General features: G+C 38.6%; 3 protein-coding genes and 2 long non-coding RNA genes across 6 annotated transcripts; 4 read left to right on the top strand and 1 right to left on the bottom strand.

The window, feature by feature from the left end:
• Positions 1 to 5574: 5574 nt before the first annotated feature.
• LOC138893852 (uncharacterized) lies at positions 5575 to 5949 on the bottom strand. Its single transcript, XM_070178517.1, has one exon. It carries the CDS (start codon positions 5947 to 5949, stop codon positions 5575 to 5577), a length of 375 nt encoding a protein of 124 aa, XP_070034618.1.
• Positions 5950 to 29322: 23373 nt separating this feature from the next.
• Positions 29323 to 39029, top strand: LOC138894940 (uncharacterized). Its single transcript, XM_070179672.1, has 3 exons — positions 29323 to 29364; positions 38456 to 38570; positions 38682 to 39029. The coding sequence occupies exons 1-3, from the start codon at positions 29359 to 29361 to the stop codon at positions 38909 to 38911; spliced, it is 351 nt and encodes a 116-aa protein (XP_070035773.1). The 5' UTR covers positions 29323 to 29358; the 3' UTR covers positions 38912 to 39029.
• Positions 39030 to 46723: 7694 nt separating this feature from the next.
• LOC104111809 (GDSL esterase/lipase At5g03980-like) lies at positions 46724 to 48329 on the top strand. The gene has a single exon (XM_070177295.1). The coding sequence runs from the start codon at positions 46917 to 46919 to the stop codon at positions 48030 to 48032; it is 1116 nt and encodes a 371-aa protein (XP_070033396.1). The 5' UTR covers positions 46724 to 46916; the 3' UTR covers positions 48033 to 48329.
• Positions 48330 to 52494: 4165 nt separating this feature from the next.
• Positions 52495 to 62429, top strand: LOC138893306 (uncharacterized). The gene is made up of 2 exons (XR_011408522.1): positions 52495 to 53240; positions 61957 to 62429. It is a non-coding gene; the product is annotated as an uncharacterized lncRNA (long non-coding RNA).
• Positions 53248 to 57015, top strand: LOC138893307 (uncharacterized). Of its 2 annotated transcripts, XR_011408523.1 has the most exons (3): positions 53248 to 54369; positions 56094 to 56233; positions 56336 to 57015. It is a non-coding gene; the product is annotated as an uncharacterized lncRNA (long non-coding RNA). The 2 variants fall into 2 exon arrangements; XR_011408524.1 differs by lacking the exon at positions 56094 to 56233.
• Positions 62430 to 72089: the final 9660 nt, after the last annotated feature.

The following is a 72089-nucleotide window of genomic DNA, read 5'->3' as shown; positions in this document are numbered from 1 at the left end:
TATATATATATATATATATATATATATATATATATATATATATATATATATAGGTTAATGATCATATGCAATCATGTTAGGAACTTTTGTTATCTTTTCTAATTATTTAAATACTACTTCGCCTCTCGCAATAAAGCAAAAAAAAACTACTCCATATAAATATAAAACTCTTTCACATTAAAAACCCTATAATTATATTTCTTTAAAACACCATAGCTAGATTTGAATGAAGCGAATTTATTTTAAAATAAATGTAATATATGGAGTACATATCTATGTTTATCCGGAGAACAAAAAAGAGTTTAAAAATCGAATAAAAGTTTACTTACATATATAATGAAGTAAATCTATATGTCGGAGAAAGAAACATCACAAATATCAGTCAATATACAAATTTTTTTTTTTCCTTTTTGATGGATGTTTGTTTCAAGAGTCAATTTGTATAAATGGACATCAAACAAATAACAAAGCTTTGGCTATACAATTGATGTCATTAAATTCAATTTAGCACCTTCTAGGAATTGAAGGGTATAAGCTGAAACCTTTTCATTTAGCTGCAGTCAAGCCAACATTGCAAGGGTATAATATTTTTTTCGTTGAAGAATAGTTTTGAATCATTAGATTATGCGAAAGATTTTTTTTCTCGAATTCAACAAGAGGGATATTGGCTTCTAATTGATAGTTTCTATAGCAATTTTCAAGTATAACAAAAAGTATATTTAAAAAAATTTGGTATAACGTGATTTTTTTTTTAAATGTAAACAAATTATTTGGAAATGAGATTATTTTTTAAAATATAATGTAATTTTAAAATAAAAGGATAAGATATTTTTGAATTTTAGTAGAGAGTTTTTAAAATTATTATAATAGAAGTCATATCATGGATAAAATCAAGAAACCAAAATCTTATGAAATATTACATAAATATCCGTCCAAATTTATTGTTTAATTTTTATAGCTAATATACATAGATGATATACCGATAACATATAATTTTATTTATATATATATATATATATATATATATATATAATGAATTATTTATAAATTACCCATCCTTCAATTTTTTAATTTAAGTGGTGGTTGAGTACCTATTTAGGTTGATTAGATAACGGCAAAAGAAAAATATGAAAGAACTTCAACCAAAAGCTAAACATATAAATAAAGTTCTTATGTAGATAATTTCTAATAAAACTCATCCTTTTATAGCGAATTAAACTATTTTTTTCATAAAAAAAAAGAAAGAAAGACATAAAAAACAAAATAAAAGAAAATAAATATAGAAAAAATGTATGAAAAATCTAAAAATAAGAAATAAGAGATGACAACGAATTTCTTCTTCTGTTTCATCTTTGTTGAGTATAAAAATTTTGGAAGCTGATCTCATTAATTTCAAATATTATTTTCAACTCAAATACATAGATTATAAGATAAGGATATCTTAGAATATTTTTTTAATTTACATTATGTGTCGTTTTTAAAAAATCACTATTACTAACAAACTTATATGATATTCAAATTTGAATTTAAATACAATTTGGATAGTTTGTATTGAGGTTAAGCCAAGTATGGTGTCGAAAAAAAGTTACTTGGCATTTTTAAGACAATATCTGCAATGTTATATAATAACAATCAACTAATTTAACATTTAATGATTCAAAGAACAAAAAATCTGTATATATATGGTATTCAAAATTCAAAATTTGTGGCTAGAGATATCGATAAACTCAAAATGGAGTCATACTGAAATAAAGTTTTTTCGGCTAAAGAATCATTTAAATTTTTAGATAACCGATTAAAGTGAATTTTAAATTAAGGATAATATCTTCACTTACATCATTATAAAGATGATCATTATTGAAAAATATATAAAGTTTTAGAAATTGATATTTCAAAATAGAAATATTTTTTGAAAGATAACAGCATACCAAATAAGAGTTCAAGTCGTAGTAAAAGAGTCACGTCGTAACTAAAGAATCGTTCATACTGTGTCAACCTTTGTGCTTTGCCATAAATACGAGTTATTATTTCGCTTTGTGGTTATTTTTAGGTTCCAATGATTCCAATGAGAATGATGCAAAAATAAAATTATCACTGTGAGATTTGAGAAAATGTTAGTCTTTCTTCATGTAGTGTTTCTTAATTAATATCTAATGATTATCTATAATTATCTAGAAGGTTTAAATTTTAAGGTTATTTACATATAATTCAAATAACTCAGATATTTAACATGGTTAATGTCAAATATCAAAATGGAGTCATACTGGAAAAAATATTCACTGGTTAAAGAATATTTTATATTTTTAGATAGCCGACTAAAATGAGTTTTGAATTAAGGATATAAAAATAATTATTATTGAAAAATAAAGTTTTAGAAACTGAAATTTTAAAATAGAAATATTTTTTAATAGATATCAACACACTAAATAAGAGTTCAAGTAGTATTTAATTGAGTCAAGTCGTATCCAACGAGTCCTTCATAGTCTAAACCTTTAATTATTTTGCCATAAATATGAGTTATTATTTTGCTTCCTGACTATTTTTAGGATCCAATGACACCGGCGAGAATGTTACCAAAACAAAAAAAAAAAATAGAATTATAACTAGGAGATTTGAGAAATTGTTAATTTCATGTAGTGTTTCTTAATTAATATCCAATGATTATCTATATTTATCGAGAATGTTTAAATTTTAAGATTATTTACATATAATCCAAAATAACTCAAATGTTTAACATGGTTTTAAATGTAAAATTAAAGGCTAATCAAAATTTTAGCTAATTTGTTTCTTTTTTTTCTTGTGAAAGACTTGTAAATTTGGTAGGATATTTTTACTTTAATTATATAGATATTACATAATTTGAACTTTGTAATGCTCTTACTTTACTCCCTACACTTAAGGAAAATAAATTCTTCCATTTGATTGATAGGAAATATCAAATATTGTCTAGTTTACATATTATTTTGATTTATTTAAATTTAAAATTAAAGGTTAATCAACATTTTAGCAAATCATTTCCTTATTTGTGTGATGAAAGACTTATAAAATTGGTAGGATTTTGTTGACTCTAATTATCTAGAAATTACATAATTTAAATTTTGCAATGCTTTTACTTTACTCCCTACCCGTAAGGAAAATAAATTCTTCCAATTGACTGATAAAAGATCAAAGATTGGTAGTAGTCAATCTTAATTGTTTCTATCATAATTTAAATTTGATCCTGGTTTTTCGCCTCATTTAACTTTCTTTTACTCTACTATTGTTTTTTTTCTCTTCTTTTACCTAACATTTCTAGTATACTCCCTGCTAGGGTTCATCCATTTTTTTTTTGCCTACAGCCGATTAGTTAAGTTACCTGGATCTCGTGTGTGCTTGTTTATACATGGACATATACATGCTTATCTGTACTTGTAAAAGGTGAGTTAAGATATACTTCCTCTGTTTCAATTTATTTGAACCTGTTTTTTTTAGTCCGTGTCAAAAAGAATAACCACTTTCCTTATTTGGAAACAATTTACCTTTATGCAATGATTTATAGCCACACAAAATATATGTGCCTCATTTTACACTACAAGTTCAAAAGTCTTATCTCTTTTCTTAAACTCCGTGCCCAGTCAAATGGGTTCACATAAAGTGAAACGGAAGGAGTAAATTTTAGTCTAGATCTTTAGCCTGACTATTTGCTTGTAGTAGTAGTACTAGATTTGTATCCCTTAGACTAGAGTGGTTGGGATGACTAATGGTAGAGTAAGGGATCATGTCCTCGGGTAGGGCGGAGTGCAGGGTGCAAGGGTGGCAAGGGAGGCTTGAGGCTAAGAGTTGGGTCTTGGAACGTAGGGACTTTGACGGGAAGTCTATAGAGTTAGTAAAGACCCTTCAGAAGAGGAGGATTAATATAGCTTGTGTCGAGAAGACTAGGTGGGTGGGGTCTAAGGCACGGGATGTCAACGAGTATAAATTGTGGTACTCAGAAAAAGTGAGGGGAAAGAACAGGATGAGTATTTTGGTGGATAGAGAACTCAGGAAGCTAGTGGTAGATGTTAGGAGGGTGAACGACAGGCTGATGGCTATTAATTTAGTTGTTGGAGGGCTCATTTTAAACGCAATCAATCACGGCCTAGCATTTCGAACAAGCCTCAAAACCAACCGAATCTAACTAATTATAAATCAAACAATCCAAAATAAGCTTTAGAAACTACCCACGAATAAAAAAGGTTTAATTTTGATCATTTGTGAAAAAGTCAACCACTGGCTCGCTCGGTCAAAACCCGAGATTTGGACCAATTTCTGATTACCCATTCACCTCTGAACCCGGCTACGTGATTTATTTTGAAATCTAACCTCAATTTGAGGTCTAAATCTCAATATTATAAAATTTCTAAAATCTACCCAAAACCCTTAATTTCTACCAAGAAATTCCTAGATTTGATGTTAAAAATTCATGAAAAGTAGTGGTGAATTGATGGAAAATAAATTAGAGTTACTTACTAATGAAGAGAAAAAGTTTTTCAAAAATTGCCTCAAGAGTGTTTAGGGTTGAGAAATGGTGTATAATGAGCTAAATCCCGATTTTTTCCTCTTTTACCCAGCTGTAGACGTCGTAATTGCAAACTTTTGTTCGCAATTGTGATGTCCGCAAATGCAAAATAGTGATATCACAAATGCGATCAGTGCATCAGACCTATTGAAGTCACAAATGCAAAGAGCCCACCAACGCAAACACGGATAAATGCTTCGTATTTGCGAAGCTGTCAAAAGTCACCAGTGTTCGCAAAAACGGCAAATTGTTCACAAATGCGGATCATACTAGTCCGCAAATGTGAAGTTTTCTTTTCAAATGCGATGCCCAGCCCCCTATTCCCATTTCGCAAATGGGAGCGGTCACTCGCAAAAGTGAGGCTCGCATTTGCGAGCAGGACACCATAAATGCGAGATCTGTAGACCCACACTAGCAACAACTGTTTCTAAAACTTCTATAACTTCCCAAAATACATCCGAAACTTCCTCGAGCTCCTCGAGCTCCAAACCGAACATGCACAAAGTGTAATAACATCCTATAAACTTGATCGCTACCTCAAATCATCATAATAATATCAAATAACAAGAATCGATCACCAAAACTTTTAATTTCAACTTAAAACTCAACTTTTCACAATCTTTCACATAATGCACCGAAGCACGCCCGGGTCACCTCGGACCCCAATCAAACGTGCGTACAAGTCTAAAAACATCATACGAACTTATTGAAATCGTCAAAATACTAATCCGAGGTCGTTTACTAAAAATATTAACCGTGGTAAACTATAGACTCATTTTAAATTAAAAATCATATTTTTCAAAATTTCATATAAAAGCTTTATGAAAAGCGACATGGACCATTCACGCAAATCAATAAATAATAAATGAAGCTAAAAAGGTCTTGAAAAATAGAAATAAAGGCTAGTACTCAAAATGACCTATCGGATCATCACATTCTCCACCTCTAAAAGAAATGTTCGTCCTCGAACGAACATCAAAAAGTACATGGACTGGTTAAAAGGTGGGGATATCATTCTGCATATCGGACTTGGACTCCTATGTGGCCACATCGATCACCTGACCTCTCCATTGCATTTTCATAGAAGGGAAACTCTTAGATCTCAACTTACAACCTTGTCGGTCTAGAATAGCCACTGACTCGTCCTCATAGGTCAAATTATCATCAAGCTGTACCGTGCTGAAGTCCAAAACATGTGACGTATCCTCATGGTACTTCTGAAACATGAAAATGTGAAATACCAGATGTACTTTTGATAGGCTAGGAGGAAATGCAAGCTTATAGGCAACCTCTCCAACTCTCTCCACGATCTCAAATGTGCCAATAAACCTCGGGGTCAACTTGTCCTTCTTCCCAATCCGCATCATGCCCTTCATAGGAGACAATTGGAGAAGAACCTTCTCACCCACCATGTAAGCCACATCTCGAACCTTTCAGTCCGCATAACTCTTTTGTCTGGACTGAGCTATACGAAGTCGCTCCTGAATCACCTTAACCTTTTCCATAGCATCATCGACCAAATCAGTGCCAAACATTCTAGACTTACCGTGCTCAAACCAACCAATCGGCGAACATCATCGCCTCCCATATAAGGCCTCGTATGGAACTATTTGGATGTTCGACTGAAGCTGTTGTTCTAGGAGAACTCCGCTAGAGGTAAAAATCTGGTCTCACTGAACCTTGAAATCCATATAGCATGTCCGCAACATGTCCTCCAATATTTGAATAGTGCTCTCGGATTGTCCGTCCATCTAAGGATGGAATGCGATACTCAGCTTGACTCGCATGCCCAACTCATGCTACACGACTATAAAAAATGCGATGTGAACTACGCGTCTCGATCATAAATGATGAAAATGGGTATGCCGTGCAAACGGATTTCTCCCGGATGTAAATGTGAGCCAACCGCTATGAAAAATAGGAAGTTATCACCCGAATAAATTGTGTAGACTTAGTCAACCGGTCCACAATAACCTAGACTGTATCATATTTTCTCAAGGTCACTGGTAAGACTACGACAAAATCCATAGTGATGCGCTCCCACGTCCACTCCAATATCTCCAATCTCTATGTCTACCCTCCCGGTTTTTGATGCTCGTATTTCACATGTTGATAGTTCAAACACTGGGAGACATAAGCAAAAATATATTTCTTCATTATCCGCCACCAATAGTGTTGTTTCAAGTCACGATACATCTTCGTGACACCTAGGTGAATGGAATAGCGCAAACTGTGATCCTCCTCAAGGATCAACTCTCTCAACCCATCAACATTTGGAACACAAATCCAGCCTTGAAGCCGCAAAACACCATAATCTCCTATCACAACCTCCTTAGCACCACCCCGCTAAACCGTGTCCCTCAGAACCAACAAGTGAGTATCATCAAACTAGCAAGCCTTGATATGCTCCAACAATGATGAATGTGCCACAACACAAGCAAGAACCCGACTAGGCTCTGAAACATCTAGCCTCACGAACTGATTGGGCAAAGCCTGAACGTCCATGGCTAGTGGCCTCTCTACTGCCGGTAAATATGCTAAAGTTCCCATGCTCTCCGCCTTACTACTCAATGCATAGGCCACTACATTGGACTTCCCTAGATGATATAATATGGTGATATCATAGTCTTACAAGAACTCTAACCATTTCCGCTGCCGCAAATTAAGGTCCTTTTGCTTGAAGAGGTGCTGAAGACTCTGATGGTCGGTATAGACCTCACATGGAACGTCGTACAAATAGTGCCTCCAAATCTTCAGCGCATGAATAATGGCTACCAACTCTAAATCATGCACATGGTAATTCTTCTCATGAACCTTCGGCTGTCGAGACATGTAGGCAATCACCCTACCTTCTTATATCGGCACCTCATTAAGCCCAATACATGATGCATCACAATACACCGTATAAGATCCCGAACTTGTAGGCAACACCAATACTGGGGTTGTAGTCAATGCAGTCTTGAGCTTCTGAAAGCTCACCTCACACTCGTTAGACCATCTAAAAGAAGCACCCTTCCGGGTCAATCTAGTGAAAGGAGCTGCGATGGATGAAAAAACATCCACAAAATGGCAATCATATCCAGCCAACCCAAGGAAACTCCGGATCTTTGTAGCAGTAGAAGTCCTGGGCCAACTTTGAACTATCTCAATCTTTTTCGGATCCACCTTAATCCCCTTACTGGACACCACGTGGCCCAAGAACGTCACCGAATCAAGCCAAACTTGCACTTGGAGAATTTAGCATATAGCTTCTTCTCCCTCAAAGTCTGGAGCACGATCCTTAAGTGTTGCTCATGATCCACTTTGCTGCGAGAGTACACCAAAATATAGTCAAACACGATGATGAAGGAAAGGTATGGCTGGAACATGTTGTTCATCAAATGCATGAAAGCTGATGGGGCATTGGTCAGCCCAAAAGACATCACCAGAAACTTATAGTGGCCATAACGGGTCCTGAAAGCCATCTCCGGAATATCTGAGTCCTTCAAATGATGATACCCCTATCTCAAATCAATCTTCGAGAATACCTTAGCACCCTAAAGATGATCGAACAAATCATAAATGCACGGTAGTTAGTACTTGTTCTTGACTGTAACCTTGTTCAGCTGCCTGCAGTCAATACAAATCCTCATAGAGCCGTCTTTCTTCTTCACAAATAGAACTGAAGCACCCCAAGGCAAAACACTCGATCTGATAAAACCCTTATCAAGCAACTCCTAGAGTTGTTCCTTTAGTTCCTTCAACTCCACTAGTGCCATATGTTCCTATCGGGCTGCATGCTCGGTATGTCTATTGGGAACACATCTAGAAAGTCTCTCACTACCGGAACTGACTCAACGGTAGGTGTATCATCACTAACATACCTCACAAAGGCTAAGTATGCCAAGCACCCCTTCTCTACCATACGTTGTGCCTTCAGAAAAGACACCAACATACTAGGAACATGATTCGATGAACCTCTCCACTCCAACCTCAAAAATTCTAGCATCGCCAACGTCACGATCTTAGCATGACAATCCAGAATAGCATGATATGGTGACAGCTAATCCATGCCCAAGATCACGTCAAAGTCCACCATACTGAGTAATAGAAGGCCTACCCTAGTCTCATATCCCTCGATAGAGACCACACACGAGCGATAGACACGATCTACCATAATAGAATCCCCAACAGGCATAGACACATAAACATGGGCACTCAAAGAATCACGAGACATATCCAGATATGAAGTAAAATAGGATGACACATACAAATAAGTAGAACTTTGATCAAATAAAATTGAGGCATCCCTATGGCAAACTGAAACAATACCTATGATGACTGCATCAGACGACTTTGCCTCAGGTCTAGCTAGGAATGCATAAAAACAGGGCTGAGCCCCACCACTCTAACCTCCACCTCTCTGATGGCCTTTCTCTGGTTGTCCTCCACCTCTAATGGCCTAATCACTACCCTGGGTTATCTGACCCCTGCCTCTAGCTTGCTGAGCAGGCGTTGGAGCAATCGTTTCTGGTATCATGGCACGAGTAGCCTGCTGTGGCATGATGCTCTGTGACCTAGGTCAAAAACTCGCGACGTGCCTAGGATCTCCACAAGTATAACAAGTACTTAGGTGATGTGATTACTGACCCTGGAACTGACCCTATCGACCTGAATAACCACCCTAACAACTCTGAATCAGATGTGCACTAATCAGAGCTGAAGGTGCACTATATGCTAGCTGCTCAGGATTAGACCCATAAAAACCACATCCGCCTGAAGCACCATGTGATACCTCAAGTGCTAACTGAATCGACCTGATAAGGTGGCCTCTACCAAATGACCCCCTGCCTCCAGATGAGTCACCACTGAAACCACCAAAATGGCGAGACCTCTTCTCAGATACCGCCTATCTACCCTAACTACGAATTCTCTCAATCCATCTAGCAATCTCTACAACCCACTAGAAAGAAATATCATCCTAAGTCTCTCTAGCCATTGTAGTCTGATGCCGTAAGTAAGGCCATCGATTTCCTCATTCTCTCCCTCTCAGTAGGGATCAAGATAACTGCATGGCGAGATAAATCCACAAATCGGGTCTCATACTGGGTAACATTCATGCTACCTAGATGGAGGCGCTCAAACTGGATGCGGAAGTCTTCTCTCAAAATGAAGGGGATGAACTTCTCCAAGAATAGCTGTGAGAACTGATCACAAGTAAGTGGAGGTGAACCTACTAGTCAGCCCTAAACATAATCCGCCTACCACTTCTTGGCAAATCCATGCATCTGAATCACTACGAAGTCGACCCCATTGGACTCCACTATGCCCATGTTGTGCAATACCTCATGGAAACGGTCTAACAAAATTCTAGGGGTCTTCAGAAGGTACTAAAGAGAATTGGAAACAACTTGGTAAACCTGTACAATCTCTTCAGCCCTTCGGACGACATTACGGGTCCCTCCCTGGACTATGTACCAATAACAAGATGAACTTCTCCAACTGGCGAAACTGCCGAGGTCTGATATCCGTGAGCCCTCTTCTCTGGAGTGTGAGTAACAGGAGTTTGGGCTCCTCCCCCAGTCTGAGAGATGGCTGGTTCCATTGGGAGCACACTGGCCTAGGCCACACTCTCCATAAGGCCCACCAGATGGACTAGAGCATCCTAAAATACTGGGGTAGCAATGAACCCCTCTGGGACCTGAGATGGTCCAACTGTCATGGCCGGAACAGGGATCTCCTCCTCCTACCCGATCTGAGGCTCTCCAATAGGTGTTGCTGCATGGGCTCTAGGTTGAGCTCTTCCTCTGCCTCTGGCTCTGCCCCATCCCCAACATCTACCCCTGGTAGTGACAACAACCTGAGGCTATGGATCCTGATCAGCTGTGGATGTTGTGTGTGTCCTCACCATTTGTGAGAGAATAAGAATATAATGATACAAACTTCAGCGATAGAATAAAGTCGCACGACAGAGTAAGAAAGAAGTGAAAGTTTCCTAAAGCCTTATAGCCTCTAGAGGATAAGTACAGATGTCTCTGTACCGATCCTCCAGACTCTACTAAGCTTGCTCATGACTCTTGAGACCTAGACAACCTAGTGCTCTAATACCAACTTGTCACGACCCGAAATCCCAACCTCGGGGCCATGATGACGCCTAGCATTGCTTGCTAGCTAAGCTAATACGGAAAGAAAAGTAATAAATTTCTATCAACTGAACAATAACATAACATCAACCACCCTGGGCTTCTAGATCCAACAAACGTTTGAAAGAAATACATCACTCTCCAAAATAAAATAGAAACAGTACAAGAAATAAGAAAATGACTCTAGGGTCTGCGGACAGAATGCAGCTCTACCTCAAATCACTGACTGGTAGCTGCTAAGTACCTCTTGGGACTCCACTGGTACCAACATCAAAATCTGTACAAGAAGTGCAGAAGTGTAGTATGAGTACAACCGACCCAATGTACTCAGTAAGTGCCGAGCCTAACCCCGACGAGGCTAAGATAAGACACCTACTAGAACCTGTGCATATATATATATATATATATATATATATATATATATATATATATATATATATATATATATAAAGCAACAAAAATAATAAGTAAAGTATTAAAAGTAATAACGGGGTTGGGGCATATAAAAGGGGGCAACAACCAGAACAATAAGTACAGAATAACCAAGTAAATATCTTTCCGAATTAAGCAACGAAACCACCAAGTTAAATTCACAATCCAAGTATCAAGTAAACACAACGAAATCATCAAATTGCATGGCATCACCCTTCGTGCTTTTACTCTCATCCTCACCATATAATATAAATAAAGCATGTGTACGGCATCACCGTTCGTGCTTTTACTCTCATCCTCACATGAAAATGATAATAGCAAGCAAGTGCACGACATCACCCTTCGTGCTTTTACTCTCTTTCTCACATGATAATACAAATAGAGCAATCAAGTGCGCGACATTACCCTTCGTGCTTTAATTCTCATATTCACTCAATTAATGATGACAATATGCAAGTATGGAACGGTAACACCCTTTGTAATTTTCACGCTTCCTCGCAAATCAACAATAACAACCAAAAGTATCAAGTAAGGTGAGAAGCAAAATTCAACTTCAACCACGGTGGTAGAATAAACAAATTCAACTTTCAATATCACCACAACCTCAACATGAGAAATAAACACGAAGGCGATCAATCAAAGAATAAACAATCTAACTAAGACATGGAAGGCATAGCAAATAAAACAACATGATACAAATAAGAGAGATTCCACCTGCATGCTTTAACCCATGAAATTGTATATATACTCCTCACCTTGCATATACACTCTTCCCACACATAGTTCATGTAGCAAATAGATCAAACAAGTCTTAATTTTCTCAAGTCAAAGTTAACCATGATACTAACCTCTTTTTGCAACAAAATCACAATCAATCACGACCTTGCAGATCGAACAAGCCTCCAAACCAACCGAATCTAGTCAATTATAAATCAAACAATCCAAAAGAATTTTAGAAACTAGTCATGAATGAAAAAGGTTCAATTTTGATCATTTCTGAAAAGGTCAACCCCGAGCTTGCTCGGTCAAAATCTGAGATTCAGACCAAATCCCGATTACCTCTTCACCCTGATCCTGGTTATGTAATTTGTTTCGAAATCCGACCTCAATTTGAGGTCTAAATCGCAATTTTATAAAACCCCTAAATTTTATCCAAAACCCTTAATTTATACTATGAAATTCCTAGATTTGATATAAAAAATTCATGAAAAGTAGTTGGGAATTGATAGGGAATGAATTAGAGTTACTTACCAATGAATTTGGGGAGAAACAAATCTTCAAATATCACCTCAAGAGTGTTTAAGATTGAGAAATAGTGTAAAATGAGCTAAGTCCCGATTGTTTCCTCTTTTATCTAGTTGCAGACGTCACAATTGTGAACAAGTGTTCGCAACTGCGATGTCCACAAATGTGAAACACTGATCGCAAATGCGATCAGTACATCGGACCTACTGAAGTTACAAATGCGACATATCCTTTGCAAATGCAAAGAGCCCACCATCACAAATGCGGATAAATGCTTCGCATTAGCGAAGTTGTCAAAAGTCATCAGTGTTCGCAAAAGCAGCAAATTATTCACAAATTCGAATCACACCTAGTCCGCAAATGCGAAGTTTTCTTTGCAAATATGATGCCCAGTCCCCAGTTCCCATTTCACAAATGTGAGTGGTCACTCGCAAAAGCGAGGCTCGTATATGCTAGCAGGACCTCACAAATGCGAGATCTGCACACCTACACCAGCAACAACTGCTACCAGCCATTCCAAAACTTCCCAAAACACATCCAAAACTTTCCCGTGCCCCTCGGGCTCCAAACCGAACATACACACATGTGTAATAACATCCTATAAACTTGCTTACCTCAAATCATCAGAATAACATCAAATAACAAGAATCAATTGCCAAAACTCTAAATTTCAACTTAAAACTCCACTTTTCACAATCTTTCACATAATGCACCGAAATGCGTTTGGGTCACCCCAGACCCCAACCAAATGTGCGTACTAGTTCAAATCTATCATACGAACCTACTAGAATTGTCAAAACATCGATCCGAAGCTGTTTACCAAATATTTTGACTGTGGTTAACTCTAGCCTCATTTTAAGTTAAAAATCATATTTTCTTCAAAATTTCACATAAAATCTTTTCGAAAAGTAACACGGACCATGCACGCAAATCAAAAAATATTAAATGAATCTACTAGAGGTCTCAGAATATAGAAATCGAGGCTAGTACTCAAAATGACCTTTGAGTTCGTAACAGAAGCGAACATGGATGTAAGGCTTGATACACAAGTCATCCCGAAGAGTGATACTTTCAAGTACCTTGGGTCTGTTATCTAAGGATATGGGGAGATTGATGAGGATGTTAAACATCATATTGGAGCGGGGTGGGTGAAATAAAGGCTCGCATCCGGTGTTTTATGTGATAAGAATGTGCCACCTAAACTTAAAAATAAGTTATACAGAGTGGTTGTTAGATCGACTGTATTTTATGGGGATGAGTGTTATCCAGTCGAGAACTCCCATGTCCAGAAGATGAAAGTAGCAGAAATAAGGATATTGAGATGGATGTACAATCATACTAGGATTGATAAGATTAGAAATGAATATATTCGAGTCATAATGGGAGTAGCCCTTCGTGGAGGACAAAATGCGGGAAGCGACACTTAGATGCTTTGGGCATATGAAGAGGAGAAGCACAGATGCCCCAGTGAGAAGGTGTGAGAGGTTATCCTTGGTTATAGAGGTAGAAAGGCCAAAGAAGCACCGGGGAGAGGTGATTAGGCATGATATGGCGTTGCTTCAGTTTATCGAGGACATGACCCTTGATAGGAAGGTGTGGAGGTCGAAAATTAAGATAGAAGGCTAGTAGGTAGTCGAGAGTATTGCTTTCCCATACCAGTAATATTAGTTCTAGTCTTGTATTCTTTTATTATTAGATTTCTATTACTACATGTTGTTTCTTTTTGCTTCATTTTCTTATTATCTTGTTGTTGTTATTGCTTGATGCTACTGCTTTTTTTCATCTTTACTTGAGCCGGGGGTCTATCGGAAACAACCTCTCTACCTTCTAGGTAGGGGCAAGGTCTGTGTACATTCTATCCTCCCGAGATCCCACTTGTGGGATTATACTGAGTTTGTTATTGTTATTTATTAAATTTGATTTGTCTAAAATATTTTAGATTTTGCCTTTATAGTGCCAAGTGACTTTTTCTCAATATGCAACTTGACTTAATATCAAGGCTTAATTACCCTTCTTTTAATATAATACAAGTATTAGTACCCGGCCGATACGCGGACACACTCTATTTCTTAAATCTCATAGTGAATATATGCATATAATCTTGAAATTTAAATTTTCTAAATAAAAATTATAGATAAATATTAGATATTAATTAAGAGAAAGGACATGAAACTATTTTTCAAGTCTCGTTGTGGATAACCTGTTTTTATATATATATATATATATATATAACAGCCCAACCCCTTGATTTTAGTACTTGTGTTTAATTTTGTGATCAATATTAAAGAAAACTAAATATGTCACGTTGTGATCTGGCTTGTTTGAGTAAATTAGATCATATTAGTTTAACAAAATTTTTACTACCACCTTCTTCTTATCTCAAATTCTGTCACGACCCAAAATCCCAACCAATCAGGGTCGTGATGGCGCCTAACACCGCTTGCTAGGTAAGTTAACACATAACAGTAAAATATGAAAGAACTGCAATAAATGACTAATTGTAGGATAATAACATAGCGTAAAAGCAATTCAGAGATAAATATAATAATAAGTATGATTACAACATCTAATGCAAATCATCCCAAGATGCGGAGTCACAAGTACATGAGCTTCTAGAGTTAACTATATACATTGTTCTGAAAGAAATACATCACTCTTCGAAAAATGGAAACACTACAAAAGAAATAAGAAGATGACTCAAGGCCTACGAATGAAATAAAGCTCTACCTCTAATTCTTGCATGGTATCTACTAAACACCTCTCGAGACTCCGCTGGTACCGATATCCGGATTTGTACAAGAAGTGCAGAAGTGTAGTATGAGTACAACCGAATGTCATGACCCAAAATTTTGAACCGACGGGATCGTGATGGCGCCTAACATTTCACTTGCCAGACAAGCCAACGTTAGAGAATCATTAAACCAATTCCTTATTTTCATTCATTAAGTAGCAATAATTAACTAAAATAAAATATAATAAGTGCGGAATATCATAAAAACTGTATTAATTACTACCACCCGGATCTGAAGTCACAATTCACGAGCATTCTAGAATTTAATACAAGTAATAGTCTGAAAGAAATACCACTGTCTGAATAAAAGAAACAGTAGAACAGAAATGATAGACGAGGACTTCAAGATCTGTGGACGTCGACAGATCTATCTTGAGTCTCCGGATAACGGACCAATAGCAAAATCTCGATCAACCAGAGCCGGTATCAAAATCTGCACAGAAAGTGCAGAGTGCAGCATCAGTACAACCGACCCCATGTACTGGTAAGTGTCGAGCCTAACCTCGACGAAGTAGTGACGAGGCTAAGACAAGGCACCTACAATCAACCTGTACAATTTAACAGTGTATACGCAAATAACAGGAATGAAGAACTAAACAGGAAATGTCGGGAGGGGAAACATACTGAGGGGAATACAAGATAAAGTACTACAACAGAATGATCACCAGAGCAGTCAATATACCATGAATCAACAGGAATAGTGAATACAATAAGGGAAAAAAATGCACGGCATCACCCTTCGTGCTTTTACTCTCAATCTTACCATAAAATTAATAGAAACAGCACGGCATCACCCTTCGTGCATTAACACTCACAATATGGAACGGCATCACCCTTCGTGCATTAACACTCACAATATGGCACGGCATCACCCTTCGTGCATTAACACTCACAATATGGCACGACATCACCCTTCGTGCATTAACACTCTCCCTTACCATAATGCAATACATAAATAACAACAGGGAGATAGAATAACAAGTACAAATCGTACTTCGACATTTGGTTCCATAATATCAATCTCAACTTGAAATAAAAACTCAATTATCACCAGAAAATCCGTAAACATAATAAGAACGATAATTTGGATGACACTAGTATAACACGTAGCAATTTGGCATAGGAATGAGACAATATCAGAAAAATAGAGAAATATGGAAACAGGTAAATTGGTGGCACATAGGTACTCGCCACCTCACATATACGCCGCTCACATGAATTTCACTTAGCAATTAATCTAAGGTTCCTAATTCCCTCAAGTCAGGGTTAGACACAATACTTACCTCGCTCCGAAGGCCACTTAATTCTCAATCACAGCTTTTTCTTTGGAATTCACCTCCAAACCACTCATATCTATTCAAAATGACTCAATAATATCAAATATTGCTAAAGGAATGAATTATATTGCATAAATTAAATTTTCTAAATTTTTCTCCAAAAAGGAAAAAAATCGATCCCGGGCCCGCTTGGTCAAAACCCGAGGTTTGGACCAAAATCCTTTTACCCATTCACCCCCGAGCCCGAATATGTAATTAGTTTTGGAATCCGACCTCAAATTGAGGTCTAAATCCCCAAATTCCCGAAATTTCTATTTTCTACCCTAACCCCTAATTCTACCATAAAAACTCTAGATTTGTGGTTGATAATTCAAGGAATGTAATGGGTAATTGAAAGAAAATGGTTTAGAATCACTTACCAACACTAATGACTCTTGAAAATCGCCTCTACCCGTTTGGTTCTTGCAAATGTTGAAGAAATGGCTTAAACCCGTGTTTGATTCTGTTTTATGCACCAGGCGACAGTGTGCATCGCGTTCGCGAGGCTACTGTCGCATTCGATAAGGGTACTGGCTACCAAGTCTTTGCGTTCGCGAGACCCAGCTCGCGTTTGTGATGGTTATGCCCCCCTGGCCTTCGCGTTCGCCATGGTTACGCTCCCCTGGCCTTTGCGTTCGCGAGACGTTGCTCGCGTTCGCGATGAAAGAACGACAAACCCTCCCCCAGGTCCCCAAGTGCGTCGCGTTCGCGATGAGCAGGTCGCGTTCGCAAAGGGTAAATCCCCCATCACGTCGCATTCGCGACCAGGCCTTCGTGTTCGCGAAGAAGGATTCTTAGCCTCACCGGATTACTCTTCGCGTTCGCGAGAGTACCTTCGCGAAAGCGAAGAAGGACATGCCAAGACATAGATTCTGCAGAAAAACCAGATTTTCAAAGTCCAAAACATCCTGTGGCCTATCCTAAACTCACCCGAGCCCTCGGGGATCCAAACTAAACATGCACACAAGTCTAAAAACATCATACAAATTTGCTCGCGTGATCAAATCGCCAAAATAACACCTAGAACTTTAAATTTAGCACCAATTCAAATGAAATTCTCAAGAACACTTTAAAATCCATAACTTCTCAACTGGACGTCCGAATCACGTCAAATCAACTCTGTTTCTCCCCAAATTTCACAGACATGTCTTAAATATCGTAATGAACCTGTACCGGGCTGCGGGACCAAAATACAGACCCGATACTAACAATGCCAAATATCAATCAATTCTTAAAAACAAATAATTTCCAAACTTTTAATTTTCATCAAAAATTTATAACTCAAGCTAGGGACCTCCAAATTCGATTCCGGGCATACGCCCGGGTCCCATAATTCGATACGGACCCACCGGGACCATCAAAGCACGGATCCGGGCCCGTTTACCAAAAATATTGATCGAAGTCAACTAAAATTAACTTTTAATGCAAAAATTCTTATTTTCATTAGTTTTCAACATAAAAGCTTTTCGGAAACCTGCCCGGACTGTGCACGCAAATCGAGGAGGGTAAAAATGAGATTTTTACGGCTTAAGAGCACAGATTCGAGTTCTAAAACATAAGATGACCTTTTGGGTCATCACATTTTCCACCTCTAAAATAACTATTCGTCCTCGAACGGACATAGAAAAATACCTGGGCTGGTGAAAAGGTGGGGATATCTACTCCGCATATCGAAATCGGACTCCCAATTAGCTGCCTCAATAGGCTGACTTCTCCACTGCACTCGAACTGAAGGGTAACTCTTTGACCTCAACTGACGAACCTGCCGGTCTAGAATGGCCACCGGTTCCTCCTCGTAAGTCAAATCCTTGTCCAACTGGACAGAGCTAAAATCTAATATGTGGGACGGGTCACCATGATATTTCCGGAGCATAGACACATGGAATACCGGATGAACTGAGGATAACCCTGGAGGCAACGTAAGTCGATAAGCTACCTCCCCCACTCTCTCGAGGATCTCAAATGGCCCGATATACCTAGGGCTCAACTTGCCCTTCTTCCCAAATCTCATAACACCCTTCATGGGCGATACCCGAAGCAATATTCTTTCTCCAACCATGAATGCAATATCACAAACTTTACGGTCAGCATCTCTTTTGCCTGGACTGAGCTGTATGAAGTCGATCCTGTATAATCTTGACCTTGTCCAAGGCCTCCTGAACTAAATCTGTACCCAATAACTGAGCCTCCCCCAGCTCGAACCACCCAACTGGCGACATACACCGTCTACCATATAATGCCCCATAGGGAGCCATCTGAATGCTCGACTGGTAGCTGTTATTGTAGGCAAACTCCGCTAACAACAAAAACTGATCCCAAGAACCTCCAAAGTCAATAACACAGGCGCGTAGCATATCCTCCAAGATCTGAATAGTACGCTCGGACTGCCCGTCTGTCTGAGGATGAAATGCTATGCTCAACTCAACCCGCGTACCCAACTCACGCTGAACTGCCCTCCAAAAGTGCGAGGTAAATTACGTACCTCGATCAGAAATGATAGACATGGGCACACCGTGAAGACGGATGATCTCACGAATATAAATCTCTGCCAACCGCTCCGAGGAATAGGTAACTGCCACAGGAATGAAATGAGCTGACTTAGTCAGCCTGTCCACAATGACCCAAACTGCATCGAACCTTCTCTGAGTCCGTGGGAGTCCAACAACAAAGTCCATAGTGATACGCTCCCACTTCCACTCGGGAATATCTAACCTCTGAATTAAACCACCAGGTCTCTGATGCTCACACTTTACCTGCTGGAAATTTAGGCACCGAGCTACATAGGCAACTATGTCCTTCTTCATTCGCCTCCACCAATAATGCTGCCTCAAGTCTTGATACATCTTGGCGGCACCCGGATGAATAGAATATCGGGAACTTTGGGACTCCTCAAGAATTAACTCACGAAGTCCATCCACATTAGGCACACAAATACGACCCTGCATCCTTAAAACTCCGTCAACTCCAACAGTAACCTGCTTGGCATCACCGTACCGCACTGTGTCTCTAAGGACAAGTAAATGAGGATCGTCATCTTGCCGATCTCTGATACACTCAAATAAAGAAGACCGAGTAACTGTACAAGCTAGAATACGGTTGGGCTCAGAAACATCTAACCTCACGAACTGGTTGGCCAAGGCCTGAACATCCAATGCAAGCGATCTCTCACCAACTGGAATATATGCAAGGCTACCCATACTGACTGACTTTCTACTTAAAGCATCGGCCACCACATTGGCCTTCCCGGGATGATACAATATAGTGATATCATAGTCTTTCAATAGCTCCAGCCACCTCCTCTGCCTCAAATTGAGTTCCTTCTGCTTGAACAAATACTGCAAGCTCCGATGATCAGTGAATACCTCACATGGCACGCCGTAAAGATAGTGCCTCCAAATCTTCAGCGCGTGAACAATGGCTATTAGCTCTAGATCATGAACATGGTAATTCTTCTCGTGAACCTTCAGCTGTCGTGATGCATATGCAATAACCTTGCCACCCTGTATCAATACCGCACCTAGACCTATACGAGATGTGTCACAATATACTGTATAAGATCCTGAACCTGTGGGTAACACCAATACTAGTGCCATAGTCAATGCTGTCTTGAGCTTCTGAAAGCTCGTTTCACACTCGTCTGACCACCTGAACGGGGCACCCTTCTGGATCAATCTGGTCAATGGGGCTGCTATAGATGAAAACCCCTCCACAAATTGACGGTAATAGCCTGCCAAACCCAAGAAACTACGGATCTCTATAGCTGATGTGGGTCTAGGCCAGTTCTGGACTGCCTTAATCTTCTTAGGATCTACCTGAATACCCTCTGCTGACACAATGTGACCCAAGAAAGCAACTGATCTCAACCAAAACTCGCATTTTGAGAACTTAGCATATAACTGGTTGTCTTTCAGAGCCTGAAGAACGATCCGAAGGTGCTGCTCATGCTCCTCTCGACTGTGGGAGTAGATCAAGATATCATTAATAAACACAACCACAAAGGAATCCAAATAGGTTTTGATCAGCTGGTTCATCAAATCCATGAATGCTGCTGGGACATTTGTCAGCCCAAATGACATCACTAGAAATTCATAATGCCCATACCAAGTCCGAAAAGCTGTCTTAGGAACATCGGATGCCCTAATCCTCAACTGATGGTAGCCAGATCTCAAATCAATCTTTGAAAATACCTTGGCACCCTGAAGTTGATCAAATAAATCATTAACCCTCGGTAATGAATATTTATTCTTGATGGTGACTTTGTTCAACTGCCGATAATATATACACATCCTCATCGATCCATCTTTCTTCTTCACAAACAACACAGGTGCACCCCAGGGCGAGACACTAGGTCTAATGAAGCCCTTATCAAGCAAATCTTGCAACTGCTCCTTCAATTCTTTTAACTCTGGCGGGGCTATGCGATATGGTGGAATGGAAATAGGCTGAGTGTCCGGAGCCAAATCAATGCCGAAATCAATATCCCTGGCGGGTGGCATCCCCGGCAGGTCTGCAGGAAACACCTCTAGAAACTCACGAACAACCGGAACCGAATCTATGGAAGGAACCTCCGCACTAGAATCGCGGACATAAGCGAAATAAGCTAGACACCCCTTCTCGACCATATGCCGAGCCTTTACGTAAGAGATAACCCTACTGGTAGAATGGACGAGATTCCCTCTCCACTCTAATCGAGGCAACCCCTGCAAGGCTAATATAGGAGCCCTACTGGTGACAGCCAATCCATACCCAGTATGACATCAAAATCAACCATGTCGAGAAGTAGAAGATCTACACGAGTCTCAAGTCTCCCAATGGTGACCACACACGAACGATAAACACGATCTACAACAATAGTATCTCCCACTGGCGCGGACACATATATAGGAGCACTCAAGGAATCATGGGGCACAACCAAATAGAAAGCAAAATAGGATAACACATAGGAGTAAGTAGATCCCGAATCAAATAAAACTGAAGCATCTCTACTGCAAACTGAAACAGTACCTGTGATAACAGCGTCAGATGACTCAGCCTCAGGCCTGGTTGGGAAAGCATAACACCGGGGCTGGGCCCCACCACCCTGAACTACATCCCTGGGACGGCCTCTAGCTGGCTAGTATTCACCTCTAACGACCTGACCTCCACCTCTAACTGTCTGACCCCTACCTCTGGCTGCCCAACCCCTGCCTCTGGATGGCTGAGCAGGTGGTGCAGCAACTGGTTCCAGAACCATGGCACGATTACTCTAATGCTGTGAGCTACATGTTGCCCGAGGGAAAAATCTGGCAATGTGCCTCAGATCACCACAAGTATAACATAACCTCGGCTGCTGTGACTACTGACCGTGAAACTGACCCTGTCGACCTGAATAACCACTCTGATAACTCTGGAGTGGAGGTGCACAAATAGGACATGGTGGTGCACTATAGGCTAGCTGGTCGAAATAATGCATCTGAAGGCCACGACCACCTGAGGCACCGTGGGATGCCCGAATCGCTGAATGAAATGGCCCGGGAGGATGGCCTCTACCAAAAGTACTCCTGCCTCTAGATGAGGCACCGCTGAACTCACCGGAATGACGAGGCCTCTTGTCAGACCCCTAACCTCCCTAAGTAAGAACCATCTCGACTCGTCTGGTGACATTAGCAGCCGCCTGAAAAGAAATCGCACTCCCAGTCTCCTTAGCCATCTGCAATCTGATAGACTGAGCAAGTCCATCAATAAACCTCATCACCCTCTCTCTCTCTCTCTCTCGGTGGGAAGCAGAAGAATGGCATGATGGGGCAAATCCACAAAACGGGTCTCATACTGAGTAACCGTCATACCGCCCTGCTGGAGACGCTCAAACTGACGGCGATGCTCCTCCCTCAATGTGATAGGCAGAAACTTCTCTATGAAGAGCTGAGAGAACTGGTCCCAAGTAAGAGCAGGCAACCCAGCGGGTCTAGTCAACAAGTAATCTCTCCACCATTTCTTGGCGGAACCAGTCATTTGAAATGCAGCAAAATCGACCCCATTAGTCTCCACTATACCCATGTTCCGTAGAACCTCTTGACAACTGTCAAGATACTCCTGGGGGTCCTCTGAAGGGGAACCACTGAAGTGAACAGGAAAGAGCTTGGTAAACCTGTCCAATCTCCATAAAGCCTCAGAAGACATATATGGCCCATCTCTGACCTGTGCCGCAATAACCGGCTGAACTAATCCAACTGGCTGAGCTGCTAGAGCCTGATACTAGGGAGTCATCTGCTCCGGAGCGGCAGTGGTAGGAGTCTGGGCTCCTCCTCCAGCCTGAGAGACTACTGGTGCCATGGAAAATGCATCAGTTTGGGCCACACTCTCCATAAGGCCTACCAAACGGACCAAAGCGTCCTGAAGTACTAGGGTAGTAATGAACCCCTCCGGAACCTGAGCTGGTCCAACGGGAACAATCTGGGCTAGAACCTCCTCTCCAATCTCTATCTGAGGCTCCACTGCTAGGGTTGCTGCTCGGGCCCTAGGCTGAGCCTTGCCCCTGCCTCGGCCTCTGGCATGACCTCGGCCTCGACCTCTACCCCGCGTAGGAGCTATCACTAGAGGCTTTGGCTACTGCTCAGCTGAGGAAGCAGTACGCGTTCTCGCCATCTGCGAAAGAATAAGAGTAGAAGAGTTCAATCAGTATTGCGAAAGCAAAAATCGCACGACAAAGAAGAATAGAAGTGAAACTTGTTCCTAAACTTCATAGCCTCTGGAAGATAAGCACAGACATCTCCGAACCGATCCTCCAGACTCTACTAAGCTTGCTCGTGAATCGTGAGACCTAGGCAACCCAGTGCTTTGATACCAACTGTCACGACCCGAAATTTCCCACCGACGGGACCGTAATGGTGCCTAACATTTCACTTGCCAGGCAAGCCAACATTAGAGAATCATTAAACCAATTCCTTATTTTCATTCATTAAGTAACAATAATTAACTAAAATGAAATATAATAAGTGCAGAATATCATAAAAACTGTATTAATTACTATCACCCGGATCTGGAGTCACAATTCACGAGCATTCTAGAATTTACTACAAGTAATAGTCTGAAAGAAATACCAATGTTTGAATAAAATAAACAGTAGAACAGAAATGATAGACGGGGACTTCAAGGTCTGTGGACGCCGACAGATCTATCTTGAGTCTCCGGACAGCGGACCAATAGCAAAATCTCGATCAACCAGAGCCGGTATCAAAATCTGATCAGAAAGTGCAGAGTGCAGCATCAGTATAACCGACCCCATGTACTGGTAAGTGTCAAGCCTAACCTCGACGAAGTAGTGACGAGGCTAAGGCAAGGCACCTACAATCAACCTGTACAATTTAACAATGTATACGCAAATAACAGGAATGAAGAGCTAAACAGGAAATGTCGGGAGGGGAAACATACTGAGGGGAATACAAGATAAAGAACTACAACAGAATGATCACCGTAACAGTCAATATACCATGAATCAACAGGAATAGTGAATACAGTAAGGAAAAATAATGCACGGCATCACCCTTCGTGCTTTTACTCTCAATCTCACCATAAAATTAATAGAAACGGCATGGCATCTCCCTTCACGCTTTTACTCTCATATCATGGCATGGCATCACCATTTGTGCATTAATACTTACAATATGGCACGGCATCACCCTTCGTGCATTAACACTCACAATATGGCACGACATCACCCTTCGTGCATTAACACTCACAATATGGAACGACATCACCCTTCGTGCATTAACATTCTCCCTTACCATAATGCAATGCATAAATAATAACATGAAGATAGAATAACAAGTACAAACCGTACTTCAACATTTGGTTCTATAATATCAATCTCAACTTGAAATAAAAACTCAATTATCACCAGAAAATCCGTAAACATAATAAGAACGATAATTTGGATAACACTAGTATAACACGTAGCAATTTGGTATAGGAATGAGGCAATATCAGAAAAATAGAAAAATATGGAAACAGGTAAATTGGCGGCGCATAGGTACTCGTCACCTCACATATACGCCGCTCACATGAATTTCACTTAGCAATTAATCTAAGGTTCCTAATTCCCTCAAGTCAAGGTTAGACACAACACTTACCTCGCTCCGAAGGCCACTTAATTCTCAATCACAGCGTTTCCTTTGGAATTCACCTCCAAACCACTCGTATCTATTCAAAAATGACTCAATAATATCAAATATTGCTAAAGGAATCAATTATATTACATAAATTAAATTTCCCAAATTTTCCTCCAAAAAGTAGAAAAATTGACCCCGGGCCCGCTTGGTCAAAACTTGAGATTCTGACCAAAATTCTTTTACCCATTCACTCCCGAGCCCGAATATGTAATTAGTTTTGGAATCCGACCTCAATTCTACCCTAACCCCTAATTCCCGAAATTCCTATTTTCTACCCTAACCCCTAATTCTACCATAAAAACTCTAGATGTTTGGTTGATAATTCGAGGAATGTAATGGGTAATTGAAAAAAAATGGTTTAGAATCACTTACCAACACTTTGGGGAAGAAAATGACTCTTGAAAATCACCTCTACCCGTTTGTTTCTTGAAAATGTTGAAGAAATGCCTTAAACCCGTGTTTGATTCTGTTTTATGCACTAGGCGACAATGTGCATCGCGTTCGCGAGGCCACTGTCGTGTTTGCGAAGGGTACTGGCTGCCAAGCCTTCACGTTCGCGAGACCCAGCTCGCGTTCGCAATGGTTACGCCCCCCTGGCCTTCGCGTTCGCGAGACGTTGCTCGCGTTCGCGATGAAAGAACGACCAACCCTCCCCCAGGTCCCCAAGTGCGTCGCGTTCGCGATGAGCAGGTCGCGTTCGCGAAGGGTACATCCCCCATCACTTCACGTTCGCGACCAGGCCTTCACATTCGCGGAGAAGGATTCTCAGTCTCACCGGATTACTCTTTGCGTTCGCGGGAGTACCTTCGCGAGCGCGAAGAAGGACATGCCAGAACACAGATTCTGCAGAAAAACCAGATTTTCAAAGTCCAAAACATCTCGTGGCCTATCCGAAACTCACCCGAGCCCTCGGGGCTCCAAACCAAACATGCACACAAGTCTAAAAATATCATACGAATTTGCTCGCGTGATCAAATCGCCGAAATAACACCTAGAACTCTAAATTTAGCACCAATTCAAATGAAATTCTCAAGAACACTTTAAAATCCATAACTTCTCAACTGGACGTCTGAATCACGTCAAATCAACTCCGTTTCTCACCAAATTTCACTGACATGTCTTAAATATCGTAATGAACCTGTATCGGGCTCTGGGACCAAAATACTGACCCGATACCAACAATGCCAAATATCAATCAATTCTTAAAAATAAATAATTTTCAAACTTTTAATCTTCATCAAAAATTTATAACTCAAGTTAGGGATCTCCAAATTCGATTCCGGGCATATGCCCAGGTCCCATAATTCGATACGGACCCACTGGGATCGTAAAAGCACGGATTTGGGCCCATTTACCAAAAATATTGACCGAAGTCAACTAAAATTAACTTTTAAGGCAAAAATTCTTATTTTCATTAGTTTTCAACATAAAAACTTTTCGGAAACCTGTCCGGACTGCGCACGCCAATCGAGAAGGGTAAAAATGAGATTTTAAGGCTTAAGAGCGCTAATTCGAGTTCTAAAATATAAGATGACCTTTTGGGTCATCACACTGACTCAATGTATTCAGGAAGTGTCGAGCCTGACCCCGACAAGGTAGTGACGAGGCTAAGATAAGACACCTACAATAAACTTGTGTAGTTATATATCAAGAGGTAATGAAATAATGGATATAGTATCAAATATAACAATAGACTAATGACAAGTAAAAAGGATAACAAGTACACAAGTAAAGGGGCATAAAACAAAAACATAGAGTAAAGTGTCACAGAGGAGGCTTCTTTCAAAAGTAAATAACGAAACCACAAAGCCAAGTCCACATTCCAAATATCAAAGTAAAAAGCAATAAAATCAATAAAATTGCACGGCATCACCCTTCGTGATTTTACTCTCATCCTCACATTATCACTACTAAAAAACAGTAAATTTGCGACTGAATAATTCCGACCGATTTAATTCAGTCCCAATTTTTGACTGATTCGGTCGGAAACTTTATTAAAAATATATGTAATTGTTTTTAAATTTTTTGCTCAAATTTACGACTAATTCAGTCGCTCAATTACGCAGAAAATATCGCAAAAATATTTTTTATGATTTGCGACTAAATCAGTCACAAAAATTAAAATTAAAAAAAATTAAATGTTTCGCCCGATTTGGTCGGAATCTGCAATAAAAACAAAGTCTGACCGGTCAACGGGATTTGCGATCGAATCAGTCGCAATTTGAAATTTTAAATTTTAAATTTGCGACCGATTCGGTCGCAAATCTATTTTTAATACAACCCTAACCCAGTTTTCCTTCTTTCTTATTTCTTCTCTAATTTTCCCCCTCTCCTCCCTTCTCCTCTTCTGCCCCCACCCGCTCTATTTCTTGATTTTCTCCTCTAATCTAACTATATAAGGTATGATTTCCCTTTCTCTCACTCTCACTCTCCCTCACCCGCTCCATTACCCCGTCCAGCCGCCCCCTACCCTAAACTTTTTGTTCCCAAGTTGTTTAACTCATTTTTGGTGCAGAGATCCGGTGGCTCATCTCCTCTCCGATGGTGGTTCGGCAACAGATGCGTTGTCGTTTTCCAGTTTTTTTTGCATTAATTTAGCAAAATAGTATGTATAAATTAGCAATATAATTTGCAATATAGTATATATAAATTAGCAATAATATAATATAATATAATATATATATATATATATATATATATATATATATATATATATATATATATATATATATATATATATATATATATATATATATATATATAGTGACTTGTTAAAAATTTACTTGTTTAGATTAATTAGCTATTTTTTGCTTCTTAGTTAGATGTTCTTGTGAAAATGGCTAGTATACTTGTATGTATCCAATAGTAAATCAAAAAAAAAAATTAAAATAATTTGGGTATGTTCTATAAGTATGAAATTCTTGTTTATATAAAAAATAACTAAAGAAACAACTTAAGTGCTAATACTTCTTATAATTTAGATTATAATAGTTAGAGTAGAACAATATTTTAAAGAGTTAGAATTTTTATACATTCAAGTTATGTTAGTTAAGAAACAACTTAAGTGCTAATACGTCTCTGTTTTGGCTTTTCGTTTGGAAATTCTCCATGCCCTATCTATGTGTTAATTATATTATTTATTATTGGAACGAAATGAAGAAAATGCAATCAATTAAGTATTAGAGCGCTATCATATGCTAATTTGAAATAAATTAGATTAGTTTTTATGTTTTAGGACTTTTTTGTCTTACAATTGTTTAATGTACATATTAATATTGAAACCACCCAAGTATTATAGTAAAATATATAATTAAACTATTTAGATAAACTTTGGGAGAATATAACTTAGTAAGTAGTATAAATAAAATAAATATGTCAACTTCTAATTTTTTTTATTTGTGTAGATGGTATTTGCGCATCATAGATGGATGTATAATAGGAATCATCCTAATCGTGTGGGGTTAAGGGATGAATTTAAAGAAGAGGTTGCTGGATTTATTGCTAAGGCAAGGACACTTGATGATTTTTGTATTGAAGGAACAATTAGATTTCCTTGTGTGAAATGCAAGTGTGTTAAGTTATTGGGAGAAGATGTTGTTACATATCATCTTTTTAAAAAGGGATTTATGGAAAATTATTGTGTGGACTGCTCATAGGGAGAATCTTGATAGCGTAAATGATGTTGATTTTCATAATTCTTTTGGTAGTGAGGAGGGTAGTCCCGTAATGGAGAATAAGATTGAAAATTCTAGATTCAATGACATGATGAGAGATGCCATTGAGATGTTCCCGAGGGCTCAATCTGAACCAAATGATGAGGCTAAGAAGTTCTTCAAAGAGTTGGAGAAAGCTAGTTATCCGTTGTATGAAGGCTTAGTGCATTCCATGTTGTCTGTTGCTACTCGATTACTTCAGATTAAGTTGGATAGTTCTATTTCTCAATCGGGCATGAATTCTATCATTGGGCTTATGAATGAACTTAATCCGAGTAAGATTGATGTACCAAAGATTTCTACACGGCAAAAAAATTGGTTTCCATGTTGGGTCTTTCATCATAGAGGATTCATTGCTATGAGAATGAATGGTTGCATGTTTTTCTATAAGGATGATGCATCTCTAGAGAACTGTAAATTTTGTAACAAGCCTCGTTATAAGGATGCCACAAATGATAAAAAAGAATAAGATCTCGGTGAAGGCGATGCACTACTTACCCCTTATACCAAGGTTAAAGAGGTTGTATGCATCAATGAGCTCCGCTCCTCATATGAGATGTCATTATAGGCATAGAAGGCCAGATGGTGTTCTATGTCATCCATCAGATGGAGAAGCATGGAAGTATTTTGATAGGGTGTTCCCAGACTTTGCTAGTGAACCAAAAAATATTAGGTTGGGATTATGCGCTGATGGATTCACTCCATTTGCAGTCCCTGCTGCACCATATTCATGTTGGCTGGTGTTTGTTACGCCGTATAATCTTCCACCTGAGTTATGTATGACAAGTCCATATTTGTTTCTAACTTGTATTATTCAAGGTCCACGCAATCCAAAAAGGTTGATTGATGTTTATATACACCCTTTGATTGATGAGTTGAAGTTATTGTGGCATCAAGGCGTAGAAACATATGATGTATCAACTAAGCAAAATTGCAGATTGTGTGCTGCTTTGATGTGCACTATAAATGATTTCCTGCTTATGGAATGATGTCCGGATGGTTGACTGCCGGAAAGTTAGCTTGTATGGAATATACAAAGGTATTCACTTTGAAACATGGAGGTAAGAACACATGGTTTGACTGTCATCGCCGCTTCTTGCCAATGGATTATGAGTTCAGGAGAAATACTAGTGCATTTATGAAGAACAAAACTGATTATGAGGAGCCACCATCCGTCTTGTCTCCAGAAGAGATTTGGAACAGAGTTAGGGATCTACCTAAGGTAATAGAGTATCCCTCTGCTAATAAGATACTTGGTTTACACACAACTGGACTAAACAGAGCATATTCTGGGAGTTACCTTATTGGAAGCACAATCTTCTTCGGCATAATCTTGTTGTCATGCATATCGAGAAGAACTTTTTTGACAACTTGTTTAATACTGTGATGGATGTCAACAACAAGACAAAGGATAACTTGAAGGCCAAGGTGGACTTAAAGGAATATTGTAGGCAAAGTGAGTTGTACCTGACATATTTGAACAACAAGATTTAGAAACACAAGGCCAGTTTTACCTTCACCTTGGAGGAGAGAAGAGAGATTTGTGATTGGGTTAATAATTTGAGTATGCCTGATGGGTATGCATCAAACCTGTCTAGGTGTGTTGACATGAAAGAAGGAAAGTTGACGTCTATGAAAAGCCACGATTTTGACATGATGGAACATCTTTCAATTCACCTTGCACAAGAGGCATGGCTTGGACGACCAGTTCAATACAGATGGATGTATCCATTTGAGAGGTAACTAATGACTATTAATCATTAATCCTTATGTGTTTAATTTTAACATTATTCTATCTAAAACTAATGCTAATATTTAGGATTGTTGACAAATGTAAGCGGACTGTCAAAAGTAGATCTAGGATTGAAGGATCGATTTGTGAGGCATATGTGGCTAGAGAAATTTCTTATTTTTGTTCATATTATTTTGAACATGATGTGCCATGTTTGAGAAATAGACCTGATCGGCATGACGATGGAGGCATCGATCCTTCGTATCCACCATTTTCCATATTCAATCAACCAGGTAAAGGCGGTCCAAAACGTAGTTCAAAACAGCTTTTGAGTGAGATAGAACTAAAGTCAGCTACAACACATGTGCTTTTGAATTTCCCAAAGGTCCAACCTTACTATAAGTAAGTATACATTTATATTATTACCGACATATATTAAGGATTCATCATAGTTTTAAGTAATGACATTTTTTATTTTGTCGGACAGTTGGTTTTTGGGTATATATGGGCAAGAGCTTGTTTATTCAAAGTTTTCATAATGGTTTAAAGAATTTGTAAGTGTTACTTAATTTTTAATATGATTTTATTAATGGTAAATTATAATAAGTTATATATATTTAAATAATTCTAAATTATTTTACCCTTTATAGGTTCATAATCCAGTTAATGGTGTAAATGACTAATTTTTGCAAGATATAGCTTGGGGACCTGATCCTAGAGTCAGAAAGATGTCTAAGTATTATATCAATGGGTACAAGTTTCATACAGAAGAATGGTCTAAGGGTAAGAAAACAAATAATAATGGTGTGTGTGTGAAAGCCGATGGGGATATAGATTATTATGGTGTGCTTCAAGAGATCATAGAACTTGAGTATAAAGTGGGTTGGCCGAAGAAAATATTGGTACTCGTTTGGTGTAAGTTGTATGATCCAATACCAAATAGAGGTACGAAAGTGCATACTTAATACAAAATTGTTGAAATAAAGCACACGGGGAGGTATAGACTCTATGACTCATTTATAATTGCACAAAATGTGAAACAAGTATATTATGTACCTTATCCTTTGTACAAGAATAAGTCTGCATGGCGGGTAGTGATAAAATCTAAGCTAGTGGGTAGAGTTGAAGTTGAGGATGCATTGGATATAGCGTATCAAAATGATATTTCAAGTGTTGAAACAATAGTGGATGATGAATTAGCAAATGTATTGAAGGATAGCAACGGCCTATACGAAGAATTCGATCCTTCGGTCCTAAGATCAATTTTAACAGAGCATGGTGAGGGAACATCAATGGAAAATGAGGATGAAGATTCAATTGACGAACATGAAACAAGCGAGGATGAAGAATTATATGATGAAAATGAAACAAGCGATGAAGAGTTATATGATGAATAAAATAAAAATGAAACAAGTGATGATGATTAAGCTATTTGTGTATTTTATGACTTGTTCAGTATTTATATGTTAGGATGTGCTTCATTGTAATATGTAATAAAGTTACTTTATATTATTAATGATATCTTCGTTTTTATGTTTATATTGTTATATTTATTATGTATACTTTATGTTTATATTTGTTATGTTAACTTTTTTTTATATGTAAATATTTTATATTCATTACACAGATGGATTCTCGCGGTAAGGAAATAAAATAATCTAAGAAGAAAAAACACACTTTACCTAGATCAAGTCAACTTCCTCCACCTACACCAAATATGAGCCCTCCTCTTATGCCTACTCGTCCTTCCATGCCAGCTTCACAGTCATGTGACTTTTTCAAAGTCCCTCCCCCGTCTAGCTCGCTTCAGTATTACTCCATCCTTCTCATGGTGGCTCAGCTTCAACCACCATTAATTTTATACCCGTGCCTCATTTCCCAGCTTCTTCCCCGCGTGATGCTGCTAGTCAGTTCGGTGGCTCACCACCGATTTCATCCCCGAGCCATCATTGTAGCCAACATGGTGGTTCATCTTTTGTGCCTCATACATCGCCCACTCAATTATCATCTCCATCATCATCCACTCCAAGTATATCTAACTTGGATATTGGAGGCTCTCACGCAGCTGCATCCCCATCTACCAGTACTTCTATGGTTGCTGGTACCGTGAGACAGTGTACTGGAAGGGATATACAGTACGATCATCTTCATCGGCTGGTTATCGTTCCCCATGGCGATGGGTGAGGTTTCCTTCAATTTTATTTTAAAATCTTTCAATAAAATTTTGCATATGATGAATTTAATGACATTTTAAATGTTAAATTAAATGCAGGTTTTTGCCATCCTTTCAGGCCACACATATAGTGGTGGAATCTATGAAGCCATTTTTTCATGAGCCGTAGAATTCCCGGAGACAGTTACTGTACCAGATCAGAATGAATATGTGGCAATAATTGAAGGTAAGAATAAAATTAATTTTTATTAATACTTACACTCATTCGTCTAATATTATTTTTTCATATTTGCAGGTTAGGTGCGTACGGAAGCCTACGCTTGAAAATCTGGTGAATGAGAACTTCAAGAAGAGAGCACAAAAACGGATATCAGATTCACATCATGTTTCTAGGAGAGGTGGCACCGGGCCTGATTGGATACATGAAGATATCTGGAGTTAGCTCTTGGCGAAGTGGAACATCCCTGAGTGGAAGAAGATGTAGCGACCCGGCCGGTCGTTTTGAGAGTTATAGCCCCGATCCCCTATTAATTGCTTCTCCCATATCTATTTCTGCTATTGTGACTTGCCGGAAGGTTTCGTTTTGGTTTTTGGAGTGTTTTGGGATGCTTAGTCCCTAAATGGAGGTTTAAGCCTTAGGATTTAGACTATAGTCGGAACTGTGTGAAGACGACTCCGGAATGGAGTTTCGTCGGTTCCGTTAGTTAATTTTTGGACTTAGGAGGTTGCTGAAGTTTTCTGGTGTCTGAGTTCTGGTTTCCTTATACGCAATCATGTGGGGTGATCTGCGATCGCATAAGCTAGCTGGGCGAGATGATGGAATTATTCTTCGCGTTCGCCAATATCGAGGTGCCAGAGTGTTCTTCAAGATTGACTTACGTTCAGGCTATCATCAGTTAAAGATTCGGGAGCCAGACATCCTGAAGACTGCTTTTAGGACCCAATATGGTCACTATGAGTTTCTTGTTATGTCTTTTGGGCTGACCAATGCCCCAACAGCCTTTATGCACTTAATGCATAGTGTGTTCCGGCCTTATCTTGACTCTTTCGTCATTGTGCTTATTGACGACATTCTGGTGTACTCCCGGACTCAGGAGGATCATGAGCAGCATATGAGGACTATGCTTCTGACCTTGAGAGAAAAGAAGTTATATGCAAAAGTTTCTAAGTGTGAGTTTTGGCTAGATTCAGTGGCATTCTTGGGCGATGTAGTATCGAGTGATGGGATCAAGGTGGATCTGAAGAAGGTGGAAGCAGTGCAGAGTTGGCCTAGACCATCATCGGCTACGGAGATTCGTAGTTTTCTTGGTTTGGTGGGGTATTACCGTCGCTTTGTAGAGGGATTCTCATCTATTACAGCACCTATGACCAAGCTGACCTAGAATGGTGCTCCGTTCAGGTGGGCAGAGGAGTGTGAGGAGAGCTTTCATAAGCTCAAAACGGCTTTGACTACAGCCCCAGTATTGGCATTGCCTACAGGTTCAGGGTCTTACATTGTATATTGTGATGCGTTGCGGATTGGTCTTAGCGCGGTGTTGATGCAGGACGGTAGGGTGATTGCCTGCGTGTCGAGACAGCTAAAGGTGCATGAGAAGAACTATCCTATCCACAACCTTGAGTTAGCAGCTATTGTTGATGCCCTGAAGATTTGGCGACACTACTTGTATGGTGTCCCTTGTAAGATTTACACTGATCATCGAAGTTTGCAGCATCTGTTCAAGCAAAAGGATCTTAATTTGTGCCAGTGGAGGTGGTTGGAGCTACTAAAGGATTATGATATCACCATTTTGTACCACTCGGGTAAGGCCAATGTGGTGGCCGATGCTTTGAGTCGCCGGGCGGAAAGTTTGGGGAGTTTAGCATATCTTCCAGCAGCAAAGAGACCCTTAGCATTAGATGTTCAGGCCTTAGCCAGCCAAATTTTAAGATTGGATATTTCTGAGCCAAGTCGAGTATTGGCTTATGTAGTCTCTCAGTCTTCTCTTTATGATTGTATCAGGGAGCGTCAATATGATGACCCCCACCTGCTTGTCCTTAAGGACACGGTTCAGCATGGGGATGCGAAGGAGGTCACTATTGGGGATGGTGGCGTATTGAGGATGCAGGGCAAGATATGCATGCCTAATGTAGATGGTTTGCGTCAGTTTATTCTTCAGGAGGCTCAAAGCTCGCGGTACTCTATTCATCCGGGTGCGGCGAAGATGTATCAGGACTAGAGGCAGTATTACTGGTGGAGGAGGATGAAGAAGGACATAGTGGAGTATGTGGCTCAGTGCCTAAATTGCTGGCAGGTGAAGTATGAGCATCAGCGGCCGGGAAGGTTGCTTCAGAAGTTAGAGATTCCGGAGTGGAAATGGAAGCGGATAACTATGGATTTTGTTGTTGGACTCCCACAGACTCAGCGGAGGTTTGGTGCAGTTTGGGTGATTGTGGATAGGCTGACCAAGTCAGCTCATTTCATTCCTATGATGACTACTTATTCTTCCGAGCACCTGGCTCGAATTTACATCCGCGCGATTGTTAGGCTTCATGGCGTACCGATATCTATCATCTCTGACCGGGGTACGCAGTTTACATCATGGTTCTAGAGGGCTGTACAGCATGAGCTGGGTACTCGGGTTGAGTTGAGCACAGCATTCCACCCTCAGACAGACGGACAGTCCGAGCGCACTATTCAGATACTGGAGGATATTCTCCGCGCTGGTGTGATAGATTTTGGGGGGTGCTTGGGATCGGTTCTTACCACTTGCGGAGTTTTCCTACAACAACAGTTATCAGTCGAGCATCCAGATGGCACCGTATGAGGCTTTGTATGGCAGGCGGTGCCGGTCCCCAGTGGGTTGGTTCGAGCTGGGTGAGGCTAGATTATTGGGTACAGACTTGGTTCAGGATTCCCTGGATAAGGTGAAGGTGATTCAGATCGACTTCGCATAGCCCAGTCCAGAAAGAAGAGCTATACGGACCAAAAAGTTTGTGATGTTGCATTCAAGGTTGGAGAGCGGGTCTTGCTCCGGGTTATGCCTATGAAGGACGTTATGAGGTTCCAGAAGAAGGGCAAGATGAGCCCACGGTTTATCGGCCCATTTGAGGTATTGAGACGCATTGGGGAGGTTGCTTATGAGCTTGCCTTGCCTCCCAGTCTTGCAGGGGTCCACCCAGTATTTTATGTTTCTATGCTCCGAAAGTATCACGGCGATCCGGCTCATGTGTTGGATTTCAGCTCAGTCCAGTTGGACAAGGATCTATCTTATGTCGAGGAGCCAATGTCTATTTTGGACAGGAAGGTTTGAAAGCTGAGGTCAAAGAACATTTCTTCCATGAAAGTTTAGTGGAGGGGTCAGCCGGTCAAGGAGGCAACTTGGGAGATAGAGCATGTTATGCGCAGCCGTTATCCTCATCTTTTCACCACTTCAAGTATGTCTTTATGCTCGTTCGAGGACGAACGATTTTTTAAGAGGGGAAAGATGTAACGACCCGGTTGGTCATTTTGAGAGTTATAGCCACGATCCCCAATTAACTGCTTCTCACATATCTATTTCTGCTATTGTGACTTGCCGGGAGGTTTTGTTTTGGTTTTTGGAGTGTTTTGGGACACTTAGTCCCTAAATGGAGGTTTAAGCCTTAGGATTTGGACCGTAGTCAGAACTGTGTGAAAATGACTCTAGAATGGAGTTCCGTTAGCTCCGTTAGGTAATCTTTGGACTTAGGGGGTTGCTGAAGTTTTCTGGTGTCTGAGTTTTGGTTTCCTTATACGCGATCGCGTGGGGTGATCCGCGATCGCGTAAGCTAGCTGGGCGAGAGGATGGAATTGTTCTTCGCATTCGTGGACAGGGGCATGCGAACACGTAGTGAAGTGAGGTGGTGCTTCACGAACGAAGAGGCAAGGTCGCGTTCGTGTAGGGTTAAGTGGACCAAAGCCGGGCCACGCAATTTGCTCACCGTGAACGCGTAGGGTTCTTCGCGATCGCATAAGTATGAGCGTCATAGCATCGCGTTCGCGTGGTGTTTTACGCGTTCGCATAGAGTTAATTTTTGGGGCAGCAAAGTTGTTCTTCGCGATTGCGAGGCTATTTCCACGATCGCAATTAAGGAATAACTGGGCAGTATTAAGTATTTCAAAAACGAGGGTTTGGCCATTTTTATCAAAACTTGAGTTTGGGAACTCGGATTTGGATGAGATTTTGGGGGATTTTCAGAGACATCGATTGGGTAATGATTCTACACTTGATTTTGGTTATATCCCATTAAACTATGATTAATTTCATCATTAAATTTAGGATTTGGGTTGAAAATTGGGAAAAATGGGAAGAAGTTCTTCAACTAAGATTTTTGGGTTTGGATTGGGATTTTGCCATCGGATTTGGATAATTTTGGTACAAGTGAACTCGTGAGTGAATGGGTGTTCATATTTGGTGACTTTTACTCGATTCCAAGACGTGAGCCCGGGGAGGCTTTTTAGGGCGATTTTTCAATTTCTTGCTTTATCTTTGATTTTATTAATTAGATTAATTCTTATAGTTGTATTTATGGTATGTAATTGATTTTGGCTAGATTTGGGTCATTTGGAGCCTGATATTCGTGGAAAGAGCATTGTTACAGATTGATTGAGCTTGGTTTGAGGTAAGTGGCTTGCCTAACCTTGTGTGGGGGAAATTCCCTTAGGATTTGGTACTGATTTTACTATGTGAGCGCCGTGTACGCGAGGTGACGAGTGCGTATACGAGATATTTGTTGAAAAAACTAATTTTTTTCCTGAGAAATTCCCTATTTCCACCTTAATTGAATATACTAGCATGCATAGTTACCCTGTTAGCTTAGAATAACATGTCTACGTGCCTTATTTGCCTAATTGAACTCTTTGCAGCATGCCTATTGAATTCCTGCTTCTTTCCCGACTTATACTTAGTCTAGACTATAGATTCTCTTCTTGTACTATCGTTTTGTAATTGATTGCGCTGTGTATTTACTTTTGGGACTACGGGACGGTATCCTGGGAGATCCTCATGCATATTTATTTTTGGGACTATGGGAAGATATCCCGAGAGATCCCCCTGCATATTTACTTTTGAGACTACGGGACGGTTTCTAGGGAGATCCCCCTGCATATTTACTTTGATACTACGAGGCGGTACCTCGGGAGTTCTCCCTGCATATTTACTTTTGGGACTACGAGACGGTATCTCGGGAGATCCCTTGTCGCTTAAATTCCATGCACTGTTATGTTATTTCACTGTGCTTTCCTTCATTGAACCTTAGTCTCTTATTATACTGCTTATTCTCCTATTTTTATTATTATATACTAGTGGGACTGACCTGACCTCGTCACTACTCGACCGAGGTTAAGCTCGGCATTTACTGGGTACCACTGTGGTGTACTCATGCCCTTTCCTACACATGAGTTTTGTGTGCAGATCCAGGTTCCTTTTACCAGCCTCGTCCTTAGTTGCAGTTGTTGCTGTTTCGGAGAACTTCAAGGTACATCTGCCCGCGCCCGCCGATCCTCGGAGTCCCCTTCTATCCCCTTATGTTGATTCTTTTCTTATTTCTATAGACACTGATGTATAGAACAGTTAGAACTTCGTAGAAGCTTGTGACTTACGGTGTTTCGGGTCTTGGGAGTGTCATGTATATTTTGAGAGTTTATTATTGTATATGCCAAGCAGCATCTCAATTGCTTATTAAAATGTCTGTTACTGTTAGTTGTTAAATTTTCATGTTTTTCATTTCATTTCCGCAAGTATTAGGCTTACCTAGTCGTAGAGACTAGGTGCCGTCATGACGTTTCACGGAGGGAGAATTTGGGTCGTGACAGAATAAGAGTGAACATGCAGAGTTAAATAGAGCTTCTACTAAGGGTGGAGCGTTGCATACTAGAGGTTCAATTAGCTTTGCAGCCCATCATTTGAGAATGGTAATTTCATTATAAAATATTCTTAGTTTTACAAGTATGTAAATTGAACACACACACACACCACACACACACACACACACACACACACACATATATATATATATATATATATATATATATATATATATATATCTAATTACTTCTTAATATTAAGGAAAGGGAACGTGGGGGAGATGTGACTTATGCTGAGGTCTTTGCGGAGACCCACAAGAACAAGAAGAAGGATGGGTCAAATCGCGTGCTTCAGAGACACTTGTACGATCCCAACACCAACACTATATTATTTTTCCCTCTTGATTTATTTTATTTATATAACGTGTATTATTTTTATTTCAGGACAAGTATCATATTGATCTTGATGTATGGCGACAAACTCAGCCTGAAGGAACTCAGCCGGCCCCGGAGGATATGACTGCAATTTGGACACAGCCAGCTGGTGGCATGAATAAAGGTATAAATATTATGTAATTATCTATTTTGGTATTAGTTTGAAAGTTGCTTGTTTGTTTTCTTAATTCTTTTACTTCCTTTTCTTTATTTTCCATGAAAATAATAAATAAAGGTCAAGTCTACGGGATTAGAGTACAACCATCCTCCAGTCGTCCACCAGCAGCATTATTCACTGGGGCATCGGTTTTCCAAGAAGACATGGAAGCTATGCGTCAAAAAGTGTATCAAATATCGCAAGAATTTCAAGCAACTCAGGCTTTGATCCAAAAATTGTTAAAAAAGAAAAGCAAGAAAGGAGCTGCAATGGAGTCTGAGTCTGAGGAGGAGACTGATTCTGAATAGGCTATTTGAATATTTTAGAGTTGAAGTTAGAGACATGTGTAATTTATGTTGTTTGATAGTTGGTTGTTTTATTAGTTGGTTGAATTGTTATAAATATTAGTGTTCGTTTTGTAGTAAATATTGGATTTGTTTTGTTATATTAGGTTTTTGGTTGGTTGGTAGGTGTTTGGTTGGCTGTTTTATTTGGCACGTGGTGTAATTAGAAATACAACACAATTCTGCTTAAAAATGCCCAGATTTACAGCCGAATCAATCGCAAATTTAACCAGGAATTACCTAGATTTGAGACTAATTCGGTCGCAAATTAAAAATTTCTAAAATATTTATTTAAGATTTGCGATAGAATTAGTCGAAAATTTCCGCCTGATTTGATGGTCACAAATTTGCTGTTTTTTAGTAGTGTATAATGTAAAAATAATTGCACGGCATTACCCTTCATGCTTTTACTCTCATCCTCACATTATAAAATAATAACAAGCACGGAAACACCCTTCGTGCATATCCTCATGTTCACTCAAGAAGTATATATATATATATATATATATATATATATATATATATATATAAGGCACAGAAACATCCTTTGTGCACAATCACTATTCCTCACAAGCACGACAACACCCTTCGTGCATTTCACTCCTCCTCACCAAGCAATCACATACAATGCATTACCAAGCAAGGTGTGAAGAAAACTCAACATCAACAATAGTATTTGAACACAAATCGTCATATGAGAATCTTCCAACAATTAGCACCTACAACCAATCAACAATTCAACGATCTCAACACCAATATCTCAATAATCTCAAAATAGAAAATAACATGAATACGAGAAATTAAAGAATTAAACAATCTATCTAAAGTACGTAAGACATAATACACAAATAACATGGCACAACTAAGGCTAATTCTACATGCATTCTTATCCCATGGGCAACGCACATACAACCCACCTTGCATATACGTCTCCCCTGACACATAGATCACATAGAAAATAGACTCGATTCTACCCTATTTCCCTCAAAGCAAGGTTAACCAAGATACTTGCCTCTTTCCGGAGCACAATCAACAATCCAACACCACTTTTCCTTTAGATCAAACCTCCAAACCAATCGATCTAGTCAAATATTGTTCAAACAAGTCAAAACAAGCTTTAAAACTACCCTCGAATGAAAGAAGGTTCATTCTTTAACATAATTGAAAAAGTCAACAAAAGGTTAAACGGGGCTCACGTGGCGAAATCCAAAATTAAGACCAAATCCCAATTACCCATTCACTCCCGAGCCCGGATATGTGATTTGTTTTGAAATTCGACCTTAATTTGAGGTCTAAATCTCAATTTTACAAAATTCCTAAATTCTACCCAAAATCCTCAATTTCTACTTTGAAATTCTTAGATTTGATAATGCAATTCATGAAAAATACTGTAAAATAACCTAAGTCCCGATTTCCCCACATTTTACCTACGTGCAGATGTCACAATTGCAAACTCTTGTTCACAATTGCAAGCTTCAAAAATGCAAACCACCGATACCAAATGCGATTAGTGCCTCAGCTTCACAGTTATCGCAAATGCGACAAATCCTTCATATTTTCTAAGGCACCTTTCATTGCAAATGCAGACCAAGCTTCGCATTTGCGAAGCTGCCTTGCCACTACTCAATGTCGTGATTGCGACACATCCATCTCAAATGTGACCCCCTGGATCACAAAAGCGACACTGACTTCACAATTGAAAAGACTTACATCCCATGCCCAATATGGAAAATGCGAGCCTGGCATAAAAAATGTGAGGCTCGCATTTGTGAACGCAATTGCGAGACCTGCGGATCATACACAACAACAGTTGCCTTCAGCTGCCAAAACCATCCGAAACATATCCGAGACTCACCCGAGCCTTTCGAGATCCAATCCGAATATCTATACAAGTGTAATAACTTCATACAAACTTGCTCGCTATCTCCAATCATCAAAATAACAACAAATATCAAGAATCGATGATTAAAACTCAAGATTTTCAAGTTCAAAACTTATTTTTCCAATTGAAATGACCCGGGACCCCGAATAAACATGTGTACAATTCCAAAAATATCATACAAACCTACTGTAATCGTCAAAATACCGATCCAAGGTCATTTACCAAAAATATTGACCGTGGTCAACTCTAGCCATATTTAAAGTCAAAACTCACATTTTCTTTAAAATTTCACATATAAGCTTTCCGGAAATCAATACGGACCACACACGCAAGTCATAATTCATCAAATTGAACTATGAAAAGTCTCAAAATGCAAAAAAGGGAGCTAGTACTCATAACGACCTATTAGGTTATTACATTCTCCACCTCTAAAAGAAACATTCATCCTCTAACAGACTTAGAAATGTACCTGGACTGGTAAAAAAGTGCAGGTATCTACTCCTCATATCGGACTCCGACTCCCAAGTATCCACCTCAATCAGTTGACCTCTCCAATGCACTTTCATAGAAGGGATATCTTTAGATCTCAACTTTCGAACATGCCGGTCTAGAATAGTCACCTGCTCTTACTCATAGGTCAACTTTTCATCAAGTCGTGCCATGTTGAATTCTAAAACATGTAACCTATCTTCATGGTACTTCCGAAGCACGGAGACGTGAAATACCGAATGTACTCCTACTAGGATAGAAGTTAATGCAAGCTTATAAGGAACCTCCCCAACTTTCTAAGGTCTCAAACAGGCCAATAAACCTCGGGCTCAACTTGCTCTTCTTTCCAAATTGAAACACGCCCTTCATAAGCGACACTCGGAGAAGAACCTTCTCACCTTCCATGTTAGCCACATCTCGAACCTTCCGGTCCATATAACGCTTTTTCCTGGACTGAGCTGCACGAAGCCGCTCCTGAATCACCTTCACCTTCTCCAAAGCATTACGAACCAAATCTGTGCCGAAGAATCTAGCCATATCTGGCTCAAACCATCCAACCGGAGAACGACATCGCCTCCCATATAAGGCCTCATACGGAGCCATTTGGATAATTGACTGATAGCTCTTGTTGTAGACGAACTTTGCTAAGGTAGAAACTGGTCCCACTGACCCCCGAAATCCATAGAGCATGCCTGCAACATATCCTCCAAAATCCACTCGGACTACCCGTCTGTCTGAGGATAAAATACGGTACTTAGCTTGACCCGCATGCCCAACTCACGCAGAACTACTCTCCAAAAGTGTGAAGTGAACTGCGCTCCACGATCTAAAATGATAGAAATGGGCACACAGTGCATGCGGATAATCATCCAGATGTAAATGTTAGCCAACTGGTCCGAAGAGTAAGAAGTCACCACCGGAATAAAGTGCTCGAACTTAGTCGACCGGTCCATAATAATCCAAATAGCATCATACTTCCTCATGGTCCATGGTAAGCCTACCCCAAAGTCCATAATAATGCGCTCCCATTTCCATTCCGGTATCACCAACTTCTGAGTCAACCCTCCCAGTTTCTGATGTTCATACTTCAGTTGTTGATAATTCAAGCACCAAGAGACATGTCCAACAATGTCTTTCTTCATTTTCCGCCACCAATAGTGTTGCCTCAAGTCACGATAAATCTTTGTTACACCTGGGTGAATGGAATACCGTAAAATGTGAGCCTCCTCAAGGATCAACTCCCTCAACCCATAAATATTCGAAACACAAATTCTACCTTGAAGCCGCATAACACCATTATCCCTGATCATAACCTTCTTAGCACCACCCCGTTGCATCGTGTCTTTCAAGACCAATAAGTGAGTATGCCGCCACATAAGCGAGAACCCTGATAGGCTCCGAAATATCCAACCTCATAAACCAGTTGGCCAAATCCTGAACATTCATGGCTAATGGCCTCTCTTCTGCCGGCAAAAAAACCAAACTACTCATGCTCTCCGTCTTCTTACTCAAGGCATCGACCACTATATTGGTCTTCCCTAAATGTTATAATATGATGATATCATATTCTTTCAAAAACTATAACCATCTCTGCTGCCGCAAATTAAGATCCTTGTGCTTGAATAGATGGTGGAGACTCCGATGGTCGGTATAGACCTCAGATGGAACGCCATATAGACATTGCCTCCAAATCTTGAGTGCTTGAAAAATGGCTGCTAACTCCAAATTATGCACAGGTTAGTTCTTCTCATGGACTTTCAACTGATGAGATGCGTAGGCAATCACTCTACCATCCCGCATCAATACCGCGTCAAGCCCAATACGCGATATATCAAAATACACAGTGTAAGATCCAGAACGTGTGGTCAACACCAATACTAAAGGTTATAATCAAGCCATTCTTGAGCTTCTGAAATCTCTTCTCACACTTGTCGGACCATATGAAAAGAGAACCCTTCTGTGTCAACTTGGTCAATGGGGCTGAGATAGATGAAAACCCCTCCATGAACCGGCAATAGTACCCCTCCAAACCCAAGAAGCTCCAAATTTCTGTAGCTGAAGTATGTCTAGGCCAGTTCTGAACTACCTCAATCTTCTTAGGATACACCTTGATACCATCTGAAAGCACAACATGACACAAAAAGGCAACCGAGTCTAACTAGAACTCACACTTTAAAAACTTGGCATATAACTGACGATTCTTCAAGTTCTGAAGTGCAATCCGCAGGTGCTGCACATGCTCCTCTCTATTGCGAGAGTAAATCAGAATATCATTGATGAAGACAATCACAAACGAATCCAAATAAGGCTTGAACACTCGTTTCATCAAATCCTTGAAGGTTGTTGGAGCATTAGTCAAGACAAATGACATCACCAAGAACTCGTAATGACAATAATGAGTCCTAAAAGCTGTCTTAGGGACATCAGATGCCCTAATCTTTAACCTATAGTAGCTAGATCTCAATTCAATCTTGGAAAACATCTTGGCACTCTAAAGCTGGTCAAATAAATCATCAATCCTAGGTAACAGTTACTTGTTCTTGATAGTGACCTTGTTCAACTGCCGATAATCTGTGCACATCCTTATAGATATGTCCTTTTTCTTAATAAACAACACCGGTGCACCCAAGGTGAAATACTCGGTCTAATGAACCCTTTGTTAAGCAAATCCTTCAATTCTTTCAGCTCAACTAGAGCCACACGGTATGGTGGAATAGAAATAGGCTGAGTATCTAGAGCCAAATCAATGCAAAAGTCGATATCCCTGTCGGGTGGCATACCCCGACAAATTCATAGGAAACACCTCTTGAAACTCACTCACAACCGAATCCATAAAAGGAACCTCTGCACTAGAATCACAGATATAAGCTAAATACGCCAAACACCCCTTCTCGATCATATGCTGAGCCTTCAAATATGAAACCACACTGCTAGTGGAGTGACCGAGAGTTCCTCTCCACTCTAATCTTGGCAACCCCGGCATGGCTAAGGTCACTGTCTTGGCATGACAATCCAAGATAGTGTGATAGGGGGACAACCAATTCATACCCCAAAATTCACAATATTCAGCAACAAAATATTAACTACCGTATCAAAACCATTAATAGTAACAACACAAGACCAATACACCCGATCAGCTATAATAGAGTCTCTGACTAGTGTAGACACAGAAATAGGAACATCAAGAGAATCACGAGGCATACTCAAATGCGAAGCAAAATATGAAGACACATAAGAATATGTAGAAACCGAATAAAAAAATACGGAAGTATCTCTATGACAAACTGGAATAATACTTGTAATAGCTGCATCGGATGACTCCGCCTTAAGTCTAGCTGGAAATGCATAACAACGGGGCTGAGCCCACCAACCTGTCCTCCACCTCTCGGACGATCTCTCACTAACTGACCTCCACCTTTAACTAACTAGACTCTACCTTGGGCTACCTGACCCCACCTCTAGCTGGTTGTGCGGGTGGTAGAGCTATCAGTGCCAGAATCATAGCACAAGTACCTTGTTGTGGCATACTGCTTTGTGACCTAGGGCAAAACTTTTTGGTATGCCTCAAATCTCCACATGTATAACAAGCCCTTGGGTGACGTGATTGCTGACCCTGGAACTATCGCCGTCGACCTAAATAACCACCCTGGTAACTCTGTATTAGAGGTGCACTAACCGGAGCTGGAGATGCTTTGTATGCTAGCTGCTCAGAACGAGGTCTATAAGCACTCTGACTACCTGAAGTACCATGGGTAACCTGTAGAGCTGACTGAACCGACTTGATAGGATGGACTCTACTAAAGGAACTTCTGTCTCTAGATGAGGCACCACTAAATCCTCCAAAATGATGAGGCCTCTTTTCAGAGGTCGCCTCCCTCGCCTGACCTTTGATGCGTTCAATCCTCCTAGCGATCTCCGCTACCCGAGAAAAAAAAATATCATCCTCGGTATCTTTGGCCATCTGAAGTCTGATGCCATATGTAAGGCCATCTATGAATCTCCGTACCTTCTCCCTCTCGGTAGGGATCAGGATAGCTGCATGGCGTGATAAATCTATAAATCTAGTCTCATACTTATTAACGGCCATGCTACCCTACCGAAGGAGCTCGAAGTGATGGAGCAAATCTCTCTCTAAGTGAAGGGAATAAACTTCTTCAAGAACAACTGCGAGAACTGAGCCCATGTGAGAGGTGGTGATCCCGTTGGCCTGCCCTGCACGTACACCTGCCATCACCTTTTGGCAGAGCCATGCATCTGAAATACAATGAAATTAATTCCATTCGACTCTACTATCCCTATGTTGCTCAAAATTTCATGGAGATGGTCCAAGAAGTCATGGGAGGTCATTAGAAGGTGTACCACTAAAGTGAGGGGGATACAACTTGGTAAACCTGTCCAACCTCTTCAGCTCATCAGCTGACGTCGCGGGTCTGTCACCGGGCTGTGTGGCAACAACAGTCTGAACCACCCCAATTGGTAAAACTGTTGAGGTCTGATACCCGTGAGCCTGCTCTGTAGTGTGAGTAGCGGGAGTCTAGGCTTCTCCCCTGATTTGAGAAATGGCTGGTGCCACAGGAAACTATAACGATTTAGCCGATCGTTTTGAGTTTTTAGCCTCGTTTCCTTTGTTTGATGCTTTACATATGTGTATTTGTGATTATGAGACTCGTGGGAATGGTTAGTTTGGTTTTGGGAGAGTTTTAGATTGAATTGGACACTTAGTCCCTTGGTTGAAGATTTAAATTGTAAGAGCTGACCAAAGTTTAACAGTTATGGGGGATTTATTGTATCAGCGCAGTCTTTATTTAAGATATTTTGACTTTTAGACTTGTAATATTTCGTAATTCGTTATCTTGAATCGTTATTGTTATGTTTGGGTTGCTTAGCAAGTGAGTTAGACACCATCACGACCCGATGATAGTTTTGGGCCGTGACATAAGACGTGATCGAGTTGTTGTATTTTGGGGGAGACAAAGTGACAAAGATTACTGCTGGACTAGTGAAAATTTTATTGTAGTGCGCTTGAATCTCCTTCAAGAGAGCGAGATATTCACGTCTCATTTTATTTTTTAATTGTAATTATATTTTCACTAACAAGCTAGATATAAACATGATTGTTAATCCCCTCCATTTTGTGTAAGGTGTCTCTATTTAGGAACTCAAATAATTTTTTTCTATTATAATAAAATATTTTAAATTGTTAACGATGTTGATTCATATTAGTAGTATTCTTATCCGTGTTCACATCCAAAATTCAGTATTTAAAATTAAAACCTTATAATCCGAAATTCTTCACCTAAATTGAGACATCAATACTAAATTTTGTCGTAGAACTGTGGGCATCACGTGGAAAAGAAAAACTGTAGATATCATAGCTCCGCATTGTGGAATCTCAACCACTTGACCAGTCAAAAAGCCAAAAGGAGACTTTCTTGGCATTAAACAAAAATAAAAACACAAAAGGGAAAGAGAGACAAAGTGAAAACCAGCCACTGAACAGCTAAAGCCATCGCTTTTGTATAGCAGCAGCAGCCAGGAACTTCCCTACCTATCTATATATAGTACAACGATTTCTACTTCAGACATAAAGTTTCTTCAATGGCTACTCTTTCCGTAACCCGAATTTCCTTGTCCCTTTCACTCATTACTTTGACAGCTTTCTTCTTTACTCCTTCAACTGCCCAAACTAAATGCAATATTAATTCAGTGTACCAACTCGGCGATTCTCTGGCCGACGCCGGTAATGTTATCCGTACACCCGGCGCCTCCATCATTTTCCGCGCCGACCGCTCTCCTTACGGCTCTACTTTCTTCAACAGACCCACTGGCCGTTTCTCAAACGGCCGTGTCATTATCGATTTTATTACCCAATCTCTCCAACTCCCTTTCCTCAATGCTTACTTGGACAGGGGTGCTGCTTTCACACAAGGCGTTAATTTCGCCGTGGCCGGTGGTACGGCCCTCAACACTTCCTTCTGGACTGCCCGAAACATTCGGTTGCCCACTTGGAACACCCCGCTCGCAAACCAATTAGGTTGGTTCAAAACTCATCTTCAGTCCACCTGTGGCTCCAGATGTGCAGACTCTCTCAAAAACACTCTGATAGTTATGGGGGAATGGGGTGGAAATGATTACTACAATGGGTTTTTCCAGAACAAGCAGATCCCAGAAGTTAGGACATACGTCCCTAACGTTGTCGCGGGGATTATGAGAGGCATCAAAGATGTGATTCAGCTCGGAGCCACGCGCTTTTTGGTTCCAGGAATTTACCCACTCGGGTGCTTGCCGCTGTATCTCACATCATTTCCTGATAATAATACAGGCGCGTACGACCAAATGGGTTGCTTGAGGAACTACAATGACTTCGCTTCGTATCATAATAGATACGTGAGCAGGGCTATCGCGAATCTGCAGCGCGAATTCCCGAATGTTAGCATTGTGTACGGGGATTTCTATGGTTCCCTTTTGACAGTTATGCGCAGTGCTTCTTCCTTTGGATTTGACCAGAACACGTTGCTTAGTGCATGTTGTGGAACTGGAGGGAGGTATAACTTTAACTTTAGGACCGTGTGTGGAGCTGCTGGGATCAATGTTTGTTCGAATCCGGCTAGATACGTGCATTGGGATGGAATTCATTTGACAGACGAAGCTCATCGTCGTATGACAGACATTCTTGTCAACGACATGTTGTCCAAATTCAGGTGTGCTGTTTAGGCAACTAGCCAGGTTGAAGATTATTATATATATCCAAGATTGGATATAGTTGGGTGTTTTAATTACGGTCAAATGTATGCTATATGCTTCATTAAGACGGGAAAAAACAAATTAAGAGAAATGATGTAATTGCCTTGAATCTTTTTGTTTGATGAGTGGAGCTAGAGGTTTTGATCACGTGCTCTCTGTAAGGTGTGACTATTCAAGCGTCCAGGAGTTCTCGTTTCTTGCTAAATGATGAAAAATTACTTTACCAAGTTCAGTTGAGCCAATAAGACTACGTTTATTTTCGTTTAATTCAGAATTTGATTTAAATTCTCATTTATGGTGAAAATCAAACGAAATCACTGAGTTAGTAAGTGACAAGATATGATTTTTTCTTTTAAATGGTAATTAAGACAAAGCGCAGCGCGTCTCACATGAGTTTCACACTTTACCCGCTAGATATCTTTTGAATTTTTAATATGCAGTGTTCGTAAATATTTACGTATATAACCAGTTATTTTAATATCAATGTTTTAAAAAAAAAAGCAGACATAAGATCCCTTCATATGTTTATTCTGTGGTATATAGATAGAAGAACATCGATGATGAGGTGATTCTTGTATAATAAATAAGATTTTTAACTGTAATCGTCAATCATGCATATAAAAAGCGCATAAACAGATTTACGATATATTGCATTTAGTTTTATATTGCATTTAGTTTGTAATTGTATTACTAACACTTAATAGGCAGATAGATTGATGTAAGGCTGGCAAGTGGGCCGGTCCAGGCCCAGGACCGGCTCGGGACCGCGGGTCAAACGGGCCAAACGACTAAACGGGTCAGGACCGTTTGGTCCGGTTTTAGCGGGCCTGGTCCGGTCTCGTGGGCCGGTCCTATGTTTGGGCCCGCCAGGCCCGGGATCGTTTGGCCGTCAGGGCCGGTCCTATGTTTGGGTCCGGAACCGGCCCGGTCCCTTAGCGGGCCTAGCGGGCCCAACGGCTATTTTTACCAAAAAAAAATTAATTTTTTTTATAGCCATTTAACCCCCAACTTTGTTTTAATCCCAAACTTTTTATAATTACACTTTTTCCCTATTTTCAACTATAAAGATATTGCCATGATTTTTAATGCTATAATAAAAATATAACGCATTGATTTGTATATCTCTTTACAATATTTTTGTCTTTTTATATATCTTAAACTATACATATAGTATAATATAGTATAGTATAGTATATATGTATATATATATATATATATATATACACTATACATCTCATAAGATATATAAGCTATATTCGATATACATATATATATATAAGCCTATATATATACTATCGAATACGGCTTATATACTATAGTATAGTATAATATATATATATACTATATATACAACTTAAGATATATAAACTATATTCGATATACTATATATACATCTTAAGATATAATATATATACTATACTATATATACATCTTAAGATATATATACATCTTAAGATATACTATATATACTATACTATACTATATACATCTTAAGATAAACTATATATACATAGTATACTAGATATACTAGATATATATATATAGTAGATATACATGTATATGTAGTATATCTTAAGATGTATATATAGTATATAAATCGAATATAGCTTATATATAGTAAGATGTATATATATTATAGTATAGTATAGTATATATATAAGCTTATATATATATATATATATATATTTATATATATATATATATATATATATATATGTATATCGAATATATCGAATATAGCTTATATATCTTAAGTTGTATATATAGTATATACTATACTATACTATAATATATATACATCTTACTATATATATTATATATATCTTAAGATGTATATATAGTATATCTTAAGATGTATACTATCGAATATGACTTATATACTATGTATATATAGTATAGTGTGTGTATATATATATATATATCTTAAGATGTATATATAGTATATAAATCGAATATAGCTTATATATCTTAAGATGTATATATAGTATAGTATAGTATGTGTGTGTATATATATATATATATATATATATATATATATTAAGATGTATATATAGTATATAAATCGAATATAGCTTATATATAGTAAGATGTATATATATTATAGTATATTATAGTATATATATAATATATATATATATATAAGCTTATATATATACTATACTATACTATAATATATATACATCTTACTATATATATTATATATATCTTAAGATGTATACTATCGAATATGACTTATATACTATGTATATATAGTATAGTGTGTGTATATGTAAGATGTATATATAGTATAGTATGTGTGTGTGTGTGTGTGTATATATATATATATATATATATATATATATATCTTAAGATGTATATATAGTATAGTATAGTATATATATATAAGCCTATATATATAATATATAAATCAAATATATCGAATATAGCTTATATATCTTAAGTTGTATATATAGTATATACTATACTATACTATAATATATATACATCTTACTATATATATTATATATATCTTAAGATGTATACTATCGAATATGACTTATATACTATGTATATATAGTATAGTGTGTGTATATATAAGATGTATATATAGTATAGTATGTGTGTGTGTATATATATATATATATATATATCTTAAGATGTATATATAGTATATCTTAAGATGTATACTATCGAATATGACTTATATACTATGTATATATAGTATAGTATGTGTGTATATATATATATATATATATAGTAAGATGTATATATAGTATATAAATCGAATATAGCTTATATATCTTAAGATGTATATATAGTATAGTATAGTATATATATATATATAAGCTTATATATATATATATATATGTATATATAGTATAGTATATCGAATATACTATGTATATATAGTATAGTGTGTATATAACTATATATATATATATATATATATATATATATATATATATATATATATATATATATATATATATATATATATCTTAAGATGTATATATATACTATAATATATATACATAGTTTATAAGTCATATTCGATAGTATACATCTTAAGATATACTATATATACATCTTACTATATATATATAGAGCTTATATATCTTAAGATGTATATATATCTTAAGATGTATATATAGCTTAAGATCTACTATAATATACTCTATATATATAGTATATCTTAAGATGTATATATAGTATATTTTAAGATGTATACTATGTATATATAATATAGTATATATATATATTTTAAGATGTATATATAGTATATAAATCGAATATAGCTTATATATATTTATTACTATTTTTTTTCTCTAACTTCTATAAAAACAAAATTAAAAATACAAAGTTTCTGTTGGGCCCGTTTAGGCCCGTTTGGGCCCGGGACCGGCCCACTTAACCCGGGACCGTTATTTCGTGGTCCCGGTCCCGAGCCGGTTCTAACAATAAGTCCGCGAAGCCCGGGACCGTTTAGGACCGGACCGCATAGGACTGGCCCACTTAGGACCGGCCCACTTAGGACCGGGCCCGCGAAGCCCACTTAGGACCGGGCCCGGCCCACTTGCCACCCCTAGATTGATGTCTCCAAATGTTGATCAAACCTATGCGGTGTAGGTATGGTTATAAATGGTGAAATGTAACGACTCGATATGTCGTTTTGAGTGCTAGTGTCCCATTTCTTGATTTGAGACCTTACATAGTCTTATTTGATGATTTTTGTTAATTTCCAAAAAGTTTAAATGCGATATTTTAAAGAAACTTAATTTTTGAACATGAAAATGCGAGTTGGCCACGGTCAACATTATTGGTAAACGACCCCAGATCGCTATTTTGACGATTCCGGTAGGTTCGTATGATAATTTTCGACTTGTACCCATGTTTGGTTGGGGTCCCGGGTGACCCAAGGCCGTTTCGACGCTTACTGTGAAAAGTTGAAATTTGAAGTTATGAACATGGAAATCTTGGGTTTTGATGCTTGATCCTTGATTTTAGCTATTATTTTGATGATTTGAACTTCCGAGCGAGTTTGTATGATGTTATTGTATTTGTGAGCATGTAATTTTTAGCCCTACATAAATTGCTCCTAAAATGGCATTTAATTAGTAATTCATTTGTTTGTTTGATTTTTCATAATTTTTTTAGGAATTTATTTTTATATCCATTTATTTTTGCATTTTAATTGCATTTAGTTACATTTTAATTGCATATTAGAATACACAAAAACCACAAGAATAGCATTTGTCACTCGTCTTTGCATTTAGAATTTTAATTGCATAATTAGATAATGGTTAGGATTAATTGGCATTTTTAACCATTAATTAGATAAAAAGGGGTTAAAAGTGAAAATTAGGCTAATTACTAATTGAAAGAAGTGGCTATTTGTATAAAAGCAAAGAAGAAGGAATAGGGTATGATGGTAACCCATTCTAACTGGGCCAAGTCCCAAACGACCCAATATTCTGAAACACATCCTCACGTCCGATCTCCCGACCCGGTCCAAAACTTCTGCATTTGAATCCTTCAAACGATGTAGCTTCATCCCAAAACTATATTATTTCATTATTTACCCCCTTTTAGCCAAAAGAGATCGTAAAGATCTCACTTTTACAAACCCCCCAATTTCCTTCCCTTAGATTAGGAATCTAGGGTGGCCGAAAATCGCTTCCGCTGCTCTTCCACCTTCAACCACCGTCCACCTACCCATTGATCACCGTTGACCACCGGCTGATAATCATCTCCGTCGGCCGGAGTTTATGAAATTGCCCCAAACCACATTTGTTCTTCTCCTCCTCTACACCCTCTCGTTAAGATCCAGTCCCAATTCTTACCCAACCACCACCAGAATCGAAATCCTAGCCTGTTATGCCTCTTTTCAATTTTACTCACAACTGTTGATCACATGACCTTGAAGCCTACACCATTTGATAGAATTCACAAAGATATATGTAGTGGTGTTGGTATTAGGTCATTTCACGATCATCGGCGCCGATCAACTCATCGTTGACCGACCAAAATTCATGTAATACCTTCGTCACCACACTCGTTTGACTCCCATGAGTCTTTCTTCCAAGAAGATCCATCAGGATTCTAAATCCAAGAAGGATCTCTTGGAGGAAAGACCTTGGAGGTCGAACAAATCAATGTCTGCCACCTATGTTCTTTTCGGGCTCCTCCTAATCTTAAATGGTATATCCTAAATCTCCAGTTCTTTTCTTACTTATCTTGCACTGTTTGAATGTGATCTCATGGGACCATGTGTTTTCCTATCATTCAATTTGTTTGCACATTAGGTATTAGGTTTTCTTTCTAGTTATGGTTTGTTTGTTCCAAATTAGTTGATGAAATCAAATTGCATGTTAATTGACAAGTCTGGTAATTTTTTATCTAATTGTGTGCATTTAAGATAATTTAAATTAAGTAGCTTGGTTGATTATTAGCAGCGTGATTATTGTCTAACTTTTGTTTATTTAATCATATGTTTACATGTAGAATTTGTTTAGTTTGGAAGTTAAGTCAAGTATTAGATTTTGATGGAAGGATTTGGGAATTGAAACTAGTAAGTTGGGCCTGTTTTGAACATCGGGCAGGCCCTGTAATAATCAATTGGGCATTTTGACCTTCTGGGTCAAACATGAGGAAGATCTAAAATCATTTTGGCCTATTATTGGGATCAGATGATGTAAGAAGTATAAAGAAAGAGAGTAAAAGGGAGGCGTGAGAAAACATAAGCTTTTAGAAGGGAGTGAGTAAGCTAAAATAAATAAGAGATGGATTTCGGGGCTAATTTAGAAAAATTACCGAGGTAATCTTAGAGGAAGCGGCTAGGAATGAACTTGGGGAATTTGTTTGGCTAAAGTACATGGGCTTCCTAGAATTAAGGTCAGAAGAAGGAAATGCGGGGGAGAGCGACAGCTGGTAATAATTCTATTATCCAGAGGGCATAGAATCCTCTAGAAATAATTATAGAGGGTTAAAAAGGGAACAAACAGAAAATAGAAAACCCTAGAGTTAGCCTATAAATGCACCCATTCTCTCATTTGAGAGGGAGGAACAAGCATTTTTAGAAGAAGTTCTTTTATTCTGAAAAATCCTTAGGAGAAAAAGAGGAACATCAGTAGTTTTTTTTTTTCTCTAAAACCCTGCTATTCTTCTCTGGGTTTTTTGAAGTCGAGTTTCTTGGCTTGAATTGGATCATGTGAGTCTAAAATCAGGGTTTCAAGATTTGGATTCTTGCTGTTGAAGGTGTGTTTTGCTGAACTCCATCCTTTCTTGCCTTGATTTGGCACCTCTGGTTTTGCTTGCTCTTGCTCATTAGGTAAACACATGGCACTTTGTAGATATATTTAGTTGAATGATTAAAAGTAGTTGGTTAACTCAATTTTCTGCCTGTTTCATTTAATTTTAATCCTATTTTTATGACTATGTGTGTTATAGCTTTGGATGATTTGAAATGATAGTTGTTTAGCTCAATAAAGCATGCTATAGATGTAGTTAAGATCAATGAAAATCAGTCATTAAAATAGCATCATGTCGAGCTCAATTGATTTCTCTCTCTAATTGATTTTGCTGTGCTTGTGCTTGATTTAGTGAGCATATGAGTTTCTTTTGGATGTTCTTTACTCATTAAAAATAGTTATGGTGTTATTTAGATGTTGAGATTGAATGAGAGTCTACTGGAATTAGAGTAATTACTGTGAAGTGGACCTAGGAAGTGTTGGTTCTGAAATAAAATCCTAATTAGCGTTTAACCAAGCTCAAATATCCAAGAGTACAAAAATGGCTACTACTATAAATTATTGATTTTGATTAGCTTAGCGTCAAGTACAAAATGTTATCTGCAAGTTGTTACACTCCGCAGTATTACAACGATGTTATACTCCGTAGTATTATACGTTGGATTTGTTATAAATTGACATTAGTTTAAGGACAAGATTATTTTGAGGTTATAAGTATTACGCTATTTCAAACAAGTGATAAGTAAATTCGTGAAGGTGAGAGGGTAAGCAATTCGAAAAGAATGAGTTTCGTCGAAGTTTGACAATTTGGGATAAAATGCGGTCCAAACTATAATATCCCGTATTTATGGACTAGTGCCATACAAAGTACCATATGACCATGATAGTAAAGTGTATAAAGTGTGTTAAAAGTAATTAGTATTTTAAGTAATTTGAGATAATTCTTAATTATGTGGATAATTGATAATTTTTGATTTTTAGTGGGTGAGTTAACAAGGTAATTAATTTTGGTGGATAAGCTTAAAGGGACATCACCCTCAACGTAGCAGCAAGGGGACTTAAGCATCAATGACTCTTTGGTGTATATAATTAGGTGGCATATTTAGAGATTTTTGGGAAAAATAATCCCCAAAAGTGGGCCCCACAAACTTCAAAGATAAGAGATATTCATACATCATTTAAGAGGGATGTGCATGTTGGTTAAGTAACGGATGAAGCCTCCAAAATAATTCATATGGAACTTCATAATACTATAGAAATGTAAGATTTGTTATTCTAAGGAAATACGGTATAATCTTTCTCAAGAATATCATACGGATTTTTTCCTATTCCGATCTCGCCGTTACTTGTTTCTTCGCGATTGGCGTGTGTTAGAGTGATTGTCAAGAGAATCGGCTCAGGTATGTTAAGACTATCCCTTCTTTCCTTTTGGTATGATACATACGATATAAACGAAACGAGCAAACGTACATCTTTCATAAATACCTCTATTTATAGAAGCACTAGGGGTGCCTATGTTCTTGATTTCCCATGTGTCTTATTATATCTTCTGTTCATGGGTCTCGAAAAAGAAATGCGTAATTGATAAAGTTTATCCGAAGACATATTGATCTTATGACATTCCGAGAAATCTTATTAACTTATTTCTTATGCATTTCATTCATTTATACATGTGCATTGACGCATGACTAGATGGCGTTATATATGCGTATATTATATGTATATGGGATATTGAAAAAGGTTACGACATTATATACGCACCACCAACTGATCAGCTGTTATACGTTGATGATTTTGCCTACAGTGACCGAGATGATATGATGGGATGCCCTCAGAGACTTGATGATGTTATGTACGCATATACCTATGCATGACATGACATTTATACGCACGTGCATGGCATTATAAATATTTCAGGATTCACAAAGTTATTTAGACTTATAGGTGGAATTCTTTACTCCACGTTTCTTTTATGTCTTTTATGTACTTATTTTCATGCCTTACATACTCAGTACTTTTTTTTGTACTGACGTCCCTTTTGCCTAGGGACGCTGCGTTTCATGCCCGCAGGTACCGATAGACAAGTTGAGAATCCTCCAAGTAGGCTATCAATTCAGTAGAAGGTGTTGGTGCACTTCATTAGCTCCGGAATTGCCTATTTAGTTAGTATGATTTGGACATGTATGGATTGGTATAGCAGGGACCTATCCCGACCTTTATGACATTTATGTACTCTTAGAGGCTTGTAGACAGATGTCATATATATGGATACTTGTATGTCCTTGTAGGCCTATGGTGTGAGTATACAAATGATCATGTCGGCCTTATAGGCCCGTATGTCATATGTATAAGTCGGTACATCACGTTGGGTCGTCCTATGTCGAGTATTTCCCTCATGTTTTATTCTAGTTATATCACGACAGCCCTTCCAGCTTATTTACCTATGATAGTATGATACGACAGATATGTTACGTTGGTACTCGGTTGAGTAAGGTACCGGGTGCCCGTCGTGGCCCATCGGTTTGGATCGTGACAAAAGTGGTATCAGAGCAGTTCTATCCTAGGAAGTCTACAAGTCGTGTCTATAGAGTCTTATTTATGGGTGTGTTGTGCACCACACTTATAAGCAGGAGGCTACAGGGTATTTAGGACTGTCACTCTTTCTTCTTACTCTAGATCGTGTGGTAGAGCTAACTTATAAGAATTCAAATTCCTAAATTCTATTTTATTCATCGTAAGACGATACCTACATCCAAAGGATAATTAGTAAGAGGCTGCATGTGGTTGTGGAAAAGTTGGGTTAGAGAAACTCGATTTTGCCATTCTTATAATGTATAAATGTGAGGTCTTCAGCAGAACATGTGTATACTAAGACGTGTAAGCTTCTTGATAAGGAGTCTTAAGGCAAGAATATCTATCCACCCATATGGTGAAAAGCAATGAGAGATTCAGAAGGTAGATACAAGTTTCAACAAGTAAAAGAATCAAGGTGAAGAAGGGTACGAGGCACCCAGTTAATGAAAATTATCAGTATTTACAATTCAGGCAGAGAAATATAAGCATTTTGAGTTAACTTCAATAGTAACAGATGTATGTACAATCGGCCACACTTATCTCAGTTATGCCCTATGGGAGCTAACAGATATAGTTTAAGAGAAGGACGGGACATCAGGATCTGGCTGGGGTTAGAGTAACCCAAAATGGTGGATGGATTGTTTACGTTAGTTGACATTTCCGAAGGATATTGCAAATGTGCTAATAGATCTCCTTGTGAGACACCCAGATGGTGCACTCTAGAATAGTATAGCTAGATATGCAAAGATAGGCACCGGAAGTCGGAAGGGATAAATATTACCTTAGTGTGGCTCCCGTCCCTAGTAGAGAGAAAATGTTAGGTAACCCAAAGAGGTAGTGGATGGAGCAAGAGGAGCTAAAAGGAAAAGAATGTCTTGTTGAAGTTTTCAGAATAAAGTGATAGACAGAAATATTAGCAGGGAAATAAGAAAAGAGATAATGAAGCATTATGAGTAAGATGTGATACATGGATGACAACGGTAGATCAAAAAAATGATAGTATTACAGAGTCTATAGTCAAGTGAAGGAAAAGATGAGAGGTGACAGGCCTTGAGACAACAAAAGAGTATAGGCCATAAAGTCATATCCTCATTTCGAGAAATAAGTTCGTGACTCCAACGCGACTACCAGAACGAAAAGTTAGACACCAGAGTAATAGAAATCAGTATGAGCTGGTGAACAAGATAAACTAAACATGAATTAAGGACTGAGTGATTTGATAATAGTCGGCATCATGAGAATTTTAGAGATTGTGTTCCGGCGATAATAGAATGGGCGACAGAAGAATAACCTTTAAAGGTCATTCAGGAAGACGCTTCCCTAAAGCAAGCAATGTGAGCAAAGTTAAGCTTAAGAGACTATGTGTGCCAGTTACACTAGGTGTCTCCCTCGTGAGTAAGGAATTTTGTTGTCCTTGGTACAAAAGGATTTCTGCAAGGCGAGTCAGGGTCATCGATGATGTGAAAAGATGCCAAAGATGAAGAGGTAAAATATCTATACGTAGATCATCGTAGTACTAAATCTTAGTACTCCCCTAAGGGGAGGGGGGGATATGGAGTGATGTGGCATTAAGTCAGAGTTATGTGGTTCTAGCAACTATGGAATAATAAAGGAAGAATGCGATAAAATGAGAAAGGGAGGAGATTGCACTTATTCAAACCCTACAGATATGCTACGATCCCATAACATTATACAAACACGGCGTCAAGGAGAGGAAGTAAGGGTTCCTGTGCGAGATGTTATTGATAAATAAGGAGCCAGTGCGAGAGGTAAGTTAAGGCAAAGGAAATAACCCAAGAAAGATTACGCGGAATATTGATATGATAATGGGCCAATGAGTAGTTAGTAGTAATTAAGGAAGAGCCTAATTATGGCTAGACAAGAGGATACAAACAAATCCACAGATCGTGCAAGATAAACATAGTGAACCCCGACATAGTTAATTCAGTCTCGCAGATAATGATATCGTGATCCTTAAAAAAATTTCAAATAAGCGTTGGGGTAGTTAAATGCACTAGTTAAGTTTTACGAAAATAAGAAAGAGTACCACTAAGGAGACAATCAAAATCTGAGTTCAGAAGTAATCCTACGAGCACAAGGGTACAGAGGTATGTAACTACGAATATTTATAGGCGAGTAAGAACATCGAAAATTCCTTCGGGTATACAATATAACGAGCAATTTTACAAGAGTTAGAGGGTCTTCCCTAAATACTACAACGAAAGACTAGCTGAGAAAATAAGGAAGAAGGCTTCAACCTAAGCACAACGACCTAAAGAGGAAATGGTCTTGTAATAACAATCTCACAACAACATTGTATGCACTCCATAAGAAAGTGGCACCTATCGTGGCTAATGAACGGGAAGGAAAAAAAAAATCAGAAGGTGATATTCAAGATCATATGGCTTGTATGGAATTCCAATATGTGTGGGCACTAAGATAAGCCAAGTATTCATGCAACAAGTGGCAGAACGATTAGGAAAAGTAATTGCTTACATTTAAAGAAAGTTGAGAAGGAACGAAAGGAATTATTTGATCAATGATCCAGAGTTAGTTACGTTATGAATGCACTTAAGATTTCGGAGTATGGTAGAGAGACAAGGTTTTAGGAAGACATGAGTAAGGATAAGAAAAGGTGAGTGAGAAGGTGATGAGAATGGATAAGTACTCGGGATTAAGCCCATGAAAACAAGAGCTCTGATGGTTTCTCTAAGTTATAGAAAGCTCAGTATAACCTGAATGAACTCAAAGGAGTCTAAGACTAGTAGCATTTAGAAGAGATGAAATACTGCCCTGGTAGTAGAATGAGGGTGTAATTGTGATAGATAAAGGATGATGTTGGGCCTTCGATTGAGTAATGATTTGAAGAAAAAAAAGGGATTTCATGAATTATATAGGATTAAAATACCCCCATAAGATGAACCACGTAGGGATGCCATGAAATGTGGTTATTGAAGTATAGTATCGTCCCTAAGTGGATCAGGAAAATCACTTCAAATATTCCTCGATGCAACGTGAGCCCTAGTGACAATGTATTACGTAAGAGGTTTCAAGTTATCGGTGGTAGATTGTATATCAATATTGAGGTGAATCAACAATGGATGGATAAAAGTTACAAAGTATGAGATGATATTAGGCCGTCATTCTTAAGATGAACAGTAATGAGGAAGCATTAAAGGACTTAGATTTATACATATAGGATAAGCAAAGAGAGTAACCTGGAGTTTGGTAGCAGACCTTAGTAACGGTAAATCGAAGTAAGAATTATGGTATAGTATGACCTACTTAGATGTAGTAAAGCCATAGATGCCCATAGGGACAACTTGTCATAATTTTGTATATGTTCACAAAGTGAGGCCTAGAGATTGGCTAAAAGCTGGAGGGAAGAGTCGCATAGGCGCACATACAAGGAAAAAGTCGCACAGGCTGCATGACAGAAGGTAGCAAGTGCTAGGAGATTGGAGGAATTTCGACCACAGGCTGTGGTGTGAGAAGGAGGCCTAAAGGTGGGAATGCCCTAGACTTTGGATTTATTCACAGAACAGTTCCCTAAATGGCAAGGAAAGTATTAAAATAATTCGTAAAAGCTATCCGATTATGAGACCGATAAGTACATCAGTCAACATTCGAGGACGAATATTCTAAAGGGGGCAATGATGTTACACTCCACAGTATTACAATGATGTTACACCCCGTAGTATTGTACGTTGGATTTGTTGTAAATTGGTATCAGTTCAAGGATAAGATTATTTTGAGGTTATAAGTATTACGCTATTTCAAACAAGTGATAAGTAAATTCGTGAAGGTGAGAGGGTAAGCGAATCGAAGAAAATGAGTTTCGTCAAAGTTTGACAATTTGGGATAAAATACGGTCCAAGCTATAATACCCTGTATTTATGGACTAGTGCCATACAAGGTACCACATAACCATGATAGTAAGGTGTATAAAGTTTGTTAAAAGTGATTAGTATTTTAAGTAATTTGAGATAATTCTTAATTATGTGGATAATTGATAATTATTGATTTTTAGTGGGTGAGTTAACAAGGTAATTAATTTTGGTGGATAAGCTTAAAGGGACATCACCCTCAACGTTGAAGCAAGGGGACTTAAGCATCAATGACTCTTTGGTGTTTATAATTAGGTGGCATATTTAGAGATTTTTGGGCAAAATAATCCCCAAAAATGGGGCCCACAAACCTCAAAGATAAGAGATTTTCATACATCATTTAAGAGGGATGTGCATGTTGGTTAAGTAACGGATGTAGCCTCCAAAATAATTCATATGGAACTTCATAATGCTATTGCAATATAAGATTTGTGATTCTAAGGAAGTACAGTGCAATCTTTCTCAAGAATACCATACAGATCTTTTCCTATTTCGATCTCGCCGTTACGTATTTCATCACAATTGGCATGTGTTAGAGGGATTGTCAAGAAAATCGGCTCAGGTATGTTAAGGTTATCTCTTCTTTCCTTTTGGTATGATTCGTACGATACAAACGAAACGAGCAAACGTACAACTTTCATAAATACCTCTATTCATAGAAGCAATAGGGGTGCCTATGTTCTTGATTTCCCATGTGTCTTATTATATCTTCTGTTCATGGGTCTCGAAAATAAATGCGTAATTGATAAAGTTTATCCGAAGACATATTGATCTTATGACATTCTGAGAAATCTTATTAACTTACTTCTTATGCATTTTATTCATTTATACTTGTGCATTGACCCATGACCAGATGATGTTATATACGCGTATATTATATGTATATGGGATATGGGAAAAGGTTACGACATTATATACGCATCACTACCTAATCAGCTGGTATACGTTGATAATTTTACCCACAGTGGCCGAGATGATATGATGGGATGCCCTTAGAGGCTTGATGATGTGATGTACGCATATACCTATGCATGACATGACATTTATATGCACGTGCATGATATTATAAATGTTTCAGGATTCACAAAGTTGTTTAGACTTACAGGTGGAATTCTTTACTCTACGTTTCTTTTATGTCTTTTATGCACTGATTTTCATGCCTTACATACTCAGTACTTTATTTGTACTGACATCCCTTTTGCCTAGGGACGCTGCGTTTCATGCCCGCAGGTGCCGATAGACAAGTTAAGAATCCTCCAAGTAGGCTATCAACTCAGTAGAAGGTGTTGTTGGTGCACTCCATTTGCTCCAGAGTTGCCTATTTGGTTAGTATAATTTGGAGATGTATGGATTGGTATGGCGGGGCCTGTCCCGACCTTTATGACATTTATGTACTCTTAGAGGCTTGTAGACATATGTCATATATATGGATACTTGTATGTCCTTGTCGGCCTATGGTGTGAGTATACAAATGATCATGTCGGCCTTATAGGCCCGTATGTCATATGTATAAGTTGGTACATCACGTTGGGTCGTCCTATGTCAAGTATTTCCCTCATGTTTTATTCTAGTTATCTCACGACAGCCTTTCCGGCTCATTTACCTATGATAGTATGATATGACAGATACATTACGTTGATACTCGATTGAGTAAGGTACTGGGTGCCTGTTGTGGCCCATCGATTTGGATCGTGACACAAGTGCTAAGTTGTAATCGATTTTATTATTGGTCATGCTTGTGGTGATATTTGTATGAATTCATGCTAAATTTGCAATGAGTTGTAATTAACCTTTGGAAATCAGTTTTAAAAGGGTTTGGTTTCCAAAGGTCATTGAGCCCAAGATGAGGCATAAGTCAGACGGGCCTGAACTCATCTGAATATGTGAGCCCATTAGGCTTCACAGTTCATCAGCGGGCCTAGTTCCCGTACATTTGGACATGGACCAACGCCATTGCCTAGGCATAAAGGCTGGTTCATTTCGACCCAGCAGTCTTTCGATCATGGTGGTAGCCTAATGTCGTCGCTTGTGCAGTGGACTGGGGCCTTCTGTGATCCAGCATATGTCACGACCCAAATCCCTCTTTAGAAGTCGTGATGGTACCCAGTCTCCAAACTAAATAAGCCGGGCACTTAACATTATTTAGAATAATAAAAGCATGATTTAAGGAAAACAGAATTTAAAATAAATGCAGAAATAGGAGTAATACATGCCAAAGCGGCAATACTCAACATAACTTCCTAGAACTAGGTGGTACAGAGTCACAAGCTCTAACTAAATACACGAGAATATCTCAAAAATACGGTACAGTCTGAAATACAAATATTGTAGAAATGAAAAAAGAGCGTGACTCCGAGGCATGCAGTACCTTGAAGTCTCTGGTGTATCAAATGCCTCACTGCCGATCAGCTCGATCCGAAGTACCGGATCTACACAAAATATGCAGAATCATAGTATAAATACACCACAATCGGTACCAGTAAGTATCAAGACTAACCTCGTTGGAGTAGTGATGAGGTTCAAGTCGTTTGATACTCACTACACAAATAACCCGTGTAATGAATATAATAAAAAAAACTGATAATAGAAATATAATGAAAAATAGTAACAACAACCCCTTTAGAGCATGCGATAACAACTCAGAATTATAAGCATATCTTTGATCCCAAAACATCAAATAGAGGTGAGGCATGTGATAACATGTCAAATGCAATCATTAACTCAATTAAAGAAAAAACAGAAGCTTTCAGAAATAATTATGAAATAAAATTAGCAACCCCGTCTCAACACAACCACAACAACAATAAGGACACCTTGAAATATCACATAACATCATCAACAATGATACCCTTATTACGCCGCATGTGCACATAAAAATGAAATGCCACCCTTATTTCGCCACATGCATACATAGCCACCCTTATTTCGCCATGTGGGCAGTCCAAGATAACGCCACCCTTATTTCGCCCCATGCGCACAACAATAAACACAATCGCATGGCAAAAACCTCGTGCTGACACCCCCAATCAATCTTCTCAACATGTCCACAAGTGCCACAACACCTCAAAACCGTAATACCAAGTGCCACAATTTTGCAAATAATGATACCAAAGTTCCACCATAATGTAAGATCACAACTTTCAACAACAGTGCACATGGATATAACAATAAAGCAGAGGGGTATACAATTAATATAGCTTGACTATGGTTAAGTCAATGTAATGATCATGATAAAATGATCATTAAAGAATCTCAACATGTTGCATATAAAGTTCACTATCACATTAAGGCATATTAATATCGTATGGTCTATTCCGATCAAACCACACATAGTACCCATATATATGCTTGTCACCTCATGTACACGTCACTTTTACATCATAGAAATCAACATAACAGGACTAGCCCCTAAGGGGTATTCCCCCACACAAGGTTAGGCAAGATACTTACCTCAAAGAAGCTAAATCAACACTCTAAGAAGCCCTTCCTGCGTGAAACAACCTCCGGACGAATCGAATCTAGCCAAAATAACTTAATATCATAAATAAAAGCCATAGAAAATGATTCAGAATAATAAAGTTTCGATCTTTAACTAAAAACAAAAGTCTACTGAAAAAGTCAATCCCAGGCTCGCACCCCGGAACCCGACAAAATTCACAAATCCTACACATATTCCGATACGAGTCCAACCATATCAATTACATCAAATTCCGACCTCAAATCGGCTTTCAAATCATCAATTTATGTTTTAGAAAGTTTTTACTAAAATTCCCACTTTCTTCAATTTGATTCATCAAATAATTGTTAAATTCAAGGTTGGAATCATGAAATATAAACAATTCCGAGTCAAATATATTTAACCCAATCCAAATCATGAAAATTTCCTCCAAAATCGTACAAATCCGAGCTCTATAACTCAAAATATGATAAAATAACAAAAGTCCTCGAAATAGAGTATTAAATAAGCCTGCCTAGGTATACACATTGTGAACGCGGGATCCTCATCGCATTCGCAAAGACCAAAAATCATCTTCCCGAAAAAGGCATTCGCGTCCGCATTCACCCCATCGTGAACGTGATGAAGAAAATATCTAAACCTTCACAAACACGGCTTGGACCTCGCGAACACGGCTTGGACCTCGCGAACGCATAGGCGAAACTCCTCCCAGCACCCGGCCGCTTTGCGAACACGGAGACCGATCGAGAACACAAAAAAGGGCGACTGCCCAGCTCCCTCTAACCCTGTGCAAATGCGACCACCATGTCGCGAATGCGAAGAAGGAAACCAGACCTGAAAAAAGTAGCAGTCCAAAATAAGAAGGAATTGTCCGAAACCCATCCTAAACACACCCGAGGCCCCCGGGATCCCGTCCAATCACACAAAGCTATCCAAAAACATAACATGAACCTACTCGAGGACTCAAATCACACCAAATAACATCAAAACTACGAATCACACCTCATTTCAAGCCTAATGAACTAATGAACTTTCAGCATCTAAAACGCATGTCGAACTGTGTCAAATCAATTCGGAATGACTTCAAATTTTGCGTATAAGTCCCAAATGACACAACGGATCTATACCAACTCTCAGAAGCACAATCTGAACCCGGTATCAACAAAGTCAACCCTCGTTCAAACCTATCAATCTTCCAAACCTTCAACTTTCAAACTTTCGCCAAGTCAAGCCAAAACAACCTAGGAATCTCCAAATCTAAATCCAGACATACGAACCTATTGGAACCATCAAAATACCATTCTGAGGTCATCTATACAAAAGTCAAACTTTGGTAAACTCTTACAACTTAAGCCTCCAACTAAGGGACTAAGTGTTCCAAATCAATTCAAACTCTCCCGAAACCACACCAATCAACCCCGCAAGTTATGTAACCATAAATACACATATGTAAAGCATCAAATAGGGAAAACGAGGCTAGAATACTCAAAACGACCGGCCGGGTCGCTATATTCTCTCCCTCTTAAATACACGTTCATTCTCGAACGAGTATAAAGACATACTTGAAGCAAAAAAAAAAAGAAGAGGATAGTGGTTCCGCATATCATGCTTGGTCTCCCAAGTCACCTCTTTAACCGGTTGACCTCTTCACAGAACCTTCACCGATGCAATGTTCTTTGACTTCAACTTCCAGACCTGCCTATCCAAAATAGCCACCGGCTCATCAACATAGGTCAAATCCTTGTCTAACTACACTGAGCTAAAATCTAACACATGTGACGGATCACCATAATACTTCCGGAGCATGGAAACATGAAAGACAGGATGAACTTCCGATAAGCTGGGTGGCAAAGCAAGTTTGTAGGCCACCTCACCCACTTTCTCAAGAATCTCAAAAGGGTCAATATACCGAGGGCCCAACTCCCCTTCTTCCCGAACCTCATAACACCCTTCATGGGCGAAACTCTGAGTAAAACCCTCTCACCCACCATGAATGCCACATCACGAGCCCTTATATCAGCATAACTCTTCTGCCTGGACTACGCTGCACGAAGCCGCTCCTGAATCAACTTCACCTGATCCAAACCATCACGGACCAAGTCAGTGCCCAATAACCTAGCCTCCCTAGGCTCAAACCAATCAACTGGAGAACGACATCGCCTCCAATATAAGGCCTCGAATGGATCCATCTAGATGCTCGACTAATAGCTATTGTTGTAATCAAACTCTACGAGTGGTAGAAACTGATCCCATAAACCCCGAAATCGATAACACATGCACGTAACATGTCCTCCAATATTTAAATAGTGCACTCGGACTGTCCGTCCATTTGGGGATGAAATATCGTACTCAGCTCGACCTGCATGCCTAACTCTCACTAAATAGCTCTCCAAAAATATTATTTAGAATTAAGAATCGTGATGACACCTAATCTCCAAACTAGGTAAGCCGGTCACATAATATTATTTAGAAAAAGTATGATTTAATGAAAACAAAATTTAACATAAATGCAGAAATAGGAGTAATATAGGCCAAAGTGGCAATACTCAACTTAACTTTCCTGAACTAGGTGGTACAGAGTCATATACACTAATTGAATACAAGAAAATATCTCAAATATATGGTACAGTCCGAAATACATAAAATGTAGAAATAAAAACAAGAGGGTGACTTCGAGGCCAGCGATCAGATCATGCAGGGATATCTTGAAGTCTCCAGTGTATCAAGTATCTCACTGTTGATCAGCCCAATCAAAAGTACCTTGATCTGCAAAATATGTGCAGAAGCATAGTATGAGTACGCCACAATCGATACCTAGTAAGTATTAAAACTAACCTTGGTGGAGTAATGACGAGAATCAAGTCGTTTGATACTCACTGGACAAATAACTTGTGCTATGAATATATCAAAGAAAACTGATAACAGAAATATAATGGAAAAACAGTAACAACAACCCCTTTAGAGCGTGCGATAACAACTTATGATAATAAGCCCATCTTTGATCCCAAAACATCAAATAGAGGTGACGCATGTGATAACACGTCAAATGCAGTCCTTAACTCAATTAAGGGCAAAAAAAAACTATTCAGAAACAATTATGAAATAAAATTAACAATCCCTCTCAACACAATCACAACAATAATGAGGACATCCCGAAATATCACATAATATCATCAACAACGCCACCCTTATTTCGCCCCACGCGCACAACAATAAACACAATCGCACGTCAAAAATCTCGTGCTGACACCCCCAATCAATCTTCTCAACATGTCCACAAGTGCCACAACACCTCAAAATCGTAATACCAAGTGCCACAATTTCGCAAATAATGATACCAAAGTTCCACCATGATGTAAGATCACAACTTTGAATAACAGTGTACATGGATATAACAATAATCATAAAAGCAGAGGGGTATACAATTAATATAGCTTGACTATGGTAAAGTCAATGTAATAATATTGATCAAATATTCATAAAAGAATCTCAACATGTTTCATATAAAGTTCATTATCACATTAAGGCATATTAATATCTTACGGTCTATTCCAGTCAAAACCACACATAGTACCCGTATACAGGCTCGTTACCTCATGTACACGTCACTTTCACATAATAGAAATCAACATAACATGACTAGAACCTAAGGGGTATTCCCCCCTCCCCCTCCCTCCCACAAGGTTAGGTAAGATACTTACCTCAAGGAAGCTAAATCAATACTCTAAGAAGTCCTTCCCGAAACAACCTCTGGGCGGCTCGAATCTAGCCAAAATAACTAAACATCATAAATAAAATGCGTAGGAAACGATTTCGAATAATAAAGTTTCGATCTTTAACTAAAATAAAAATTCAACCCCGGGACTGCACCACGTAACCCGAAAAAACGTACAAATTTTGAACGCTCATTCCGATACGAGTCAAACCATATCAATTACATCCAATTCCGGCCTCAAATTGACCTTCAAATTATTAATTTATGTTTGAGAAACGTTTTTACTAAAATTCCCAATTTTTTTAATTTTATTCATCAAATAATCGCTTAAACAAGGTTGGAATCATGAAATATAAACAAATTCGAGTAAAAACAATACTTACCTAATCTAGATCGTAAAAATCCCTTCCAAAATTGCCAAAATTCGAGCTTTACAACTCAAAATGTGATAAAATAACAAAAGTCCTTGAAATATAGTATTAAATAGGTCTGACCAAAAATCATCTGCTGGAAAAAGGCCTTCGCGTTCGCGTTAGCGTTCGCCCCATCGCGAACGTGATGAAGAAAATACCTAAGCCTTCATGAGGCCAAACTCCTCCCAGCACCCGGCCATTTAGTGAATGCGGAGCTCGATCGCAAACGCAAAGAAGGGCGACTGCCCAGTCCTCTATAACCCTCCACGAACGCGACCGCCATGTCGCAAACGCGAAGAAGGATACCAGACCTGAGAAAATCAGCAATCCAAAATAAGGTGGAATGGTTCGAAACCCATCCAAAACACACCCGAGGCCCCTTCAAATCACACCAACCATTCCTAAAATATAACAATACCCTACTCGAGGCCTTAAATCACACCAAACAATATCAAAACTATGAATCGAACCGCAATTCAAGCTTAATGAACTAATAAAATTTTAACTTCTAAAACTCATGACGAACCATGTCAAATCAACTCGGAATGACCTCAAATTTTACATGCAAGTCCCAAATGATAGAACAAACCTATACTAACTCTCGGAACCATAATTCGAACCCGATATAAATAAAGCCAACCCTCGGACAAACCTATCATTCTTTCAAACCTTCAACTTTCCAACTTTCGCCATTTCAATCCAAAACAACTTAGGAACCTCCAAATCCAAATCCGGATGTACGCCTAAGTTCAAAATCACTATACAAAACTATTGGAACCATCAAAAATATTATTTTGGGGTCATCTATACAAAAATTAAACTCCGATCAACTCTTACAACTTAAGCCTCCAACTAAGGGACTAAGTGTCCCAAATTAATCTAAAACTCTCCCGAAACCACACCAATCAACCCCGCAAGTTACGCAATCATATATATATATATATATATATATATATATATATATATATATATATATATATATATATAAGTTGTATTCTTTCTAAAAATTTCATTCTTTCCTCCAAATTGACCAAACACCATTATATGCTATCAAACATTGCCATACACTCCAAAAACAGGAATAATTCAAATCGGCCAACTTTCCATTTCGAATAATTACCTAATAAATTTGTGTAATTCGTAAAACGATTCGCCCCTTCTCTTAAGTTCATAATCCCGTTAATTGTATTTGCCAAAATTCTATGTGACAAACCTTTATTGGTAGTTTAGTGGCACCATATACCTATACTATTGAAACTTCCCACAATGAATCTTACACCTTTTCTATAATGCAATATCCATAACTTTATGCCTCACAAAAATCTCAAATTAGAAATTACTCATGACATGCTAGTTACTTCTAGGCATGTATAAATAATTAATTATCATGATTATGAGTATGATTTTTGTTACGCCCCAAACAGGGAAGGCATGGCCGACACCTGGTGCTATACTTGACCCCGTGAGTACCACTCTGTTACTGTAAACTCTGGGGGTAATCTTCAACTTAGGATGACAAGGACTACCTGCCAACAGACAATGCCAACAAAGGCTGTCGAGGCCATATTCTGAATTATCTAAAAATAATTTCCATCTCATCTGAAAGGTAAACATATGCAAAAACTCATATACATAACTGTACAGTCCGATGAGCATATACAAGGGACATCAAGGCTGCTATACTGACATACAGACATACATAACTTGTCTTTAAGCCTCTAGAGATAACAAAACTATATCATGGTCCGACCTATCCATCAAGTATGTTTATACAAAATGGACTTCAAAGTCTAGACCTGGTAACTTTGGGGGAGTAGAGCTTACCGATCAAGCTAATGTCTAGCTCTGTCTGCTAGAAAGGTCTATCTGGCTTCCCATTAGAACTTGCAGATATGAAATGCAACGCCCCTCTGCAAAAGAGACGTCATTACAAAATAATATACTGAGTATGTAAGACAATATAATAACTGAAAGCTGAAACTAAACTGAAGTACATAGTAATCTGGAACCCAAAGAATGCTCTAAGACATACTCACATGTTCTGACTCAAAACAATATAATATAGTAATGTCATAGCTAGCTGGCCACATATATGGCTCGATGTATCTCTCACTGACTATGTGGCCATGCAACATTAAACTCTCACTGACCGTAAGGCCAGAAAAATATAAAGTCTTACTAACCATAAGGCCAGGCAATAATATCTATCATTGACCAAGTGGCCAGGCAATAATTTTTGTCACTGACCATAAGGCCAGGAAATAACAATATCTCATTGACCAAGTGGCCAGAGTACATAAAATATATGTATACGATGCTGTATGTCATATGTATAGTAGAATGTATGGATGTACGTATGTAACTCTCTATCTTTGTGCAACATAATGAAATAACATAAAGAGGATGGGAACCTCTCTCAATAAGATACGATGGAAGTATATGGAAATATGTGACACCTATTGAGACATAAAATCTACAATATGTGTTCTCATATAAGAGTCATCCAACTCGTACTTACTATAAATTCATACCAATGAAAGAAAATGGATATCCATAACATACCTCTCTTCGTCTATATGAACACAATAGAACATGTCTCGAATAGCACCTCAACCTATAACAATGACAATACGTTCGTTAACTTAAAGAATACTAGTATACGATGTATATCAAATGATAACTCATTCCTATAAAGAATGCAGCATCATATCCCCTTATTTTAGTACTTTACCCAAGCCTACATTAGGAATAATAATGACTACAACCAGCAAACAACTCAACACCAAAGTAATGAGCGACAAGCACGATCTCAGATTACTAAACATCACGTTTCCAACTTCTCTTTTTTTTCTAAATCGAGCAACACAACCAACAACACATAACCAGCCCACTTACCACATAAACCAGCCATAAATTTAACATAGAATTAAGCTCATAATCCGCCAATCAGTAACGCAACAACAACAATAATAAACGATAAAAGGACTTTCGTCAACGAAAAGGAAAACTAGAATATAACGTATTGAGCAACGAGCTCATCTCATAGCCACAACCAGAACCGTTTTTCTCCATAATCATAATAACAAGAGCAAAAACAACAAACCCAAGTTATTCCCCATAATTTTCCAGCCATAACATAGCTCAAAAAATCCCAAAATAGCCCAACAATTACAACACATCAAACGAGGTTTTTACTCCATTTATCTTACAAGTTCTTTAACAACAAGATAGCTCGACTTAGATAAGATCAAGAACAAGTAGAAGAATAATAATCTCTCCTTCAATCAGCATGAACATATCCAACTCAAGCTTACTTCACCATGAAAAAATCTTCCAAAACAGCCACTAGAAGAAGAATAACAAATCTATAAACCCCACAAGGGTTTTAGATATTGATTAACTTTGAGAACCTTAGGATTAGCTATTGAACTATTTGAGAACCTTTAGAGAGAGTTTTAGGGTGTATAGAAACTAATATGAAAGAAAAATGAGGTCTCCAAGTCGTTCTACCACTTTATACATCTTGAGAATTTTTCACCGCCTAAGTGGGTCCCAAAGGGGCTACCTGTGCAGTCTCGCAAAAATGCAAATATCTCTCTACTATAACTTTTTATTGATAAAAGGTTTAATGCATTGGAACCTAGACTCGTACGCCTTCAATTTGGTGGTTGTATCACAACGTAACTCTGCGTATATTGGGAGAAAAGCTCGGTGACATTTGACCCAAATTTTAGTACAATTATGAGCGTAACTT

This window comes from Nicotiana tomentosiformis, chromosome 6 (genome assembly GCF_000390325.3).
Source record: "Nicotiana tomentosiformis chromosome 6, ASM39032v3, whole genome shotgun sequence".
Lineage (NCBI taxonomy): Eukaryota > Viridiplantae > Streptophyta > Magnoliopsida > Solanales > Solanaceae > Nicotiana > Nicotiana tomentosiformis.
This window is presented reverse-complemented; position numbering and strand designations above follow the sequence as displayed.

Coding starts and splice junctions, on each gene's coding strand:
- LOC104111809 (XM_070177295.1), top strand. CDS start 46,917: ATGGCTACTCTTTCCGTAACCCGAATTTCCTTGTCCCTTTCACTCATT.
- LOC138893852 (XM_070178517.1), bottom strand. CDS start 5,949: ATGGTGGGTGAGAAGGTTCTTCTCCAATTGTCTCCTATGAAGGGCATG.
- LOC138894940 (XM_070179672.1), top strand. Junction 38,571..38,681: donor AGCTGGTGGCATGAATAAAG/GTATAAATATTA, acceptor TAATAAATAAAG/GTCAAGTCTACGGGATTAGA.